The following is a 70,007-nucleotide window of genomic DNA, read 5'->3' on the forward strand; positions in this document are numbered from 1 at the left end:
TCTTTGGCTTCAATGTGAAACATTTATTTTGAGTAAAGAGAAATGAGCTAGAGGCCAAGGCACTCCAATTACAATGCTCAAAATGTATTTTACTGACATGTCCATGTAGGGTTAAAAGGAAATGTATACCGTTGTCTACATGTAGTAGCAAAGCCTTGTTCAAGGCCATTTTCCTCAGCCTGCTGCCCGAAAGTCTTAACTACTACACCTGGACAGCTTGACTTGGAGATTATTTCCCTTTAAATCATTTTTTCTGTATTCAGGGCGATTCGACTTCATGTGAAGACTAAGCGCATGCCCATGCTTCAGCAACTGCGTGAGGGCCTGAAAGTGTGTGACCTCATCAAAGTGATGCAGACAAAGCCAGAAGAGTCTCGCAGTCTCTTCATCTTCAGAGACGACGACTCAGTATGCACGAGTATTGCTTTGAGTGTTGTACTAGTTGTACTACATAGTATTTCCATAACTTCCTTTCTGCTTCTTAACTAGCTAAGTTTTGAGAAATCTCATTGTGTATCACTATGTTTGAAATGTAGGTGGACTCACATTACATCATGTCCCATCTGGCCCCGGAGTTGAGTGTAAGTGGTTCAAGTAAGCAAGTGAAGGAATCAAAAATCTTGGAGCACTTCCAAGATTTCCTCCTAGAACTTGACGGTATGTCCAACCATTCATTTAAAATAATTATTTGTGATTGAAAGTTTAGATTTCCACCCTAATTCTATACTGTCTTAATGAGCATCATATTTAACTGTTTGCATATAAAATGACTGGAGAGATTTATTCTGGTCTACACTTTGTATTTCTCTTCAAGATGCACAAACTGATGGCGACACTGCAGGAGAGGCTTTGACTGTATCCTCAGTCATGCAGTGGATGACTGGTCAAGCTCACAGACATCTGCTTTTGGAAGATCGGCAAACATTCAAACTCACAGTGAAATTTGATCATTGGTGTCTGAACGCCATGCCTAACCACACTGTGTGTTACCCAAGTGTCAGTGCTTGCACAGACACCATCACATTCCCAGTAGCCCACATTAAAGATTATGAATCTTTTAAAACACTCCTGCAAACTGCCATTAAGTATGGTGCAGGATTTGATAGTGTGATAAATGTGTTCAATAGTTGTTGGCAAGAGCATGGTTCTGTGTTGTGTTTCACTTGTGCTTGTTCTTTATGTTTTCTATTCTTTAGTGAAACAAACAAAATGTTCCAGAATCATTTTATACTGCAGCTATTTATGCCACCTTGTTATAATGTGAGTGAGCAAAATAAACACATAAGTATCTATTTACTGTGCTTTATTTGTGATCAGTTAAACGTGCATACTGGTTTTAGAATAAGCACATGAGATGTGCATCAAGTATATCAATCAAACTTCATCCAAAAAATGAGGCCAGTTGAAGGACATGCATATAGATGTCCCGTCCAAAAGAAGAGGAATCGACGGTGGGGTTTACTTGCTGCACTGCAGCAAGACCTTCAGCTGACAAGGGGCACGGCATCTCTGCTACAGTGACCCCATGCTCTGGATCAGGTTCCTCATCATGCAAGTGTTCTGCTTGCAGGATCTGAGATGGACCAAACACATACATTAATTACGAATATAGCCATTGCCTCGTTTATACACATACTGTAGACGATCTAATGTTAATATTTATTAATTTAGGTTCGAGTAATATAGCAAATTAATGAATACCATACTTTAAATTGCATTTCTTTGTTCTTGTGCTAAATGTATAGTACACACAGTACCTCCTGCAGATCTGGCTCTGGCACAGGTACTTGTAGCGTTCCAATCCTCCAAAGCTGATTCGGGGACAAGTTTCCCTCTGTGCTTAAGGGGTGGTAATTCCAGGTCTCCACAAAATTTTGCAGATCTTGTTGTAGACGGGGAATGAAGACGTACCCCACACAGAAGAGGTGAACCGCATTTGAAAGGTCAATGAAGCCATCTTCCTCTAAGATGTGAAGCAAGTTGTAGTACTGAGATGTTACAGCATTCCAAACATCTCTCCAAAGGCGTTCCACTCTGGAAGCAAATTACATGATGAAGTGGCTACATTTGATATTCATGTTTTATATAATGTAAACATTTATAGTAATACATACAATTTTTACCTTTGGTTGTGGACACTTTTGCCAGCAATAAAGCTGCCACGACCGGTTCCTCTCACAGTAAACATGCATCTCGCAATGTCTACATTTTCCACCCCTTGATCAGCTCGGACTCTAAATGAGACAAACAGAGTAGTGTGACAAGGGTTGGATGGCTAAACTATTTACGCCTGGTATGAAAGAGAAGGTCCTTGCCTTGATGGCCATCCATGCTTCTGCACACCATCCATGAAAAATCCTAGAGCAGTCTCTGCTTTGTTATTCCGAGCTGCATTAAGGTAGAAAATCTGTTCAGGAATAGGATTTAAAGATGACTTGGGTTATATTCTGAGCAAGACTGATAATATAAACAAGATGTGATCATGTAAAGAATAGTTATAGAAAACAGATCAGGCTTACCTTCCTGGAAAAGCCATCAATACCCCCAAAAATCACTATGTTGTACCTTCAAATTTTCTGAAGATTTGACATTATAACAGTGATATAAAATCCTTGATTAAAATAAATGTGTATGGTAATTAATTTTAAAACAATACCTGATCAACTTGTGATTGGTGTCAATGTGGACAAGAGACAATGGAGCTGGAACAGAGTATGTCCGTCTGGCAATGCATGTCAACTGGACCATTCTTGAAATAATGCCAGCGGCATCGACACGCTGCATGTACAGCTTCAGTCTACTCCATGTGACACGATATCCCATAGCCAGTAGAGACCCTTTTACAAGCCGATATCCTGCATCAGGCATTCTGGCTTTGATAGATATCACCTTTTGATCAAGTACAATGTCTGATATATCAGAGTAGGTGTTTCTGACTGAGAGATTATGCTCCCTCATCCTCCTGTAAAGTGTGGATCTTGAAATGCCATGGGCAGTAGCCAGAGTGGTCATTGGTAGGTTCATGCTGAGAAGATTTTCAAGGACTTGGGTATTAATGCTAAATTTTGGTCGACCCACAGTACCATTCCATTCAACTACAGCTACACTGTCAAGTAATGGAGCAACAGTGCTGTTTGAAATGTGAGACTTGATCACTTCACTTAGATTTTGTAAACCATCTACTACACACTGAGGAATATCCATATAGACTGCCCCTGCTCGAAGAAACTGCAATTCCTGAGAGATAACCATATGCAGGTGATCAAAATCAATTGGCTCCCTTGTGATTACTGCAGAAAGCCGATCCCTGACCCTGCATAAAAGCCGCCTGCTAATGGATTCCTGTAAGAGGGAATTTAGCAAAATAGAAATTTATTAGAGCAGTGGTATCAAAACATGTTTATATGTGTATATACAGATGAATTACATTTTGAGGAGAGAGGTCAACATACCTGAACAAAAGCTCTTTGTGGAAGAGGTTCCATTCTGTAGAAAAGGGAATTATGACCACACTGGATTATTATAAATACACAGACCATATAGTCATATCGTATAACAAGAAAAGCCAGTCATTGCCAACAAACTAAACAATGGAATGATTTAACAAATATACAGAACCCCTCCATAACACACAGACATGTTTAAATGTAAGTTGAATGCGTTTTGTGTCACTATTTTACTCTCTGGAGCTTATTATAAAGGCACAAGTGGTACAATTTTGTTAATTATCAAGTATCAAATGATACAAGCCTTTGTATGGGGTCAACTGATAATGTTACTTACAATAGTGTTTATGTTGAATATTTTGGGTACCTTTTACTGTTACATGATTCGTACTTGTTAGCACACACAAGAACCTATGAATAAAAATAATAGAGTTGTAGCACATGCATGTTAATTTCCATGCGAGGCATATATGTGATCTAAAATACACTGATTTAAAGTATTTTCCCAGAGCCTGCGTTCATAATTGCCAATTTATCTACTATCATGTATGTGTGTGTACTGCACAGCTTCCGCCACAAGGTGGTGCGTTTGAACAAATAAGGGACGTTTCAAGCAGAGGTGGCAGAAGTAGTAAAGGTTTACTTCGGTGTCTGACCAGTGTAGTCATAAGACGCATGTCGTTTTTAGATACAGTGTCGTCATCTGTACCTACCTCGGTCAGAGAGAACCAAGCTCATAGGATTTGTTTTAAATTGTGTCATACATGTGTAGCTAACCTTAGCTAACATAGATGCCTCAGGTGCATGTAACGTTCGCCCACAGTGGGGCTACATGTCAACACAGCAGCCCTCCATGTCGTTCTTAAAAAGAGACTCCACGACACGAACAACATGAGAAGAAAGTGAAGTGCTGCTATATTTACAATAATTTTGACAAAACAGAGCAGTCAACTTACCTCCATGTCACGTAACCTCCCGTTTGTGTAAGGCAAGGCAAGGCAAGGCAAGTTTATTTGTATAGCACATTTCAACAACAAGGTAATTCAAAGTGCTTCACATAAAACCATTAAAAGCATCAAAACATAAGGCAAAAGAAAAGGAGATTTAAAAACAATTAAAGAAACAGTGTAAGAAATCAAATTCAGTCATAAAAAGTAGAGGAGATTTAAAACATACATTGAAACAATAATTGAAGTAGCCAAGGCCTCTGCTCTGGACCTGTCCTCTGCTACTTTCTTTTAAACTTCGCCCGTTATCAACGATTCATCGGTTAACTCAAGATTTGCGCTCTCGTACAGAAACTCCGTCGAGGATACTCTAAGCAGAGATATCATGTTTTTTCACTGGACGCTACCCACAATCCTGGTGTCCGGAGACTTGATGTCTTGATAAGGTAATTTTCACAAAAAGTAGAGGAGATTTAAAACATACATTAAAACAATAATTGAAGTAGCCAAGGCCTCTGCTCTGGACCTGTCCTCTGCTACTTTCTTTTAAACTTCGCCCGTTATCAACGATTCATCGGTTAACTCAAGATTTGCGCTCTCGTACAGAAACTCCGTCGAGGATACTCTAAGCAGAGATATCATGTTTTTTCACTGGACGCTACCCACAATCCTGGTGTCCGGAGACTTGATGTCTTGATAAGGTAATTTTCACATGTCTCCCTGAGACATTACGCTGCACGCAATCAACCATACACTGCCGCAATTCTGCAATTACTCGCACACAAACCACGTCAGGAAAAGATCTCTGCCGATCTGCGTTTTATAGTGTACGCCTTGCACGAACTCGGTCCCGGAGGAAATGGCGATATATTGTGCAGTCCTTTTAAAACCATTAAAAGCATCAAAACATAAGGCGAAAAGGAGATTTAACAGCAATTAAGAACAGTGTAAGAAATAAAATGCAATAGTAAAATGCAGAAATGCAGGAAATTGATTAATATATTAATTGAATGTGGTTCAATTAAAGGCAGCAGCAAACAGAAAAGTCTTCAATCTTGATTTAAATGAGCTGAGGGTCTCAGCAGACCTGCAGCTTTCTGGGACTTTGTTCCAGATATGTGGAGCAGCAAAACTGAACGCTGCTTCTCCATGTTTAGTTCTGACTCTGGGAACAGAAAGTAGACCGGTCCCAGACGACCTGAGGGGTCGGGATGGTTCGTAAGGCAGCAGCAGATCAGAGATGTATTTTGGCCCTAAACCATTCAGTGCTTTGTAAACCAACAGTAGGATTTTAAAGTCAATTCTTTGTTGGACAGGAAGCCAGTGCAAAGACATCAGAACTGGGGTGATATGATCCACCCTCCTGGTCTTAGTGAGGACTCGAGCTGCAGCGTTCTGAATCAGCTGCAGCTTTCTGACAGACTTTTTACAGAGACCTGTAAACACACCGTTACAGTAGTCCAGTCTGCTGAAGATAAATGCGTGGACAAGTTTTTCCAAATCCTGTTGAGACATAAGTCCTCTAATCCTTGATATATTCTTCAGGTGATAGTAGGCTGATTTTGTAATTGTCTTGATATGGCTGTTCAGGTTGAGGTCTGAATCCATAACTACACCTAGATTTCTGGCTTGGTTTGTGGGTTTTAACATCAGTGACTGAAGCTGAGCGGTGATTTTCAATTGTTCATCCTTGGTACCAAAAACAATTACTTCTGTTTTATCTTTGTTTAATTGAAGAAAATTCTGGCACATCCAGATGTTTATTTGTTCAATGCAGTTACCCAGCCCTTGTATGGGATTATAGTCCCCTGGTGACATCGTTATGTAGATTTGTGTGTCGTCTGCATAGTTATGATAACACACTTTGTTGCGTTCCATAATCTGAGCTAGTGGAAGCATGTAGATGTTGAACAGAAGAGGCCCCAGTATTGAACCTTGGGGAACACCACATGTCATTTTAGTCAGCTCTGATGTGTAATCAGCTACAGACACAAAGTATTCTCTGTCCTTCAAGTAGGATTCAAACCAGTTAAGTGCTGTGCCAGAGAGTCCCACCCAGATGTTTAGTCTTTCTAGGAGTATGGCATGGTCGACCATGTCGAATGCAGCACTGAGATCCAGTAACACTAAGACTGAACTTCTGCCATTGTCTATGTTTAAGTGGATGTCGTTGAAAACCTTAACAAGAGCAGTTTCAGTGCTGTGGTGCTGTCGAAAGCCTGACTGGAAAACATCAAGATGATGCAGATACGAGACGCAAGTCAAACGGACCAATAGAAACTCCTGATACATTCAGCAGCGTATGCCCCGCCCACTACACCCAACTCAGCTTTTGGCTTCAAAACTTTTGACTTCAAAACTTTTGGTTCCAAAGCTTTTGGCTTCAAAACTTTGAGTTTCAAAACTTTGAGTTTCAAAACTTTTAGTTTCAAAACTTTTAGTTTCAAAACTTTTAGTTTCAAAACCAAAGCTTTTATTTTTTTAACAAATAAATTGTTCTCAGTTTATATATTTGCTTTTAAAACTTTTTTTTTTGCTTTTGAAACTTTTTTTTTTGCTTTTAAAACTTTTATTTTTGCTTTTGAAACTTTTTTTGCTTTTGAAAAATAAAGACACAAATCTACCTTCATACATCTCGCCATCACTAATCAAAAGCAACACTGAGATCAAAAAGAACTAGTTCAGAATATTCTCCTTCATCAATTAAGACTCTGAGAAGATATGTTTCTGTTGAGTTCAACTGACAGAAACCAGCTGTAAGCAGCAACCAATTTTCTGTCAAGGAATAATGTTTGCTCTTATGTCAAGTTTTACCACAAAACCACGTTTTTCTGGGCAAAAAACTACAGTACTATACTGTTTGTTTTGGTCTCTGATGAGAAAGCACGGAGCGATTTTGGCGGATGATCACATCCAGAGGGCCATGCTTCGACCCCGCTTCGCGTATCGTTTTCGAAATTACTCTCTTTCAAACCGTTCAAAAGTTATGGGGGTACATGCCAATGTCAGCCACAGGTCACGACAAACAATATTGGGTAAAAAAACTTACGTTTTGATGATTTTATGGATGAAAAACGGCTCTATTCCAGCGGATTTTGGCGCAGCTGTGTGCCCCATGTTGTGATGTGTGTCTGTGATTGGTATCAATGCGCTGGCTCACTGAATGAGGAAATAGCAGGCGAAAATGTGAGCTGGACCAATCCATGTTGGGAGGGGGGTTCGCCCAGCATTTTCCGATTTTTAGTCAGTAAACAGAAAAGGAGATTGCCAAATACCCCCGCATGGCTCCCGTTGGACTATCCCACATCGAAAAATGTGTTTTATGTGAAAATCGAGCAAGCACAGCCCATTTTATAGTCCATTTTACAGTCACACAGACACAAATTATGATTCATATATTTTTATGATTGACAGATATGACATTCATAACTGCTCAAAATTATTCCAAATGGTGTCAAACTGCTTTATTGAACACTCTTAGTGATAAGACAAGTGAATATGTAGTTAATATTTAGTTGAATACAGCAATGCAAACAAATGCTTCCAAAAATGATAATTTAGCATGCCTTTGTTTGGTTTATGCTGGCCTGCTTCACTCAATCGAAGTCAAATCAGTTTTAGAGACTGTAAAACCGGTTGTGCTGTGACTGTGGCTATGCCATTGAAATTTTTAGGCATTATTTCAAGTAATATTTTAGACACAAGTGCTTTTTCAATTTGAGCTGTGCCATATGTGTATTTGTTATTAACCAGTAACATATACACAATTGTACAGATATCAGCACATCTCACAAGTGTTACCTGTATTATACAATCAAAAAAATATTAAAATAGACGTTGTAGTTGCAGAAATACACTCTTTCGTATGGGTATGCAATTTTCGAGCAGAGGCCTAAAAATAGGGGCAGTGTCATGAAATCAAATTGTTCCTTTTGTCCAATACTTTGGATTAGGACCGAATACCTGTAAACCTAATGACATTCCTATCAACCTTATATGTACTTTGTGTTTACTGTTAACTAGCAAATGTTATGTTAAACAGAGACAGTAAAAATTGTTAACTTTACCAGCTAGACACCAGCATGTTAGTCACTGACAAAAGAAAAAAGATCAAGGTCCAACTTACTTGTTGTTTTCCAAAGCTTTCAAACACATATTGTTGCTGCTAATAATGAGCATTAGAATAGCATTGGAAACGGGTATGTTGGATCTTGTGTTGAAAATCGAAAATCTGCATGATCATTGTAAACATTTTAGTATGCTGACATTAGCATTTTGTTCAAATTGGCAAAGTATTAAAGTACAGTCTCACAGATCTGTGAGCATTGATGTTTGCATCTTGAGAATGCTATTGACCCTCTAATATGAATCTGGGTAATCATATTTCTGTCTGAAACTTCCTTTAACAATATGTTAAAAGCTGTGTCAAACAACATATTCCATATTCTTTATATCCAAAGGAACCTGCAGCAACACTCACGCAAACATTTTTAGCACTGGTGGGGATTAGAAAAACTACTTCTACTTACAGAACTGCATGCGCCTCACAATTCAATTGTCTGTTTTGTCTCTGTGCTTTATGTTCTACATGTGAACCTTGCGCTTGCTTTATTACCCCCCAGTCCAATCTAATGAGCATCATCTCTGTCTAGGGATGCTGGCTGAGGCTCTCAAGTCTCCTTTGTGTGGCTGGACAGGTGTCTAACTGAATGATGAATGACCCTGTTTCTCCACACGTAATTGGCTCCTTGCTGTTTGGCCTTCGACTGGTTACAAGTCTGGTGGGAAGCCACCTCCATCTGTCAATCACCAACCTGCTGCTGTCTGGCTGGACCTCTGATAGCTATGCTAATGCACACGCCTCACACCCCATTGGCTGAGACTGTGCTGGTCCAAGCTAATCCATTAAAACTGTGACAGTCATAATCTCCCCCCCCCCCAAAGACAGGGTTTCCAGTGTGCTAAACGTTATTTGACCGTTCCTGTCACGTTGGTGCTGCCAGGCACACTGTTGAGGTGATGGATGAGCCTGGCCCCGACCCACTCATTCATCACCTGCTGACACAAACACATTGTGTTTGTGTGCTGTATCAATAATTTAATGATTTCTGATTAGTTTTATTTAAGACTTGTCCACCCACCTTTATATTACTGTTTGAACTGTGAAGTGAAAGCCACTTATCTCCTTATTTATACTCAGACTTATATATAAGACTTACACATTGTATGATTGTTATTTCTGATTGTAGTAGAGGTTTCCATCATGAAATATCAGTGGCCTGGATCAAATATTCTGACAAGCAAAAATGCCAAGTGTTTATGATTAGGAGTTATTTCGCTGGCTCACTGTGATAGCTGTAATCAGTGTCAAATGGCCTCACCTGAAAAAAACAAATATACAGCCTGTGCACTCTGGAGCACAACCATTAACTCCACTGGCTTATTTTCCTTTCTCGTTCAGCTGATGTGGAGGGACGGTCAGGCTGCTACCTTCCTTTATTTACAGGCAGTCTTCCCACCTGTGAAGGAATCTTTTAACCTATTTGAGACAGTTAAACACCTTGTGAACTCTACAGGGAGTTGGTGTGCTTGTTACCAGACACTGTTGTTGTTTTCACCTATGAGTTTGTGTGTGTGTGTGTGTGTGTGTGTGAGAGTCAGTCAGGTATATATGTCTGTCTGTGGACCGATTTTATCACCGTAATAGCATTGCAACTGTGCACAATGCAGTCACAAAACTTAAAAGGTGTATGGTTTTGATCAAAATTTGGGTCAAGTTCTTAGATGGTTGTGGCCAGGCCGTCGGAAATAGAGCGGTAGGAAGTGGGGAACTTCCCCACTGGTATATATTCTGGACACTAAATGCTAGAGCAGGGGTGCCCCATACGTCGGAACGTCGCGTCAGAACTGGAGACTCAACGGAAGGCGTGTGCGTAACTTGACAGTGCGCGCTACACAGAGCAGATTGACAAGTGTCTCTCAGAGTTTGACAAACGCTTTCGAGACTTTGCTTTACTCGAGTCAGTTGCTACACTTATGTGCTTCACATTTCGGGAAGATATTGAGGTTGATTCACTCGCATCAAAAATTGCAACGCTGTTTCAACTGAACTCGTCTGGAGTGGAGGATGAGATTTTGACAATGCAAGCTGACGTTCAGCTGAAGTCCAGGGCTCATGGACAGTTTTCTCACAGAGGAAAAGTCCCCAAACATGAGGAAATGTGATACCTTCTTGACTGCATTATTCGGCTCTACATATTTATGTGAGTCAGCCTTTTCCCACATGAAGAACATGAAGTCCATACACCGTTCCACCATGACTGATGATCATTTGAAGTCTGCTTGAGGCGGGCTACCAGCAGCTACTGTCCGGACTATGCAACTCTGGCCAATCCCATTCAGTGCAAGTCATCAGAGTAAGGTAACGACCAAAAATGTACAGAATTGTATTGTGCCATAAGGGTTCATGCAGTTATGCAAGGTACGCCAACATATATTGCAAATATAAAGTATACTCAGTATATATTAGTGCTGGGCAACGATTAAAATATTTAATCGCGATTAATCGCATGGATGTTTTGCGATTAATTGCGATTAATCGCATTGTTATGGCAAAGTTCAATAATGAATTATAAAGTAGTGTATTGCGCACTTTTATTTTAAAAGTACTGCTATATGAACAAAAGGGCAATAACATTTGGTTCACTAGATGCAGGTAGCATGTTTCATACTTAATGTGAATATAATTCATACTTTGTTGGCATCTTATTCTGAAAACCGGATGTTCGTTTTGAAGAAACCGGATGTTGTCTCACGTTAATGTTTCCGCTACCTTTCAAAGTCCTTCGCTCGCTCCCGATCTGTGCCGTTTAAATGCGTTTACTGTGAATTTCAGCATATAGGTGCACTAACATGTAAGTGTCTTCTGAGTTGACCACAGAGATCTGAGTGTCTGCTGACTTTACCGCAGCGATGTCCAGTAGTCTCCAGGGAGAGCAGCGGAAGTCGCCTTTTTCTATGGCAACCCTGAAAGGACATCATATCTCTAATACAAAACGATAAACATGAGACAGTCTGACGATAGGATGTTTGCTGGCTTTTATCCCACTGTTCTTGTCATCCTCTTGTTGTTATGTATATGTATTGTCTCTTGTCTTTCAATTTAAAAAAAATAAAATGAAAATTATAATTATAATAAATTAGAAAAATGCGTTAACGCCCGATAAAATAATTGTCGGCGTTAATTAATGAATGCGTTAACGCGAAATTAACGCGTTAACTTGCCCAGCACCAATATATATATATATAAATAGATATTGTAAATAAAAATATATTCATTCAATGTTAAATAATATGAGCTATACTTGTAAGCTTATATTGCGGAGTTGTGAGGTCACTGTAAGTAGGTCAAAAAAAACTTCAAGCAGGGCATTCCGTCGCCTGTTCACACGATAGAAACAGATACAGTGGCCCTGAAAGAAACACTTGCTTAAACCACCAGATTCGGGCAGAAACTGCCATCTTAGAGTCGGAGAAGAGTTCTCTTTATCTATTCACACAGAGACTTCGAAATAGCTTAGAACTGCACCCTTTTTCCAGCACCTTAAGTGTTAACAATATGCAGACACACTGACGTTCCAGAGAAGGCGGTCCCGGAACTGAGCCAGTGTGGGTGAAGTTGCCCAGAGCTCCATCAGGTCATCTGAACGCTAAAAAACAGATCCACCTCCTACTTTGTATTCAACCAATAGGCTTCCATCAGAAGAACCTTTAACACCGCATGCACACTCTGTCTAAGCGCCTTTTAGCTTTTCATTCGCTCCTACAGAGTGAACTTTCTAGGTCCATGCACATTTAACTGCTGGACATAATACTTCTGTTACAAATAAACCTTATTGCTTGAATTGAGCTAAACGCCTCGACCTAAGTCTGTTCACCTGAGTTTTCTCCTCAACATGAGTTTTATTCACAACAATATTCAGCATTTTTAATGTAGGTAGATCATTTTGACTTGGTCATTTTAAAAGTAGCTCGCAAGCCGAAAAAGTGTGGGCACCCCTGTGCTGGAGGATATTTATTTATTAATTTAATTTAATTTCCCAGTCTCAGATATGTCAATGCTTAGCAATAAAATTGATTTTGAAGAGTCAGATTAAAAACTCCTGCTTAGTACATTAACTTCTATAAAAATACTACATATTTTTATTTATTATTTTCAATTTTCGCAGACTTAATTTTTTTAACCAACTTCGGTCCTGACATCACTACCAAATATTGAATAATCTTTCTGGGAAACACATCAATACATCCACTGAATGCAATTCCAAATGGCTTAAGCTTGTTGTAGCCATCAATGAGCCATACATAGTTTGGACACGCCTTCATAGTCTGTTTCTTTCAGTTCAACACCTTCACCATCTAATAACTGTACCAATATTCAAATTGTTTCTCCGTCAGTCACAATTCTACATGACACTGACCAGTTGTTTATATTTTCTGTTCAATGAAGGTTGCCACCTCAGCCACATCAGTTTTATTCTTTCTACGCCAGAGTGGCTTCTTGCCTTTTAAGGCAGTGTTTGCTTAGTAGAATGTTGATTCACATGGGATTGTAATCGAAGTATTTCATCTGTTGTAAAGCCACATTTAAGATAGTACAATGTACTCACAATCCAATCCAGTCAAATATAGGAGAACTCGTACTTTGACTGCTGTGTGAAAGTATCTCAGGATTTTGACTTTTTCATCTCATAATTATGACTTACAATGGGGATATCTTTATTATAAGTGCTCATCTTGTTTATTCCTTTACTGGTGGAAATGGCCTTCCATACACATACAAACTAGTCCCATTGTTTAACGAATCACCGAATCAATTTCTCTTCTTTCTCCCCCTTTCTTCCTCCATTTATATCCCTGACTTTAGCCTTGTTTCTCCATAACTCTTCAAACGTTTATTGTTGTTCTTTCTGTATGTAAATATCCTGCTGATTTTCCAGCCTCCAATGTAGCAAACCTGGATTAATATAAACCAACTAAAGAAAGAATAAAGGCCTCTGAATAGAACTGAATGGACCTTTTTGCAGACTGCCTCTGGAAACAATACAACTAGTAGCGAATATCTTTATGTGAGAAGGAGAGGTAGGTTGTGTTGGTGGGTGAGTTGCAGAGATGTGCCAACAATAGTGTGAAGGATTTGACACACAGGCTGGAAAACAGTGACAACAGAAATGTCAGGTGAAGAACCTAGGACGACGTGTGTCGCTTTGATTCCAGAGCAGAGGCCAGTGCTGCAAGTTCAGTGTCCAGCGTGCCTGTCCGAATCCTCCTCTGTCTCTTCCTAATCTGAAGGAAAACACTTATCCAGAGCGAGATGGACAGAGCTGCAGGGGAAGAAGGGCCTGGCTGACAGAAAATATTGATTTCTTTGTGAAGCTAAGGGAATGGGACATTATGTGGGTTTCCATCCACCATTTTTATGTGCATTTTCAATTTGAGGATAAAAACGCTGAATATTTTAAAACATCTGTTAATATCACAATGAATTCCAGCTTTGCTGAGTCAGAAAACTTGGTATATTGATAAACGTATTTGCTAGACTTAGGCCGACTTAGCAACTGAACCTTGAGTAACATGAAGCATGTGACTTGATTGAATCCTCAACTCCACAAGAAATAGTCACAAAAGATTATTGGATATGTGTGTAGCGATTAGACACTTTAATGTTCCTCAAATTAATACCTAACACAGACAGAAATGACATTTCTCCATCATGTTTTCCATAGTGTTTTCACTGTTTCAGGTTTTACAGTCTTTTAATCACACCCTCTTGGTGCACATCCACCAGTTGAAAGCCAATATTGCAAATCCCGTTGAAATCTGGAAGAGGCTCCACCTCCTGGGAACTACAGCCTTAAAGTGCTGAATGGAGAAGTGAGAGGCTTACAAGTGGATGCCAGACTTATCTAAAGATCATCTGTTAATGACACAAATCCATCAGAAACTAATGGTTTTAAATGCTAACAATTTTGCAATAACATGTCCAGTTTTGTGGCAGTAGAAACGTTCTCTCTTCTCCTTGTTGATGCTAAATCTTCCGCTTTACAAGCAGCATACCATTTATCAAATAGTGTGGTCTCTTAATTTCTGCCAGGAGGCCGCTGGGACCAATTCATAAGCACACAGGATTGTAGCTTTGACAGTTCCATACTGAAGACTATCCTCTCTACAGGGAGTGCGGAAACTGCCTTTTTGAGATTTGCATCGAATTTTAGCCTGCAAAAGCAATGCCCACGTATCAGAAGGCCAATGGAGCGCAGTAGTGATGCACCACTAGTCCAGTTCTGTGCCCGGAAATATTGGCACAAAAGAAATGTGTTTACTTATGTCAAATGAATGGATATGTAAACCAGTGTAAATAGAAGGAGAGCTTGCCGACCTAGAAGATACATCTTCTGTGTGAGCTTCTCTCTGGAACTAAAACTTAAGCTGACGCAGCCTGACAGCCCTGTCCGCCTTAGCTGTGCTTATCGGACATGAGTTTTTTCTCACACGTCTACCTTCAGACGGGCTTCTTTGTGAGATCCTGATAAGCCTGGGGAAAAGGGGGGTTTTAACCCCTCCCTCTGTCCTGAAATGAAAGTCTTGAGTCCACCGGTACAGCTGAAGGAAAATGATTTTTCTCTTGTTTTCCGACAGCATTGTACGGGTTGCTAGCGTCCTACATGGCAGCGTCATGAGGTACTGACAAATCAATAATCCACATTTCCATCAGTTTGCTAATAAGTCGACCCTGAAGCTCTTTTTTGTTGATAGACTTCTGGAAACTCAGAAGTGGTCTGCAATAACTACCAGCTCATCCTTGCAGCAGGTATCAACAAGATTAAACGGAGCCATCGCTCAAGCAAATTTGGCCCTGCACAAAACAATAACTCTGTGTCACAATAACTATTATCCCGGACAAGCCCCAGTTTGTTAAAGGCCTTAGAACAGAGGCAGCCAACACGGTGCCCGCGGGCGCCTGGTCGCCCGCAAGGACCACGCGAGTCGCCTGCAAGGCATGTTCTAAAGATAGCACCAGCTCTGTCTAAAAAAGTTTAGTTGCTGTTCTTTAAAAATGAAAATGCTTTATGTATACATGAACTCTGACCTTGTCTGAAGTCAAAGTTCAATATTGTGCGCATGTCAAATGTCAAACCGCCATCTCACTCTTTGCTGAGACAAGGAAGCGGGCGCAGCTACGATGGGAAGCTACGAAGCTAGATGTGGTTTTTACCCCCCAAACCAAAGAAAACATGGCAGAAAAGTGAAAGAAAACATACTACTTTCACAATGATTGGGAGGAAGAGTTCTTTTTTACGACAGTGAAAGACAAATGTGTGTGTCTCATTTGCGGGGCAACTGTTGCGACGGCAAAGCAGCACAATGTGGAGAGACACTTCAGTACGTGTCACAATAGCTTCCATGCTAACTACCCACCTGGCAGCGCACTACGGAAAGAAAAAGCGCGTGACTTAAAGGCAGCTTTGGGCAAACAACAGTCTTTTTTCACGAGGCCGGTGATAAAATCACAAAAAACAACTGAAGCTTCGTTTAGAGCTGCACATTTTTTGATGAAGAACAAGAAAGCCTTTTCGGACGGGGAGGTCTTGAAAGAAGCAATGATGATAGTTGCAAACACTGTGCTCAAAGATGAGAAGAATGGTCCCGTGGCCATCTCCGCTCTCTGATGTGCAACTGGGGGCGAGTACGATGGTAAGAAGAGTGTCGGCTATATCCGAAAACTTAACAGAGCAACTGGACCGGGATCTGGTTCAGTGCAGGTGGTTTAGCATCCGGTGCGACGAGTCCGTGGACAGCACCAGTACAGCTCAACTAATGATGTTTATCCGAATGGTTTTTGATGATTTCGCCACAAAAGAAGAAGTCCTGACACTTCTGCCCCTGAAGACAACAACGAGGGGAATTGACATCTACAACGCGGTGAAGAGTTTCTTTGTGGAGAAAAAGGTAGAAAAGTTGGTGTCTGTGGCAACAGACGGGGCTCCCGCCATGACGGGCCGGCATGCAGGCTTCATTGCGCAATGCAAAGGTGACCCAGACTTCCCAAAACTTCTCCATTACCACTGCATCATTCACCAGCAGGCGCTGTGTGCAAAAGTGACCGGCTTTGATCATGTTATGACTCCTGTCGTGAAGATCGTAAATGGCATCTGCTCCAAAGCCAAACAACACAGGACATTTAAGGTGCTATTGGAGGAGCTGTCGGCTGAATATGGTGACCTGTTGCTACACACAGAAATCCGATGGCTCAGCAGGGGACAAATTTTGCAGCGTTTTTTGTCACTTTTGGGCAAAGTCAAAGAGTTCATGCAATCCAAAGGGGAAGACGCCTCGCTGCCCGAGGACCCTGAATGGATCCTTGACCTTGCATTTTTAACGGACATCACTGGGAACCTGAACCATCTGAACTGTGAGCTGCAAGGCAAAGGTAAAACTGTTGCTGACATGATAAGCGCTGTAAATGCATTTAAAGCTAAAATGAACATTTTCTCTGTGCATTTGCAGAAAAACAAAGTGCTGCACTTTCCCTCCGTACAGTCAGTGTTGAATGACGATGCTTCAGCATCTGGGGCTTTTGACAAAGCTGTAGAAAAGTCCTCTCAAGTCATAAACAGACTAGGGAAAGAGTTTGAGAACAGGTTTCGTGACTTTGATCAACTTGAGCCTGGCAGTGCCAGCCTTCCCACTAACATTTACAGACAAAGAAAGAGATAATAATGAAAACACCGTGACAACAGTAAACTCAAATATTGTACAAAAATGTGAAAAATATGTTCAGAAATTAAGTTAAAAGATTTTGATTTGTTAAAAATACTACAGATATGGTGATTAGTAATGTAATTGCATTAGTACTAATGTGATAGGATTCATTTAAAAAAGTGTAAGTTGATTTTTTTTATCTTACATAACTGATCATTTGTATAAACATGGGACAGAGTTCATGATTTGTTCGAAAAGTCCTCTGACTTTCAAATGTTGAAACTGATTAACAAATAAATGTTGCATGTTTAAATATATCTATTTCCTACCATCATTGTTGTGGAAATAATTGTTAATAATTATTGTGAGGAATAATTAACATAAACATGTTATCAGACAGTCTCTTCACATATTATTAAAAGGTGATCTGTGCAATTTAGTTGTTCAGGAAGTTTGTATCAAACAAGTAACCCTTCGTACTCAGTACCCTTGAAGTAGCCCTCGGTTTCAAAAAGGTTGGTGACCCCTGCCTTAGAAAATACACAATAAAATAACAATATATATACAATCACGGATAAATCAGCGGAGCTGTCACTATATTAAGAGAACGGCAGTGACTGGTATGTAAATGGTATGAGGGAGTGTGATCACTTCTCAGTAATGACTTATTGGCTTGTCCAAAGAGAATGAATGGATTTCTGACATGTTTACAATAATTCAGCATTTGTAGGCTGGTAATCTAGAAAGATTGGGAAGGCAACTGTTTTCTTCAAGAAAATCTTCTCAGGTCAGCAATATGACATGCGTATTTCTTCGTGTCATTACAAACAAAAACAATTGCACTTACTTAAATGTGCAGATATTTAACTGTCAAAACCCTAAAACTAAATAAAGATATAGGCCAAACAAATACTTGCCTGAATAACTAAACCTTGCCCGATCCCAAGACCACAAATGGAGTGCCTCATTGCTAATTTATGTACATAAAGAGGAAACACAGAGGTTCCAACCCAACCCAATGAATATCACAGTGACTAGATGTTCAACAATCACAGCCGCGCTGTCATTTTCAGGAGTAATTTCAAAACTTGTGCTTTATCAGTCCAGTCATGAGATTGGTTGGGCTGACCTGAGAGAATGTCAAGGCGGGGTAGAAGGGCAAGTCTTAATTGGAGCCTGCATAGAAACGCCCGTCCAATCTGGACAGAGAAACCCCCAGTGCCGACCAATCCCAGGGGTTGAGGCTGCAGCTTCTGTAAAAATGAGAGAACAGTTCAGCCCTGGCTAACTGCAGAGGCCGCAGCAACCTTGTTTCTCCATAACTCTCCAAATGTTTATTGTTGTTCTGTCTGTATGTAAATATCGTCTGTTCCAGCCTCCTCCAGGAGAAAACCTGGATCAATAAAAGTAGAATAAAGGAAGAATAAAAGTCTGTGAATGGAACTTAATGGTCCTTTTCTGCAGATGACACCTTGTATGGCAGCCTCTGCCATCCGTGTATTAATGTGTGTATGAATGGGTGACTGTTGGCATATAGTTGAAAGCGCATTGAGTTCCTTATGTTCAACAGCAGCAGCAAAGCAATGGCTTACTCTTAAAAAATAAAATAAAAGCACTGGGCTGAAATGAATGAAATGAAATTAATTATGTGCAGAATGTAGAAGGCTGTTAATCCAACAAGGTGTGAGTGGAGTGCCCACATTGGGGAACCAGTCATGGGTAAGCGGACCATAGTGAGCGCCTCACTATGGTCAATACATCAACAGTTAGTCAATGTGTGTATAGGGTAGAAGTAATAATTGAAGAGGACTAAATGAGCTGACCTGCAAGGGCGGTCATGGGGAAAGGAGTCAAAGGACCTAAACTATCAGATGTTTATAAACCAGGACATCAAGCCTTAGAGCGGTGTGGCCCAAACACAGATTTTTTGTAGTTCATACGTTTTTAAATTATGGTTCAACTTTTAAATTATGTTTCAATCAATAAATTAACTGATGGGATGCAAATCCCACAAAACTTACACCAAACTTTACCAAAACCTAATGTGCAAATCTAATGTACAGAGTACTAAAGCTGAGATGGTGTAAAATCAGCAGTTGAAGCTTTCTGCTAAATTGTGTGATAATGTAGTTTGGAGTATTTCTGTAGGCCAAGAATTCAGGTCACTTGGTTAAGGTCGACCTCTAAGTCCAGATTCTTCACCATGGAAACAGCAGTTCAACAACACAATCTCAATTTAAGATCAGCTCACCAGTTTGTTTTCAATCTTAAGACAGTATCACATGTTCTTAATCAGAAGTGGATTCAACTGCAATAGCTGAGAACTGGAAACATGGTGACATCAGTCAAATAAAGTAGATATGTATATTTGTGGTCATTTTAAGAGTGTGCAGAAGACAATTTGACTTGTCATATTAGGTGTTGCTATGGACAATGGTTGCGTTCTATTCAGGTGTCTCATAAATCATGACAGTGTGACAGTGAGGAACAGCAAGAACAATGCCAGGCGCCTGAAATGGAAGCAGCCATGTTCTTAATCAGAAGTGGAGTTTTCACAGTTGTCCCAGAACTGTAGATGTTTAACCATTCCAAACTCAACGCCTTCAGCCAAAGTGCTATTCGAAAAAAATATCTGTAAGGATTGCCAAAACCAATCGCCCGATTCCGTGAAACTGATGTAAGTGATTATCCGTGGACTCCGGAGGATGATCTGGGAAGCAAATGCTGCTGCCACTATGGATGGTGTGATCATGTGCAAGAATCTTGTTGCAGGTCATTGATTCATTTTTATCCCAATGGTATTGGGACATAATTTTATTATGACGGAATTAAAATACAACCAAACTCTACAGAGCCAATGAAAATGTTTAGTCTGGATTGGAGGGTCCCGGGACGAAGGATGTCGCATGTGTACGGAGCCCTCTGATGCAAATTTGTGATTTTGGGCAACACTAAATTGAATTGAATTGAAATATTTATACTTGTGCTTTGTACAATTTGTGGCTTTTGAGCTATCGTGGAAAATAGAGAGGAGACTGCCAGACAAAATTCACAGACATCGTAATTACATAGTCAAATTCAGTCAAGTCAATTTTATGTATCTGCAAATCATGAATTTTTGTCACGGGGTGTGGTGGAGGACTCAAACACAGACCAGACCAGAAGTAGAGTGAAGCATGTATTTAATGATTACTTAAATCAAAACAGGACACTTACAAGAACACACAGGGAATCCACGGACGAGACAAGAGAAGAGAAGAGGGGGGAAATCCAGCAGGACGAGGCAGGGCAGGCAGACGTGGGAAACCAGGAACAGGACGAGCCAAACGGGCGGGTAGACATGGAAATGATCTGGCAGTGAGTGACTGAGAGGCAGGAGTTTATATAGTGGCTTGAACAGGCGAGGGGAGTTGTGCTGATGAGGAGGGAGTGCTTGATTAGTGATCAGAGGCAGGTGAAGGGAGTTAGGCATGGTGCTGAGGGAGTGGCTGATAGAGTGAGGAGGGAGGAGCTACACACAGAACACAGAAGGCAAAGCCTGATCGTGATAGTTTTCTCAGGACACTTCATGTAGAGCAATTCTAGCCCTGGTGTACTCTATGCTCTGGGTGGGCACCATCTGCCTCCAAAGGTTGGGCTATGAGACAAAGTGAGTGAGAGGAAAGGAGCGATACACAGCAGCAACAATGATAACACAACAGCTGTAATAATGATAGAAATGGGATTATTAATAATAATAATAACAACAATGATAATAGTGGGGGTTTTATATTATAGAATGATACTCAGTGCCACGTGGATGCCAACAGGTTTTTCCTCTTCTCCAAAGGGTAACATTTGGCTTGGGATGTTATTTATGTTGTACTTCAAAAAAGTCATTTTAGATATATTGAGACTGTACCAAATCTGAGATTTACAGCCTGGTGAGACTGACGTTTTTTGGAAAAGAAAAGAAAGGTGAAATTAAACTGCATGTGCTGTCACCGTTTTCCAAGTTCTCAGCATGAACTTGATGAGTGCAGTGTTATTATTACTGATAGAAATGATCCATGAAAATAGAGTCGCTGAAATATCTTTTAGCCAGATTTTGAGTATCAATAAAGATTGATCTTTTGATCCAAAAGTATAACAATACTACTTTACAATTCTGGTAATGTGTGTCTTTTTAGCCCTTATCAGCTTGTAGTGTAGCATTTGAAGCGAATATGTTATTAAATATATGCATATTCTTCACCTTTCTCTATGTTTTATGTTTTCGGAGTTTGTAGCTAATCTTATTGTTGGCAGTTTGGCAGTTATTGTTAAGTTTGTTTTACAATATTCCTGTAACAACGCAAAGTATGTGTCATAAGAAGTCAAATGTATTCGAATGGATTGTACTCCTTTTGATATTTCTGTAACGGGTTTTCTATGATTTAATATGATATTCTTGCTCTAGCCTACTTTTAAAATGTTTAAATGGTATCATACTCTTCGGTAGCTTGAATGTCCTGCTGTTGTACGGAGGCAAAAAGCAGTTTGTGCATTATGTGATGCAGCTTTCTGCGGGAGCTCTGACCCATATTTCAAACGGATAGGCGCTTGTTTCCGCAGCCTTCAAAACGCATTTATCTTCAGCGCAGTCGGCAGGGCTGAATGAATTCGGCCTGTTAGAGCGCTGCCAGAGAAGATACAGAAAAGCATTACACTCTATTCGTCTTTATGCTGCTTCACGTGAGCGACAGTCCATTTTACATTTTTGCCCCGTCTAAGAAATGTTCCTTAGTCGCATTGACGGATTCAGTTTGGGGTATTTTCATCCATTAATATGATAATATAATAAGTTGTCAATTCTGAGGAAACACAATCTAAAGATAAAATGGCCCGTCCTCTGAAGCATAGGCCTACTATGCAGGCAGTGAGCAGAAAATATAAACCAGCAGTGAGCAATGTAGTGTAACCCGATGCAATAACTCTGCAATATATTCAGTGAAGAATTCCATTCCATTATGCTCTGTTTCCTATTTTACGCTCATGTAATATCGGAAAGGAGAAGACTATTTTTATTTGTATTATTATTATTATTATTATTATTTTAGTTGTTTGACCGTGTAAAGAGCCTCAGTGGAATCGGATTTGGAACTGACCTGCGGGCCTGGGACCACACACTCAGAGCCCGCAGCTCAGAATCTGGACCTAAACATGATGTGCTTTTCGTCTGTTGAAGACAACAAGCAATTGTTTGCTCAATGTATAATTCAAAAGGTGAATGTGACTGAGAAGTTATTATATTTGATGACAGTGTGACAGCACGTACAAATTGTCACCCTCCATAAAAGTCACTTTACAGATTAAAATAAATATAATAGCCCAGTACAATAATACTAATAATAATTTACATTATTGTTGCTGTTATTATTGTTACTGTTATTATTATTATTATTATTGTTGTTGTTGTAAAAATAATAATAATTTATAAACGGTACAAAGAGAAATCCTTCGGATTTAAACAAAGCGCGTGATAATTTCGGTCAGTTGTTGTCAAATTAAATGAATATTTATCAATAATCATAAAGGCCCATTTAGGCCTTCTCCAGTCTGCTCTGACGGGTGCTCTCCCGTCAATACACCGCAGAGAATCGTTACAGGCTGACAGTGATAAATGAACCAAAGCTCCACTGCCTTTATTTATTTATGTATTCTTCTATGTCCTGTGACGCACATGTGGAGAAGGTAGCATACAAAATACCCTGGAAAAGTACAAATTAAAATTGTCAGTGATTCATTGACAATGAAGGGATTTACACACTTTAAAGAAACAACCTTTCGTTTTGTTTTCATTACTACATATTTGTCTCTCCGTGACACAGTCACACACAGCATGCATCGAACCATTCCAGCAGTAGACCAAATAGAAACAACGAGATTTAGTCAAAGCTGCAGCCTCCGACTTCGCTCTGATTTTCTTGAATTTAGTATCCAGGCCATCCATCATTCCTGTCACCATCAATCGAATAACGCAAGACAACTGCAATCCCGTCTCATATCGAACCAGATCTGGCTACGTGACCTGTGCACCAACTAATGTCGTTGCTTAAACCATTTTCTCCAACGCCTACACTGACCTTTCTCTTCGGGGTTTAAAGTGAGCCGCAGGAAAATAACAGAACGGAAACGATCAGAATCGGGCCGCTCATCTGCTCTTCACATTAAAAACACTTTGCCGAATCCTTGTTTTGTCTTCGTCAATTTACTCTTTATTTTGGTTTTAGTGCAGACTTCTTCTGTGTTTTGCTGCTAAAAACTATTCAAAACATTGTCAAAAACGGAACTCAATCGCCATTAAGTCATGTCTTGTCAGTTCCAATTTATAAGAACACAAGTAGGCTAAAATAAAACAGAAGAAAGAGACGCAGTGCATGAAGACAAACATTCAGATATTTAGTTTTCCTTTAAACATCTTGGTTTGAGTTAAAAAACATGTCAGTGGTAAATGCTCTCTCTAACATCTCGTGATTACAAGCGCAAACATGGAACAGTCAAATGAAAAGCACCCACAATACAGCACAACTATTCAAACTCTCACCGAGTCCTCCTCATTTTTAAAAAAGATATTCACAGTGTGTCTTGTTCGGTGTGTGTGTTTTCTTTGTACAATATTTTCCAGAGGAGATGGGCATAGGGCATGGGGGGGGGGGCTTTACTTGGAGAATAAGAAAAGAAGAAAGACAGTCGTCTCCCCCTTGGTCCGTCGTTTTAGAAAAATAAATAAATAATTTAAAAAGAAATGGAGAGGAGTCAAACTGCTTTTTTTCATCATCAAGTGTCGTGCAATAGGCCGAGGCTGTACGGGTGCTTGCAGCCTACAGCCCCGGGTCTCTGCTCCGTGTCAAAGTTTGTCGGCGGGCTCTGGCGCAGAGCTCAGGCGTTTCCATGGTGATAATCTACACGCGTGCACCGTGCAAGCTCAGGCAAGGTGAGGTGGGGGTGTTCAAGTGTGTGAACGGTCAGGTGGGTTTGACGTGGTGGCTGCAGAGGCAGCTCCAGTGGCTACTGAGCTCCACAGCAAGATGAAGAAGATCCCTGAGCCAACCATGCAGGCCTGGAGACACAGGGACAGAGGACAGGGCACAAAGGTTAGGATATGAAAGTCCAGGTCTGGTTCAAGACTTAACTGGCAGCCCCAAGACCCCAAAATAGAGACATCAAAGTTAAGAGCGATTAAGTGAATCTTGCCTTTTTTTGCATCCATTTTTGATTGTGTGTATAACACATATTCCAAGGTTTTGCCGAGGCATTTATTGAAAACTGACGCTCTTTAGTTGTCTTATTTTGTACAACACCTAAAAAATGGGGCTCACTTTATCTGACACCATCTACTATATGAATAGTTTTGAATCTTCCAACATCAATAAACACAGCATGTATAGCAGGTCCAGGAAAACGATGCATCTTTGTCCTAAGATGTGACAGATGATTCAGGGTCATATTTTTGTTTAATACGCATGTCATTTTTAATTGTCACATATAAATAGAGCTATAGATATAAATAGAGGCATGAATTGTGAACCTATCCCGAACATTAGAAACAATAACCTCTGTAAAGCAGGGAATCAAAACGCCAATAGGAAGACCCACTCAACCCCCTCAACCCCCTCAACCCACTCAACCCACTCAACCCCCTCAACCCACTCAACCCACTCAACCCACTCAACCCCCTCAGCCACAGCTGGACCCTTCGGACATCCGTCATGCTGCAGGACCATACCATTCTGACTTTATACTCTCAGGAGTCCAACTTTACTCACAGAATTCTGACTTTTCTTAAAATGTTTGTTTGAGTGGAATGAACCATTTCCTTCAATTTATGATCACTGGGTAGAAAAAGTTGTGTATAATCTATACAATTCTGAAATTCTATGTTATGTGAAAACACTTTTTAACTTTATTGGAAAATATGGAAGCGGATAAGCTGAACCCATAATGTATCTGTTTTCACTCCTGTGTGACTTATTTATTCATGACTTCAAATGGAATCATTTGTCTGGTTAAAGGCGAGGTGGGGATATCAAAAAGAGAACCCTCACACTTCACTTACAAGCTTTTACTGAAGCTTTAAACCTCTTCTTACAATCTTTGTGGATGGACTTTGTTCAGCTGGAGATACTTAAGTTCAATTGTCATCATCTGACTTACTGAAAGTACGGAGCTTAGAGGATGTTGCGATGCAATACTTCCTGCATCCGCTGATGAAGACCATGGGATGCATTTGAAAGCTCCAGAGAAACTGAGGACCTCGACTGAAGATTATGTCAAACTACTTTTTCAGTTCTTCATTTTCTTAACAATTCTGACTTTAATCTTTGTTTCATCACTTCTCATTTTCTTTTAGATTTATCTCATTCAGAATCATTCAGGTCTCATTCCTCTTCCGTCATGTTGCTTTTGAAATGAACTCTTTCAGATATTCTCTCAAAAACATGTAAACTCCAGATGTGCAGTATGAAATGAAGCATATTGCGGACTCAGCTGTATTGCGCAGCAGAGAGGAGAGTAAAATAGTGCAGATTCACTCATGTATTCCATAATGGTTAAATGTTATGGCTCGGGCTTTATCGTGCACAGAAAACCCTCATATTACTCCAAACATGGCTCTCTTCCTTCCTGCAGTCCTGGGGAGATTTACTGCTGCAGTCAGCATATGCTCTCGCCACAGATCAAATTAGGGGAAGCAAAAACATCCGGCTCTACTGAGCTATTACTGTAACTAGTCAATGATCCATCAATGAAAATAATTAGATTAAATACTCTCTAAAAGTATATAGGCATCATTTACTCAGAACCTGATGTCACTATGCAGATAGATGTATATATTCATTTATTTTTTACATGAAGCGTCACAATCTGTTCTTTGAACTTCATTAGCAAAGCTGGGGAAATTATCAGACAGGGAAGAGGGGGCTTGGTGAAAATTGGCCCCAGTGAAAAAAAAATTAAGCATGTACAGCTCCTATTTACATATAAAGAGCTCTATTAATCAAGGTAAGTGTCATTACAGCGTGGCTCATTGAGCAGTGGAGAGTGGGTGTTAAATAAAATGTTCTGTGCTTGAGTGCCTCCGGCATGCCATACGTCTTGATTTGAGAACTGTCAGCAGTGGTGGGGAGCTGATAGAGGCTGGAGGAGGGGGAATAGTACCCTGATTCTTAATCAGATTGCCAGGGGAGAGGAGATGGAGGAAAAGAAAAATGGAGGAATGGAGGAATCTAAATACTATATTCCAACTTGCCAAAAGATCAATATCAGGACCAAATTCTGGTGGGAAGATAATGAATTAAATACAATCCTACAACTGGTTGCTTTGGCCCTGTGTTGTACTCACCAGGTCACCTGATGAGATCCGGGAACAGGGTGACATTGGTACGAACAATATTCATAAAATTGCCAGAATCGGCTCCCCTTATTCGCGGTTAGACAATCATACAAGCAAATCATTCTAAGATGACTAATGCTAACAGAAACGAAGTTGCAATAAACTGGAATTATCCTGAAAGAATGAAATCCCAAAAAGCAGTATGCTCACAGGCCGTCTTGCCTTAAAATCAAACCGTGACAAGAAAAGCAAATATTGATATTGTGAAAAGACAACTGTGAATATATTTCTTGAGCAGCATGGTGTTAATCCTATCCTGGGCACAGTGGGCAGTACCTGCTCTTCCTTTCTGATCTCCATCACCTTGTCTCTTTTTCTCTCCTCCTCTTGTCCCGGATCTCCTCCTTTCCCAAAGCTGCACATTGAACATTGACAGTCTTTCCTCTGTTGTCTGTCTCAGTAAAAGTAAACATATGTAGGGCTGAAAGTGAACTAACTGGTGGGCATCGCTATTTAATGTAGCGTGACCACACAGGGAGCTATCAGGTGTCTGTCTGGGGATAAATGGCATTGAAATACTAATAATATTATTATTAGATATTATCTGAATCACGCATAATGAAAGAATGGTAAATAGACTGTACTTGTATGGCACTTTGTCTTCCGACCACTCAAAGTGCTTTAACACAACATGTCATCATTCACCCATTCATGCTCTGATGGCAGGTGCTACCATGCAAGGTGCCACCTGCCCATCTAACGAATATTCACACACATTCGCACACCGCAGGCACAGCGGGTTAAGGGTCTTACCCAAGGACACATCGACATGGACTAGTGGAGCCGGGGATCGGACCGCCGATCCTCTGATTGAAGGACGATCACTCCTACAATCATAACTCCACTGAGCCACAGTCGCCCCAAAGAACCACCGTGTTGAGTGAAGATGCTATAGTAACAACAAGATCATCCACTTCTGTGAATATATTTCTTGCATCAACATGAATGGGCTTGTAAATGGACTTGTTCAGCGCTTTTCTAGTCTCTTGACCACTCAAAGCACATTTACACTGATTCATACACGAGCCACAGTCACACATGAAAGTCACTCCAGCAAAGATCCAGGTGGCAAAGTCATTTTTGCAGTCAGGATTCGATTGTTAAGGGAGGTGCTGAATAGAGTAGAAATATGAATGAAAGCAGTGGAGGAGAATTGAGTGAATAAAGACAAAGACGGGACTACTTACTTCACCCTGTTTTTCAGGCTTGCCTCAGTGGAGTGAATTTACATGTAGTGCCACTGCCCATCCATGCCCATGTTCATACCCATTCCACCCATCGGCCCTGCAGTGAGAAGATTCAAGATTACAGACCACGCAGAACATGGTAAACAACTTCTGTCCAGTAAAAGTGTATGTACTAGCTTCAGCTTTGACGGTAACACAAAGCATAAAAATGCCTTAGTCACAAAGAGAATCATCTTCTTTAAATTGTATGTATCAAAGCTTTTGTGTTATTTTATCTTACTTCTGTTTCCAGTAACAGAGACAAGGATACCACAAACCTGGAAGCAGGAGCAAACTGCCACCGTAGCTCCATCAATTTATAATTTATACTATTTTACACTCATACTATTCTAACACTGTTATATCTAAATGTTACCCAAAAGCCAACATCAACTTAGCTGTGTATCCAATTAAATAGGCCCTATCTTCTGGGTTCGCCTGCAGCATCAACCCACGCATCATCCTAATAGCTAATAACTAGCAAGAGATATAATTTTCCCAGTGGTGGGCTGTCAGGGCCAGCAAGGCCTTCTCTGCTGGCCTAAACAGAATCACAAAGTTATAGCTATTTTATAATTTAATATTTTTTCTTAAATACACTACATGTATTATAATTTATAAAAATATTTTTCCCATTATCTTATTTTCTCATTGCACAGCTACTGTCTTTCTCAGTTGCTCTGCTTCCAGTGCAGCTTGTTTTAAGTAGAGCTTTTATCCAATCAGATCTCACCTCTGTGTCTCTAGGTAAGAACAGAGGCCCGAGGCCTGCAGACTCACAAGTGCATCCATGTGCAGTTTAAGTGAATGGGGATGATATTGTTGATTGTCATAGTGTCAGAGCCTGCTAGGTGGCAGCTCAGTTTTAAGGTGCAGCTCTGCAGTGAGGTGCAGCGTGTGCTGTGATTGGTTAGAGGGCGAGCACGTGACTATTGTGAAACGAAACATAAAGTATCTATCAGAGGCTTAGTCGGTAGTAAGAGTTCAAATTGAAAGATATGGAATAAATGATGACATTTTTAGCATTTTGCTTGGTGTAGATTATTGTTTTTTTTACCTAGCTTTGTTTTTTTAACACGCAACGGTTGAAGGAGGAGAAAAGGATTTGTGAGTTGGGATTTAATTAACCGTGGGATTAAACTCTTTGTCAACAAAGAAAGGAGGATGGTGTTTGTCTTAAAGTGAACAGCATTTGGTAAGAACCTTCTGGACCCTACCCTATTTTTAGGCCTCTGCTTGAAAATTGCATACCCATACTAAGGTCAACCAAATAGAAATTTTGGAACCAGCTGTTCCATTGTAATTGTATATACTATATAACTATATATTTCACTTGTTTTATCGCAAATAGTGTTGAATCTATCCAAATACAGCAGTTTGGTATCATTTTGAGAGCCTGAATTCTCTCTGAGCCTGTTTCTGTCTGTCATCCATGGGATTTTCTCTGTCTGAATTTCAGTTTCCCTGTGTGTGTGTGTGGGGCTATCTCAGCCGATGATTGGTCAATTTCAGTCAATGAACCCTCCTTCGACGGGTCAGAGTCCATACAATTGAGTGGGGTTAACGTGGGATTGATTGACAGAATCGTTAGCCAGTTAGAATCAAAACCACGCTGTCCCTCGCAGAACGTAAAATTCCATTTGCCGAAAGTCAAAGTCAAATCCCTTTTTAGCAGTGAAGCGGTTTGTGGTTCTGGTGGTTGTTTGCTCACAGCTCTGTAATGGTTTCAGGGAGAGAAATTCTGAAGATATCTTTAGAATCTGTGTGTTATTGGTGTGCTTTCTGCTATTTCGGTTTTCCGTGTTAGCCTTTAGCTTCTTCTTCTTAGCGCCTACCTGAGTGCGTGGTCGGCTCAGCAGTGGCGAAAAAAGAGTGATATTATGGTAATAGATGCTTATATTAGTCGTGTAGAATTGTGTTTGGAGTGTGTGAAATGGCTTGCAGGATATTGTTACCCAGAATCTCTTCTTTAACTGGGTATATAACATGTGTGTAACATCATTATATTCGTTCCTGAGAAGTGCATTGTACGACATGCTGTACGCTAAACTTTCTCCGTAGCCCCCCTCTGGGGGTCTCTTGGGTGAGGAGACTGCGTTTTTTTTTTTACATCTAATATCTGAATGGCCCTTGAGTGTGTAGCAGAACCACTGCAGGTCTGCTGGATTGATTTGCCATGCTTTGTTGTCATATGAACAGTGGTGGCTGGTCAATAGAGGGCAATGGGGCCTGGCCCCACCTTGAGGCACACAAAAAAAAAAATGAAAAAAAAAAATGATAATAATCATAAATTTCTACAAATTGTCAATATTTGTGTTTTTGAACGATGGAATGTACCCAGTAATATGTGTAAAATATGATATCTGCGCAAAATATATGCTTTTCCTGCTCGTCCTCTCTGCCTGTGTGCTCTCTGCTCATGCTCTCCGCCTGTGTGCACGACACGTCTCTAGGGGGGCAAAATCGTTTTGGCCCAAAAGAGACGGGTCTATGAAGCAGTTTAGCCAATTGCTGATTAAAGATATAAATGAGTGACATACAATTTAGCCAATCAGCGCCCTCAAATAGATTCAGTGTGGGGCTAAAAATATTTTGCCCCCCTAGCTGCGCATTCTAGTCAGAAGAAGTCTCTACAGGCGAGCGCGAGTTCTCGCCTCTCGTTTGAGAGGAGAACTTTGGCGGAGATCCTGCAGCCAAAGAGCTGATCCCAGATCAGCCTGACCTCACAATCAGACAGCAGACTAGCGGGAAAGGGAAGCAGTACATGCGAAGCTTCTCTACCAGCTGAACACCAGACAGGTTTGGCTGGCAAGATGACGTCATGCTAATAACTTAGTTCGCTTTTTAAAACAACGGGGACGGATCCAGCATGGACAGTTACGGGAGTGAGGGATGAGGAGGTAAGGAAACATGAGAACACCAGGACACACATGGAGAACTCTGTCAAGCTACATATTTGTAGGGACATCAGATCCAGAGTGGATCCGTGTAGAATATCAGCGTACACAAGACCTGGCGCGGTAACTCTGCTGCTGTGAATTTATTTTTCGGGCTAGAACAAAACGGTTTGTATCTATGGAAAGGTTATAAAATGTAGATTAATAATATCAAAACATCTGTATTCATTGCGCGCATACATTGTGACGAACTAGCCCGTGAAGGCGAGTAACGGGGGTTCCACCGCCGCCTCGCTGCACGGCACGGAGTTTCCGGCAATGACGCGACTTGCACAAAACCATTTACGGTTGTTACCGAACCTTATTTGGAACAGCCGAGAGTAGTCACGATTGAAGCAGACGATCGCAGCTCCATGCAGGTGGGTCAACGAGATTTCTAAGTACACGAGAAGTTTGTTGACTTTCAGTTTTGAGCTTTCAGTTAGCAAAAGCTATCATCACTTTCAGAAAATCGATTTCACTGTATCTTGTAGCAAAACGTACATAGAATCTGTTGGTAAGTAACAGAAATCCCTATAAATTGATTAATCGGCTGTAAATGAATGTTTTTCTGACCCACCCTTCCCGCCGCAAACGCCGGCTGCCTTGGGCGATGCCAACCCCTTTCTGTGACGTCACGCGCTCAGTGTGAGACATGGCGGAGTGGATTTGGAAGGCGACGTTTAATATTTTAATCAGACCTGCACTAGGCTGCAGTGCAACTGGTATTTGAAATTGATGCCTCTGTGACAAGTTGGTGTTAATTATCGTTCCTAGATACTAAGAATGAACTTAGTTTGAGTAGATAAATATTTAAAAATGGTGATGGAGCCATATATCTTCTTCTTCTTATTCACATCAATTTAGATCTATGATTTTAGTCATTCCTTCAACATTAAAAAAAAGTATCAGGTTTTAAATTTAATGCAGCACTATTATTATTATTATTATTATTATTTTTATTATCCTCGCTCCTCTTCTCCCTCCCCCTCCCATAATTCCTCTTCAGACAATTCTTTTCTGTTTTTAGCAAAGCATTCTACACTGTCAATGACCACTGTCATGCTTCCTTGGATCTGCGCCAGGACTGCATAAAATTTTAATGTTGGATGATAGCAGCAAAAATATAGAATCGACCAGATAAATAAGTTTAGGCTAATTTCCAGTAATATAGTAGTTCAATCCTTTCTTGAGCACAATTTTTTTTTCTTTTCAGTCGATGGAGAATCAGACTAGTATCAGTGGCAATGCCACTCCCACACTTGGTGATGTCATCAAAGCTCTCGGTGATGCCAACACAACCAAAGGATGGTCAGGCACCGTGGAAGCAGTTGCTTCTCACGCATCCACCAGAGACACAGTGGCAGCATACTTACAAGGTGATGGGGACAGGCTTGTACTCTATCATAGTCTGATGGCAGTGAAAGGCAGGAACCAGAGGATAAAGGCCAGGTACCGGGGTCAACAACAAGCAGCTGAGCTTCAGAAATTCTGGTCAAAAGAATACAAAGTGGTAGCCAAAAAGGGACCACAACAGCCACTGACCCCTAGGAAAGAAAAACTGAGGGGAGAGCTTGCAACTGCAAAATCTGAGGCGAAAAAGGCAAAACGAGATCTCCGTTTTAAGGATAAGCTGGTGGAAAGCATGCACGCCAAACTGGACACTTTCACCAATACTGTAGAGCATGCCATCCAACATGGTACCAATAGTCCTACTGACGTACATGCATCCCTGGAGAAAGAATACCAACTGGTATCAGACGAGCTGCGACAAGCAACAGAAAGGCTATGTGCTGCAACAGCTAAATTAGCCACATACACACCTCGAAATGTAAACAAGAGGACAAAAAGAAAAGATGAGAAGCTAAAATGTCAAGAGGAGGAAATAAATAATCTGAAGAAAAAGGCCAGTGAGCAACATGAACTGCTGCAAGCCACAGCTGAGAGACTGAAGTCCACTATGATGGAGAAAACAGCTCTACAAAAGAAAGTTTCCTACCTGAAAACGAAGATACGGGATACTGAGACGGTGGCAGAGGCAATACAATCCAATGAAGTACAAATAAAGGAGTTGAAGAAGACCATAGATGATCTTGAAAAGCAGAATGAGTTCCTGCAGGCAATGGATACCATCACAGATGATCCTACAATACGCACCTTTTGTCATGGCAAATTCACCAACGAGATCCGGGAAGTAGTGTTGGAACTCCTCAACATGAATGTTTCAGCGCAAAATGTGTCAAAAGTGATACACTGTGTTCTACATAAACTGACAAGTTTCCAACCTGAAAAGCTTCCCAGTTATGCAACATGTCTGATGATAGGCATAGAGGGCCGACTCATCGCATTAATGCAGGCAGCAAAGGCTGTTTCTGCCACTGAAGGTGGGGGAAGCGTCCTGGCCAATGATGGTACCGGTCGTCAGAAGAGACAGTACAACGTCACACAGGTTGGCACCAATGAGGGCATGCTCACATTGGGTTTGCGCGAGATGGTTGGAGAGGATGCTGCGGCAGTGCTTGGCTGCAGCAAATATGTACTGGAGGAGGGCGCCAGTATGCTGGCCAAACTGCAGAATACCAACAAGGAAGAAGAGCTTCTCAAACTAGTAACCGCCGTTGACAACACCATGAGTGATCGTGGAGCAGTGATGGTGGCCTTCAACCGGGATTATGAGGCATGGCGGACCTCTGTCTTATCAGCATCTGCCGGATTCCACGATATACCACTTGTGGAACAGGAGTCGCTTCTCAAAGTGGAAAACTTCTACTGTTTCATGCATGTTCATATAAATCAGGCAACGTATGCAGAAGAGAGTCTCAAGCACCTTGATCAGGCAGCACTTGAAATCAACAAGGAAAGTCATCCTGGGAACTATAGGGCAACATTGACCAGTTCCACCTCTTCTGCAATCCATGCGGCAGCGAAGTCATTTGAGCGGCATGGTGATGAGCAGGCAGGCCAAACTGCTGACTTTGGAGCACACCTGGCAACCCAAGGACAGAAGATCATGTTCAAGCGGAACATAGGTAACCGCGCTCAGATCCTCTTTGAGAATGGAGCCGCCTACATCTACCACATGGCAGAGATGAAGACATTTTTGATGATGAGGAAGGGACATGCCGCTTTGAATAACCTGCTGCAAGCAGTTGTGTGTCATCTGGACAACAAGGTGGCAACTGCAGGGGCTCATGCCCTGGGAATCCTGTATTATTCTGTGTCAAAGCCTATATGGCTTGTCCAGGAAAAGGCAGAGCACATCTTTGACCTGAATCCACGTGCTGAGGAGATGGAGGAAAAGTTTCAAGCATGGGGAAAGGATGCATCACCACTACTCCATGGACGGGCCAGGCTGTTTGAGGACATCCCTGAGACAGCCATAACAGATGAGATGTCTCAAGCTGTATATCTGATGCCCGATGCAGAGACAGAGGAGTTGGTCACCACAGCACTGGAGCTAATCTGCCAGAACTGGCAGATTCTCGTACAGAGGATGCTGCATGACAGACTGGTGGTGGGGGGGAAGTACAGCATGCCCTCAGAGAAGCTACGTGAGAAAACAAGAAACGTACCTACGACCAACAAGGGCTGTGAGAGGGCTTTTGCCATCCAGGACAGCATCATGCACCACAAGCCTAACTCTAAGCTGCTCCACCAAGAGAGCCTGGTCATGATGAAGCAGAACAGGACTGCCGAATACCTGAGAGCCACCACACAAACAGACCGTGATCAGATGTGGGAACTGGCCATCAAGGAGGCTCCTAAATGCATTGACGAGAGCAAGGCAGAACAGAGAAGACTGGCAGACAAGAGGCAGGAGAAGGTCCGGCAGATGGGATTGCAGGCTGACTTGAAAGATCTGAAGCTACGAACCGAAAAGTCGGAACTTCTGTCTACAGTGACATCATGGGGTGGAGAGTGGAAGGTGGTAGATGACGTGGATGAAGAGGTGGCCAACATCACAGGTAGCACTAACAAGAAGGCTGCAGTTGTGGCCCAGCTGAAACTCCAGAAGAAGATCTTGTGCTCCAAGGTACCGAAGGAGCAACAGTACCTATTCCAACAGACTCACCGTCGAGAGGGAAAGACACACACCTTCAGCCTTGATGAATTAGTCGCCAACCTCAAGGACGTAATCAAGCTGAACCCACACTCAACCGAGATTTACAAGGATGACGAGGATATATTGATCACTCCATATATGGTGATCCCGTCTGATAAGCGGAGGGAGCTCTTCTCTCAACAAAAGCAGGCCCTGCAACAGAAACTTGAGGTAGAAATGGCTAAGGCGAGCGGGTCAGCTTCAGCTCCAAAACCCAAGAAGCAAGTGGTGACCCTTCCATCCGATCCAAATGTGCTAGTCGGCAAGAGGATAGAGCACAAATTTGATATCGTGGAGAAGGATGGCCACCAGAGAAAACTGAAGAAAAACGTGTGGTATACCGGAACAGTGAATCGTATAGTGAAGCATAGTGACAATATCTTTGAGACCACCTACGAGGTCTGCTATAACATGATTGACGATGGCAGCAGTGACTGTGAGAGTGATGAGGAAACTCAGAATACATTCCACTACCAGCTCCTCCTGGACTATGTGGAGGGTGACCTCAAGCTCATCGAGTAGACTGAGCAACTATTTTCCAATGCTGACCATGTCTCCTGTAGTAACAGAGCAAACGCATTCATAAAAATAAAATTTGTCACTGTCATCTTGAAGATCGGCTTTTGTTTGTGTCAAGATCCAAATTTCATGGCTGCAAGTATAATTCAGAGCAAATGGTTACATTTTGTTTGCCAAATTTGTGATAATCCTCCACATTACGGTGCCATTTGCTATAATACAGATACATGGAAATATATTCATTAATCCACACGTTTCTACCATCTTCAAAGTGGAATAACTTTGTAACGCCTTGACCGAATTACATGATCTTTGTATTATTTTATTCAGACAAGGCATAGCTATCTAAATAACAGAACCAAACAACTGAAAGATGGATATAAGATTTTGACCTGATGTAGCTAATATTTGGCAAAGTGAACATATTTTCTGCTACATAGCCACAGTCTCATCTGCTTAACTTGGTCATGGAGGCATCAACATGTAATTTATGTAATTTGATACTTTTTTTGCATTAAATCATACTGGGATGTTTGCTGAAATTGATAGCATGGCCCTACCTAGAAAATGTTCCACCAGCCGCCACTGCATGTGAATATATGTGACTGGTTCTTGTGAGTTTGTTCTTGTCATTGTGTTAATTATATAGATTTGGACTATATGCATTGTCCGTCAATTACGAAGCATACCGTCATGCGCTGAGTTATTGTTTGTTAAGCTAGTTTAGCGTAGCCTCCCAGAAGTGCGGTGCCTCAGCTGTCTTTTGTTTTGTTTTGTTTTGTTCCGGGTTCAGAGGTCACACAGCCCGTTATCTCCTACGTGAGCGCAGTCCAGCGAAAACATTATATTTCTCACAATTTAAGCTTCTGCATTTTCCAAATGCACCAGTATTATTCAAACGTATTGTTCGGTTTGTAAGCCTCGTACCGAATGGTTTAACACGAATATGTGTATTGTTACACCCCTAGAAACAAATAACCGTAGCTTTTAATGAGATTATTAAGTGGTGTTTCAGCTGCAGGACAGCACTGAAGGCCCAGGTATAAAATGCATGGCCCACCACTGAATTTTCCATCCATAAGATGTTGTCTGTCTCCCGTCTGCCTGATTCCATGGAATGCAGCATAACATCAGCTCCTTTCATCTTAAATTCATCAGCGAAAGTTGGAAAGACTATACCGTTTTTTGAAGAATAACCTGTAGAATAACATCATTTTCAGAAATGAATGTTGACAATGTTTAATGAAAGTGTTAAAATAAAAGCAAATTCACACTCCTGTTGTCTGTATAAAGTAAAGAACACAGATCTTTACTTTCTGCCTTGGTACATAAAGTACACAATATGTCCTGCATCGACACCAAGCAATGCCACTGGCAATGCCACTGACAATGCCACTGACAATTACACATCTGCGATGTGTAATTGTGGTCGTCTCTGAAATGTTGCTATCAGAAAAACAGACACCTGCATGACATGCTACTGTATGTATATATGGGGAGTCCTTAAAAGAGAGAGAGAGAGCGTTTTGTTTGAAACTTAGCTGACCACAAACAGAAAATAATTATAGAGATTTTGCCGTTGATGGTTTGATAAATGTATGGGATATTGCTCACCTCCAGGTCGGAGACTCATGTGCTGCTGCCCATCAAGAACAAAGCCTCCCATTGGCTGGCCATCTGGACTGTAAGTTGTACCCTGACTCACTGTGAGCGTAGAGGAGAAGCAAGATTATCGGAGTGAGCAACCCAGAGTTCTACAATCACTCTGCTTCACACCCAAATATGCTGCACACAAAGCCACCTCTTCATTCTGGAGCTCCTTCATGCAATCAATTCTCCAAAAGCCTTAAGGCTGACTTCTCTGATACATAATCTGTCTCACTTTACATACTGTGTGTAAATCCTGTCGTCCACTCTGGAGCCAGTGGAGTGATATCAGTAAGACACCATAGTTTGCATTTAGTTTTAACTGATCAGTCAAGAATGGAAGGTAGTATTTAGTACATTGAACACTGAATGAACTGCAGCTTTACCTGTTCTGTTGGACTGGTCAATCATAGGTTGGACTATTCTCCTCCTTGCATTGATGAACCTGGAAAAAAGAGCAATATTATGTGAGCTATTTGATAAACAGGGGAAAGCGTCACTACATATTGAATGGAGCTAAATCATTAAAAAATGAATTATTAAAAGCTTCCACATTACCGAACATTTTAAGGTTCAGCATTCCTGACCCTGGAACACTTACATGTGATAAAATATAAACTCAAGTGGTCACTTTGACAGTATTCCACTGCCTTTTTTCGTGAATGGACTTTGCTCAGGTGTCATCCTGTGAACCTTAGTATGGAACTTTGGTGACATGACTCAGTTAAAGTCACTAAATCCATGAAGCAAGTAAGTACATTTTGAGTTCAAATCTACACAGCTATATCACCAGAGGACTATAATCCCATACAAGCGCTGCGTAACTGCATTGAACAAATCAACAACTGGATGTTCTAGAATTTTATTCAATTAAACAAAGATAAAACAGAAGTAATTGTTTTTGGTTCCAAGGACGAACGATTGAAAGTCACCGCTCAGCTTCAATCACTGATGTTAAAAACCACAAACAAGCCAGAAATCTAGGTGTAGTTATGGATTCAGACCTCAACCTGAACAGCCTCATCAAGACAATTACATAATCAGCCTCCTATCACCTGAAGAATATATTAAGGATTAGAGCAGGGGTTCTTAACCTTTTTGACCTCGGGCCCAACCTTTCAAGTACAATTCAAATTCGGCTTTTTTGTTAAAAGAAGTAATGCTCTTACTAATACTGCGACAACTACTACTGCTGCTGCTAATATAGTATTACTACTTCTGCTACTACAACTATAACTTTTGCTGTTGCTACTATTACTACTACTGCTACGACTATTACTGCTACCATCAATATTATTACTACCACTACTGCTATTACTACCACTACTACTATTACTTATATGACAACTGCTACTACTACTACTGCTATTCATGCTACTAAAAGTAGTAATACTACTACAGCTATTAGTATGACTGCTACTAGTACTACTACTACTGGTACTTCTTCTACTGCCATTACTATTACTTCTATATATTAAATACTACGACCAATACTACAGCTATTACTATGACTACTGATACTACGTCTTCCACTACTTCTTCTAATTACTAATACTTCTACTACTAATAATACTTCTACTACAACTACAACTACAACTTCTACTGCTACTACAAATATCACTACTGCTACTACTAGTACTTATTCTAATGCTACTAATACTTCTACAAATAATACTTCTACTACAACTTCTACTACTACAAATATCACCACTGATGAAAAGTTTTAAGCCACAGGAACCGTTCGAATATCAAAATGTTCAGCTTTTTCAGGAGAGGGGTGATATGACTTTTCATATTTGTAATCTTTAAATTCTTTGAAATATTAAGCTATTTGCAATTTTCTTTTGAATGGGATCTCAATGGAGACAATCTTCAAATCCTGTTAAACTTCTTCAACTTTCAAAGCCTTCTTCTTCCTCATACTTTCAGCTACAGACACCATAGACATTTCAACTGGAAGAGTTTTCAGCAGTGCAGTTTAAATGCTTTTGGACTTCAACATTTTTCAGACATTTCTTAATTTTCAGCAATTTTTTACAATTAAGCTTTCAGCATTCCAATGCATTTTCAGCAGGAAATGCATTTTCTAGTTGATCTCACTCTTGGTTTGATTTGTATTCAATAAGTATATTGTTACCTGTTCAACTCCACCCCTATTTTGGAGCAAAACCACGTAAAATGACATACCCAAATTAAAATGGCTGTAGCTTCTGAACCACTCTGACTATATGCATCAAAAGTGTCAGAAAACCTGTAGGTCATACAGAAACAGAGCAGTGGGCCTTTGGAGTCAGTAAAAATTGAAGATTTTTGTCCGCATAAAATAAGAAAAAATCTTCCAGTATAAATAACTGCCTGTGGCTGTATCTGTACAGGTAATGTACAAGTATAGGGCTGTAACTACACTATCAGTGAACAAGTGCCTCAAATTTGAAGAATATTGGACAAAGTATGACCATTCTACAGTGTTTCTTTCATGAAGAGATCCAGGCGGAGCTCTAAAAGGATATTTGGAGACCCAAATGGACACATGGTAACCAAATGATATTCTGACACACTAAGGGTGTTTCTCCCTTCATATTTTGATATTATATTATTTTCCTTTTATTTTTAGCCTTTGCAAATTGCAAAAACGATGTATATATGGTCGAAGATGTGGTGTGCGAGTAGCGGACTTGCTGTGCGTAATGGCTGATTCTGAACGCTGCAGCTCGAGTCCTCACTAAGACCAGGAGGGTGGATCACATCAATCCAGTTCTGAGGTCTTTGGTCTGGCTTCCTGTCCAACAAATAATTGACTTTAAAATCCTGCTGTTGGTTTACAAAGCACTGAATGGTTTAGGGCCAAAATACATCTCTGATCTGCTGCTACCTTATGAACCATCCCGACCCCTCAGGTCGTCTGGGACCGGTCTACTTCCTGTTCCCAGAGTCAGAACTAAACATGGAGAAGCAGCGTTCAGTTGTTCTGCTCCACATATCTGGAACAGAGTCCCAGAAAGCTGCAGGTCTGCTGAGACCCTCAGCTCCTTTAAATCAAGATTGAAGACTTTTCTGTTTGCTGCTGCCTTTAATTGAACCACATTCAATTAATATATTAATCAATTTCTGCATTTCTGCATTTTACTACTGCATTTTATTTTTTACACTGCTTTTTAATGTTTCAATGAATGTTCTTAATTGTTTTAAATCTCCTTTTCTTTTGCCTTATGTTTTCATGCTTTTAATGGTTTTATGTGAAGCACTTTGAATTACCTTGTTGTTGAAATGTGCTATACAAATAAACTAGCCTTCATAGTGCAAACAGTTATTATGTCTTAAATCTATTTTGTGCAGATTATGTTAACGGAATCAGCTGGATCATTCATAAAATTAGTAAAAAGAGAGATCCCAAATGTTTTCAAATGAATAAAGAAAAAGACCCAGCATTAAGAAAAAATGGCAATTGCTCTGGACTTCTTTTTCAAAACTGGAACACCGCTGTGTGTCTCCAAGGATTTGACTAGTCATATAGTTTATTCCTGTTGACATAATCTGTGGTATTAGAGAAAGTCTTGTCTGTTATTGATTTGGGTATAGCCTTGCAGCCGTAGGCTGTGATGAAGCTAACTGCTTTACCAATGTTATGCTATTGATACATTCAAGAAACAGACAGTATGGTGAGTGCATGCCTTGATATCTGTTTTGGATAAAGCCCGTGGTCGCATTTACTCCTGGATTAGAGGTTGGCGAACGCAAACTCTTTGGTGGATTTTAGAAGAGAGTGGCGAAGCAATGTCATCTCAATTAATCCAAATTTGAATCCTGCGCTGGCTGCCAGTAAAAAGATGACATGCAGAAGTGTATCGTCTGGATACATCATCTTTAACCCCTTGAACTCTCAGCTGCTTTTCCACAGTTTATATTCCCTTTATTCAGAGGATAGTCACTTCATGTCTTAGCCAAGTATGCCATAAATTGTTATTCTCAGGATAAGGTAGGTGTGTTTTAAGTGAATTTAGCATGTCAGTGGTACATTACATGTTCTAGGACAGTTTAGTTTAGTAATATGTAATTTGGCTTAAATTATAGGGAAATAGATACACTGTTAGATACAAAAATTGGCAGCGTAAAATAGAGTTGTTTTTCTCAGTGCACTGCAACTAAACATAGAAAAATTTTAAATTTACAGACAGACACACAATACAAGATACAATAACGATACAGTGTAACAATGAATGACTATTTACTTGGATTTGATATGTATAAACTCAACACAATTTAAAACTAAATATATAACCCTGATAAGGATTACAGACCTGTAATATTAAGTGTTACCAAAATTTCCAAACAAGGTTTTATATTTTTACAATATCACCATAGCTACTCAGCATATCTTTTGATGATGTTTAAGCAGCTGTTTGGACTTTTATTTGTGATGGCCATCAGCGATACCCCGACTGCTGGAAGAAGAGCAAGTCACACTAAATCCGACAATATGTGTATGACATCTGTGTGTTTTGGTTTGACTAAATTACAACTTTATTACTCAGTCAAGACTGAGGTGAAGATATAATATGTATTCTAAATTCAAATGTATTTATACAATGCATTTCGCAAACCAAAGATTCAGATTGTGTGTGCATTTGTGAGTAGATTCCAATCTGGCGTAAAAGTGACTTACCAGTTGTTCACTTGAAGGATGGTGAGGCCTGTGTCTTGTGCTAGCTGCTTTTTCTGCTCCTCTGAGGGGTATGGATGCTGTGAGTGACACAAAGATCAGAAAGCATTCAATAAATACAAATAGGTCAAATTAACGGAAAGGTTTCAGCCAAAAACAGCTTGCAATTATCCGTAGTCATATAGTGCAGGCTCTTGTACTTCAAGGAAAAAGTTCCACTCAGGAAGTACAATCCTATTCTGTGGCAGTCTCTCCTGTTCCTGGAAGCAAGTGCACAAGTTGCCTCTGGAAAAACAGAGGCTGACCAGAGTTTGGCCCCCCGAACACTTCATGTTAAAAGCGCGTGCCATTGTGTGACAGTATTTGACATTATTTTACATTGCTTGATAAATGATCGGGTGGGATATAAAGAGGCACAATGGTGGCTTTTGTTTGAGGCCCGATAAGGTTAAGCCCCCTGTCACCCCCCAACCCCTCCCTGCCTTGCTCCTTCGGCCCTGATCCCTTGGCTGGTTTTGTGTGTGTGTGTTTGTGAGACAGTGGGAGGAGGACGGCAGATGGTAGACAGAGGTGATCCTTGTACTGAGAGTAGGGTCGCGGGCCAGTCCCCATTCTGCTGCTGTCAGGCCAGCAGCCATCTCCTGTGGTTATCGGTGAAGGATGAGTTTCCAAGCACCTCATTTTTTAACTGCCTTTCAGGCCTAGTACACACACACACATGCATATATCATTACACTTGCATATGCAGACATGGAAATGTGCATTAACACAAGCTCAAACAAAAGCTTACAAATGCAATTACACATGCGCTGTAGTACACAGCAGGGATTCCTAACCAGGGCCGTCAGCTTCATTCTACTAAGGATTCATAAGTCACAAAGGTTGTGGACCACTACCACCACTATACAGTACCAACACATGCACATACACACATGTAAACACACACAAACAGAACTATACGCATATTGGTATAAACAGGTACAAAAATGGACACTTAAGACACACACAAACATCTGTACTGAGGTTGTATTTTGGAGCAACTTTTACGCACACCTCCCAGCTTGGTGGCTGAAAGTCAAGAGACAAATTACTCTTAACTCCTCCCTCAAATCAAAGCTCTTTCTCTCTCTCTCTTTCTCTCTCTCGCTCTCTCTCGCTCGCTCTCTCTCTATATATATCTATAGATAGATATATATATCTATATATATCTCATAAATGTGGCCTTAAGATGGAGCAAAGGTTCAAAGGAGTTAATGATGAACTATAACAGAACATGAAAAGTACAACTTGTTTTGTACAGACTGAGGATATGAAGTTAAGTTCAATTTTATTGATATATATAAATATAAATAAATTGCTCGAAGTTATGTACTAAAATACTTATATACTAATCTATAATTGTACTTTTCATATTCTGCTATCGTTTATCATTAACCAAACTGAATGGAGATCAATGCCTGCTTATTCCGGAATATGTCTGATCATGAAAAGAAGGGCTGAGACTTCTGAGGCAGAAATGCGACAGTTGGGTTATAAACCTGCTGTAGGGTCAACACATTGGAACAAAAACCTTTGTTAGGAGCAAAGAGAAGAAGTGTTTGTCTAATTAGATTGTGGGGGATAATTAAGTTGTCATAGATGCTTGTCCGTCACATATAGACAGGCAATTCATTGTTCTATCTCAACTGAGAACACAATCAGACTTTAGCTGACTTTGACACAACACTAGTGACCTTCAGTGGATTCCAGGTTTGCGCCCCAAACTCTTTGGCAGTAATCATTGAATGTGGATAAGTGCAAGGTTGCATGGAAACCAACAGTTACGACCAGGCTAATAGGCCGATAATGAATAATATAATGAATCGAAACCATTCACAGCTGCTTTCTCTATAGCTTCCTCAGAGGGGATCTTTTAAGGGTCTTCAGAATGGACAACAAAAGCAGGAGACTACGGCTAGTGGTGGACATAAACAGCCCCCCTAACGGCCTTCCAACCGCGGGCCTCACACTGCAACGTCTGACAAAACATAATCCCGCTCTTTTCACACCCTCAAGACTGATGAATGCTTGATCGCTTGGGTGTTGCAATAGGCCTTTCAGAGGCCAAAGGCCCTTTGCACACTTTTCATAGGCACATCCTGCCATGGCAAACACTTGTGCTTAACAAATTAGGCCTGAAAGGGAATGGGGAACAGAGAGGGGATAATTCAATTATCCTCCTTTTTCATCTGGAAAATCTAAAGGTGGGCTTTGGAAAAGAGGGGATTACTCCGAGTACAGGACTTGTATGGGCCTTTTACAAATTGAACAACTGAGATGTAGAACAACTGTGGTAGCGGCAGCGCGGTGGTATCTTTTGGACCTTGGATAAAAGGTAAAGCTCTCCTCTTACAAAACTCTTAAATACTGCTGCAAATTCTAAACGAAAGGCTCCTGATATAGATTTCTGTACAAACTGTGGACTACTATTTCAAGAAGGAAATTTAGATGTGAGCATGTCTCTGCTTTGTTGTCTAACAATGGAACAGAACAGAACTTTTAGGATGCCTTCGGGAAATCTAGCCAAGGCTCATTCCTAGATGTTGGCTGATTGAGGAGCTGGGGTTAGATGACATTTATTTCTAGCATTAAGTTAAATCTATGTAGGGCTGCTGTTTGAAATCTATACAATGCCACAGCTAGATCCCCTTACCGTAAGGTGCTGGAAGAGCCACGCTCTCATTATATTTGTGGCTACTTTGGGGAAGATGCCTCGTTTCTTCTGCCTCTTCTTGTCCTGGTCATCCTCGTCTCCTGTGCCCGGTGATGCCAAGCTGTTGTCGAGGGCGTCTCCTGCGAGACAAAAGGAGTCCCGTTACAAGAAAGCTTTAATTTGGTCCTATCACCTTCACAAAATCATGTTGCGAAAGGGCTGACAGAGGAAGATTTCACTCCTCTGTGGAACAGCAGCACAAGATTCTTCCTCTCACCTCTGCCATTGGATAATGAAGAGGAGTTTGTAGTGTGGGAGCTCAATAAAACCAACAGCTATTAATTCAATCTAAGCCACGGATTTGACATGAGATAATGACTGTGGGAGTCGTGCAACTGCTATAAAATAATGACCGTTCATACTGCAGTCGGAGTCAGTCCAATGTACTGATATTTATATGTGACCTTTTCTTAACTAATAATTTCTCTAAATATAAAAGAAGGAAACAACAAAAGTCTATCCTGTGCAGAGCCCAATAACATCAAACCTTGTGCTGTTTGAAGTCCGAAACAAGGGGTTAATTTGGGGTATTGAGGTAGAATATGAGGGTTGTGAAAGGGTGGGTTCCCATATGTCCACTGATGGACCAGGTCCATCTACCCCACACACAACCCCCGACTGACAACTTCAGTGTCAGATTTAATGCCGGCTATGGATCCTGCCATTAGCAGCATCCTTGTTTGATTTCAGCAGGAAGCTGACGTGGATCAAGGCAGGGGACTTCTTTTAAGCTGAGATTTCCGCTCCTGCTAGCTAACTCAGTCCATCTTGTATCACAAGGGGCACCCCGCTCCCTCTCCCTCTCAGCCATTAATTGTGCATCAGCCGAGATGATTTACTTTTAACAGTGGTGGTTATTTTTCTTGCCCTCGAGGCAGAGAAGCCTTGAAAGCTTGCCTGGAGGGCATGTGAATAATGCATCTGAGAGACTCCTCCCCCGAGGCGGGACAGGAACCCTACTTTTCTTAAGATTTGCCCTAGCATGTCTTTTTGTTTTTAGAGATGCATCAATCAAACATGCCTATATGAGCCATATTCATGAATAAATATTTCAGCCAATGAATATTGACATTAAATAGGATGTGTTCTAGGGTCGTGGGCTATGGGGGTTGTGAGAGTTTTGACGGATGGTATCCAGCTCTGAGTCATGGGCAGGGTACAGGGTTCAAACTGCCTCTGTCCACTACTCTTTAAGTTGTTTTGTCCCCCACCTCTCCTACAGCCTGTCGTTTAAGTAACTTTATTTCTGGGCAAATATTCCCTTCGGTGGTGGAAAGTTCGAGATTGAGATGTCATCTCACAAGTGACCTAGCTACAGAGACCAGCAACTTTTAAATCATCACATTTGTTTGATCATCTTGAAAAACATTCACAGCTTCTAGCAACCTCATGGGTAAGAGCAAAACAAAAGAACTTCATCTTCAACTCCCAACTAAGCTAAGATGAACACAATGTAGAGTTGAGCGAATGAAGACAAAACTAAATGGCAATTCAGTCTGATTATCAGGCTTTAGTATTCTAGAAAAATTCACATCAACATATTAAAAGATATTTGACGACCAAATTATTTTTCAATACCAACTTTATATTCCTGATGAGACTGGTGCATCTATATCGCTTACATAAAATGGGCAAGTCCATTCAATATATAATAACATAAATCAAAAAGCGGCCTCAATAATAAACAAGGACTTGAGTTTCATATTTGGGTGGTACTGTAGTATTTTTCATCTTCAGATCATAAATCTACAGTTCATATTTGGTAACAAAAAGCATCATAAAAAGTTAAGAATGGAAAGAAAGAAAGACCTTATTATGTCTGAGGAAGGCATGCTGTTCACCCCTCCAACCCCCACCCTGGTCCACCTCCTCTCCTCTCCTCATCCTCCTTTCTTCTGCTCCGGAGAGGGTAGAGCCGCAGGGCAGATCCTCTGCTACACTAATCGCTACTGACTGTTCCCCGGCAACTCAGCCAATCTAACCAGTGTGTGACGGTGCAGTCTCAAAGTCATACACCCGTGCAAGTCTCCCATGCCTACCCTTCACCCCCACCCAACCCCTCCGCCCCCAATCCACTGTTCCTGCCAGTGTCTGCAGTGTCGGTGAGGGGGGGTAGATGGAGGGGTGAGCATTACTGCAGGGATGGCTGGAGTATTGCCCCGGGGCTAAGAAGAAAACACAGAAAAAAAGCACCTTAAGATATGAAGAGTCTTCTTGTCCTTTCTAGCACCTTTTACATCTGCTTCTCACATACGCTCAACTCTGTTTTGCCTTTGTTGTTGTAGACTACCTCTTTATACTATTTAGGTCAATGCAACTCAGCCTTAATTGCTTTTTTTCTTATATATTATGTTACTTACTACATTCAAAGCATTTTGGAGCCATTGAGATTAGGAGTACGGCAGATATTTCTATCTTACTTTGCAAAATTTGCCTAAGTTTGACAATGAAAGCTTTTTTAGGAGATGAAACTGAAGCACATATTCAACTGAAATATCTTACTTAATATTATTGTGGCTGACAAAAAGTTACAGATTAAAGCTTTGCCACAGGGCTGATCATTTTGTATGTATATGTACACCAGACCTTTCAGTCTCCTCCGCTATTGCATTACTGTGTATTATTTATATTCCTTTATTTTATGATTTAATACTTATTTTCATTCTAATTTACCATCAATGTATTAATGTATACGTAATACATGCTTGTCCATGTGGTGATTTCTGTGTGTTGGATATCATTTTACTTTCATTTTCTCTCATGCTGCCTCCCCAGTCTCTGCTCTCTGTAGCTCAGGGGCTCTTAGCGCTGGGTGAAGTAGTCTTTGGATGATGTGTCCATAAGACGAAGTGCAGAGCGGCTAGCAGAACTGATTATAGCTCTCCCAGCTGCATCAGTGATGCAAAGCCAGCGCAGCCTGTCTAATGAGCACAGGGGGGCCTGATCCATCATAGGTGACACCTTGGGGCTCCACCCCTTATTATACATGATACACAGCTCTAAGACATGAAGAATCCTCTGTGTGAAGAGGTTGAACATGGTAAGTATAAGCTCTTGATGGGGAGATGCAACTTTTGAAAGTTGTTTAAAGCTATTAAAGTACTGTTTGAACAATTCTACCTGCAGTGGCCAGTATTTCACTGAAAGGTTGCACAAGCAAGTGTTGAATGAAGAAGATTTCTGGGGATGCTCAAGTGCTTTCTAAATCACTGAATGAGACCATTTGCTTTTCACTATTAGGTAATTCATCACATTGAAGGTTAAGTGTTTAACATAGATCGTAGATGACGAGAGTACATAAATATAGGTATTTACCATTCAGGCAAACAGGGCTCGATATTGTGCTAAAAGCCTGCTGTCTACAAACCATCCTTTATTTGGTTCTAAAGGATTTATTTACGATAAAAATATATGAATTCTTACTCAAATCTGGAGGTGAATAGAATTTAGTTTGTGATGCTCACAGCATTGAAAAATAACATTAATCAAAATTCAACAGCAACATATCTTTCCAGAAGAAAATGTAAATGTTTCAAATGTAATTATTGCTATGAGCAGCACAACATGAAATTCCATTCACCTCCATTTTATTAGGCTGGAAACGGATCTCAAAAGCTAAACTATTTGCATGCATAGATGCCTCTAAGAATAAGTGGGGAAATAATTATTTTGATATCCAGTTGAACTGACCCTTTAAGAGTAAAATATCCAAAATTGTCAGTCCATAGAATTAGTTTTCAAGTAAATTATGTATTATTTCCTGTAAGAGCTGACACAACAATTTGTACTTTCCTTTCCCTCCACATCCAGCATTTATCTCTTACTCTTCCCTCCCTTTAAAAAAATAAAAAGTCTGACATCCACAACATGACAGACGCTAAAGGGACATTAGCCCACAGTCTCAGTGAAGCTGTGATGTCATTGGCATGTCAGCACCTCCACCTCCCCACATTCCTGACTCTTGACTCCAGGCTCTGGATGTGACCAAAAGATGCAACACATCCTGTTCCTCACATTCCATTTCTCAACAAGCGTGTGCAGGGTATTTTTGAGTCACTCTTACTGTCTTTTGTTTTATTTGGGTCTTTGTGATGGACATTTCAAGCCTCATTATTGTCCTCCCCCTTTCAAACATTCCTTGGAGAGCTCAGCCCCTTTCCCTGTGGTCAACAGCAGTCACCCTGGGGGTTGAGCTATCCAGGAGAGCCCTCTCTGCATATCACACAGCTTACAAGGCAACAAAAAACCTCAGAGCTTCCAGAGGAGGAGGCAGCCATGACCCAAACCACCAGCCACACATTGTATGGATCATCTACCTGTGGTTAGATAGGGCTGGAAGCCACATCACCACCACTTTAGTGTTCCCAAATGACAGTCGATTTTAAAAGGTTTCATCAGACTACGGAATCATTATTAGTGACATCCCACTGCTCAGGGCCGGACTCATTTTCCTCTCGTGGACAGTGAGGAGAGGGGTAGGACTCAGCCTTTGTACCTCGGCTGCACCCCAGCCCAGGAGTTTCATGCCTCAGACCGGCCCACTTAAGTTCACAACCTTTGATACTGGAGATATGTAATTATAGCTTTAGTTTGCAAATCAGGTATAGTGCACTATTTCTCCACAACCTTCTTATTTCTTTTAAACTCTGGCCTTTCCAGCTCACCCTTTTGTCTTTATGTTCTCCTTCATGTCTTTTTAGTCAACTTATATTTATTTGTCTTTGTCACATCTTCTTCCTGGAAGTGTAGCCTCTATGGTGTAATCTAAGTTCAAAGTGATGTCCTATATCATCACGCATCAGAGTTCAGGGCTCACACGGCACCTGTGTCCGAGTGGAGCTAATCATGGTTAAGTTAGCCTTTCGACATGCTGTCGTGTGAAGTTGCTGTTGAATAAAAGTCATAAACGTACTTAAAATAGTCGCCAGGTTTAAAAAACAAAACATGATGGCCAACGTGATCTAATTACATCTAACTTGTTTATAGTACTGTTATCCGTTTGTGCACTTTATTTTATATTTTACTTTATTTTATATTTTACTTTATTTTATATTTTACTGTAAATTTTAATGTTTCTACTTTGCACTGTGTTGATCGTTTTTGATTGTTAAATGTTATGCACCTCCTGTCATGTCAAATTCCTTGTATGTTCAACATACCATGGCAATAAACGGTTCTAATTCTGATTCTGATTCTGATTCTGATTATGACATGATTGTGTTTACCGTCCTTGCATCCCAAGAACTGCTGTTGGACAGCACAATCACTTCCTGTGTTCTGTTGGATTGTCTTATTTCAAACTATTATTTGAAATACTAGTATTTTGATAACCTCATGATCATCTTTGACATTTGTAATTTTGAAAAACTGGGAATTTATTTATTAATAGTTGTATCTAGGTTTGATTGAACTTTCTGTTGTTGCACACAGTCACAATTATAGTGTTCTCTCTGTCACCCAACCTGGGGGATACTTCCACAAGACTTTTTTAAACACAAACTAAATATATTCTCTCGTTTTGCTTAACAAGACAACAGATAGAACACGTTGACCTTTTTAAATATCATGTTATTTCAGTGTTTTAGGTGCCTAAGCCTGTGGGACAGAGCACGTAAACCCTGGCCTCCAAACTAAGCTTTGTATGGTAAACCATCCTCCTCGACCACCACACCAACAGCCATTTCCTGAGTTGGTAAAAACTTCGCCAGCGAGCATAATCCGGGCATCAGTTGTGGTTCCACCAAAATGTTCTGCCAGGGGAAATTAGTAGAGTATAATTGTATGTTGTGGCAGACAGGGTGCACCTGCAAATTTACTCGCTGCTCAACTGTGATACTTCCTTAAGTTCAACTTGTTAATGTCATAACAGTAAGGAGGGAGTCAACTTTTTGGATTTACAGGTGATACTTGGGCAAAGGCACAAACTTTAGTAATCAGTGCATCCTTCAAAAAATATGCAAAATGGACTGCTGGACTGAGAAGGGACACAAACTGGTGTTCATTCATCCATAACCAGCAATGCAGAATAATTGCAAATGAACATAATCTTAAGAGACTTTAAGATGAACTGAATGAAAGATGATGGCTTTGTCTGCATTCGCGCTCACATCAGTGTACCTCATGAACAAGGTGAGCGTTCTTTCCAAGTACGGAACTAATTATAAAGCTGTAGGCCATCTACCTGCTCCAGATGGGATTAACATGATATACCTTTAACTGTCCTTTCTATACTTTCAGGTTGTGTTTTTGACTCTTCCCTGGCATGAGAATAGACTGGAAACAAGGCAGAGAGGCCCGGGGAGCAGCGGCAGGTAGCATGCAGCGCATCCTGCAGCAGCAACCACAGCTCTGATCATTCTGCCTCCTTCTTCTCTTCCTTTGTTCCTCATACATAAAGTACTCTGTCCTTACATCCCTTCAGGGGGAATTCTGCACTCCCATCCCCATGCATTCTCTCCCAGTTTTTTAAAAGCCCAAAGGGAAGAAGCTATTTACAACTCAATATACAATTTCTGGATACTGAATACTTGAATAAAGATTTACCAACAGAATTATGTCACACTCTTGTGTATCTTATGTGAAGCTAATATAATTTTCAAGAGTCTTGATCTGTTCCAGATTTTCTCTTAATCCTTTGAGTTTCTCTTGTCTTGCAAAGCATCCTCCTATTGTTCTTGGCAATGCTCTGCTCCTTGATGCCTGATGGGCAGAGGGTGGAAAGTTGCTTTAAAGTCCATTCTATTTTTACTGCGCCCAAAGGGGAGAAAAACAAAAACAAGCCATAAAACCCTTATAGTCTCCAATTAGCACATCAGAAATCCCATTAAATGCAGGAACACCATGGGTGACACAAGAAGGAACAGGGCTAGATGGCATCAGAGGGAGACAGCAGCAGACAATAACATCCGGCAACTAGAGTAAACTCAGTAGATCTCTCCATCAGCGTTAACTAAGAACCTACACAACTGTGAAAGTGGGGGAGCCCCAGTTCCATGGGGAAATCAACACTAACAATATACGAATATTGTATCTTGTCATTTTTTCTCACTGTCAACTAATACCATCATTGTTGTGAGCTTGTCTCTTCATCAAAGCTCTAGCCAGGATTTTAGAAACGTGTAGGTCTCCAATCCTCAAATCCTGTACAATTATTTTCAGTAGATACAGTTTAACATCTCAAACGTCTAGATGCAGTTTCTCCTTGACACAGCGACCCTTTAGCGTCCGTATGAGACGTAAACCCATTTACGGGTCAAAGAACCCAGGACTTCCAAGAGACCGTTGGTCATGGCCCCGAGTGCAACCAAGTCAACATTGACTTAGTTTACCGTAGTTTTGTTACGGAACTTCCGAACTTAACTAACAACAATTCCGTAATAAAACATAGTTATTTTACCTAACAAACCACGCATACCTAAAACGACATAAACCTACGTTGGAAGTGTATTTTGAAAACGTGAAAAGAGAAGATACTGAGACGCCGTCTCTGACAACTCCAAAACCAATGCTAGAAGGAAATCACTGAACAAGTGTATCACTGAACAAGCCACAGTCTTATTTGTAGGGAGTGAGAATAAATCCTGGTTTGGAGGTAGTGAATCCTTAATCTATTTATTAATTTTGTTGATGTAGAAAGTCAAATTTTCAAATACTGAATCTAAAATAACTGAAATTATGCAATTCAGTATGCACCATGTGCATTTCCTTACTATATAGAAACACCCCCAGGTTGCTAAAACTACCAAATCCCAAGAAAAGATATAGTAAACATGACCTCATCGTCCTCACTAACAGCTACACTCTGTCTCTCAAGTCCGACTTTCCTACTATGTCTGTAGCACTCACCCCAAAGCCCATTGGTTCATACTGAAGATATCAAATGGCTCACAAATATATAGTTTAATTTAAAAAACAAAATTCTCAGTAATGTCCTGAAGCAGCTGAAAACTTTTTGGCAAACATAACTCAAACAGGAATACATTTGTTGGGAACTCTTTACAATGGCAGATTAATAAATATTCGGGTTGCGGTTAGTCCTCACTAAACTTACATTATCTGTTTTAACCCCCAACCCCCCGAGTCACCAGTGCAGCAGTCCCCATGCCTCAGAAAGAGGTCACAGAAAAGTCAAAGCTTTGATATGAAAGAGGGCGCAGGAGGCCTGTGGGTGCTCTTACCGAGTTCACTGGTGTTGTCGCCACTATGAGAGACGTGTCCCCCACTGGACGGTCCCGGGGTGCCCACAGAAGGCGTGGAGTGGGCGTCATCCATGTCTCTCCAGGACGCTGGGTTCTGAGAGGTCAGGGAGAGGGCCGCACACCAGGGGACAGGAGATACGGAAACAGAGGAGAAGAAGAGAGAAGAGAGCAAAAAATAGATGAGGAAGGTCCAGTAGGTCCAGTATGAGGTCCATTATGTAGTTTCCCAAAGACACAAAGACAGCTGGGTGAAATGATTAGCATACGTAGTAAGGCAGCAACCAAGTCAACCAATATGAGTCTAGAAAAACATTACCATCCTGACCAAGAGGGAGGTTTAAATATAGTTGCAGAATGAGGAGCAGCAAGAGTTTAGAGAACACTTCAGTAACCCTGCAGCATGTAGACCCTCCTGTGTCCTGGCTGTTTCTGTGACTTGAGTTCGGGAGAAGACCTGTATTTATTGGGCAGATTGGCCTGGCCACTCAGACAGCCATAAGGCCAAACCAAACAGCAGATCTCCCTCTTCAGCCTCTCTGCGTCAGCTGTTTGCCGGATGGTGATCAGATGAAGAGCTCAGCAGATGACAACAAGAAGAGCGGGGACAAAGGCGCAGTGTGAACGAGCCCTCTCAATGACGGCCCCTCTTTTCTTATCCAGCCACCCAATTATTACAACTCCCGAGTACACACGGCTGCTCAAAGAGGCGCCATGTGTTTCTGCGTTTATCAAGCTAATGAAGGTCTCATTTCCCAACCACCCCATCTGTTAAAACCCAATTAACCGGAATGGAGTGTACAGCCAAGACTGAGAATCATAAACAGATGAAAAGAATTCTTTATGTTTACCTTATAGTTGCTCTTTTCCTCTCACTGTTATCCAGAGGACTCACTGTAAAGAGGGTTAAATTCCTACACCAAATGACCACTAGCAGCAAATATAAGATAAAGACAATTAGCTAAATGTACACAAGCTTTATGTTTTTGTTAATTAAACATGGCAAATATAGGGAATGAAGGATGTTTGTTCAGCAAAATTAGGACAAACTGGGCATTATTAAAGCATTAATAAACTGCCAGCTCAGCTATTGTAACAAAGAAGCCCATTTCCTATGATGCATGACTCTCTGCAAGGTTTGAGTTCAAGTTAACATACAGTATCGATCACTTCTCTTCAAGTATTCAAAATAACACGGGTTACCATGAATACAGATGATCATTTTGGGAATTCGTATTCCTTTATGTAGGATTCAGACTGTCTGTGACTGGCTGTGGATATGTATAACTATATAACCCTGCCACATCTGTCACAAATGAAACAGATTCATATGGAGGTATATTCTACAAAACTGACTTTAGGTTTTGGGACTGATTTTGGGTTAAAGAGATCTATCAAAGTGCCTAAGTGTTCAAAGCGCTGACCACGTAGTGACCTCATCATCTTGATTCAGGCTCTCAAACTTCTACTCACCAATAAAGGAAAATGCCTAGTTTGAGTATCGCCTGATAGTAAAAGTTCCACAATGATTTGACTGAACCAAACTGACATGTAGACGCTACATGATGGTCTGAATGCTATTTCAGATGCGTTTTCATCCTTTGAGAATAAACAAGGAAAGAAAACCTTGTTTTGGAGTTGTTTTTTGTGATGAATGGTCTCAAATTGTAAGGTGTACTTTTTTTCATGAATGATGCTAATAGAGATAAGTATTAATATGTTCACAGTGCAGTTTCTTTTAACTTTAGAATGTGCTAAAGGAAAATGTCCCTCAATAAAACTTACAAAAAAGTTGTTCAAAATTGGAACCTGATGGAATAAAATCGTACCGCTAGATGTCCGCTTGCTTTGAGGAAATAAAATGTTATGACTCTATAGATCAGGTCAGCAATCAGGACATTCAGTCCAACCCAACATTGTGAGCCTTCCCAGTGTCAGTGGAAAGCAGAAACACAAGCAGTTCAACAAACCACACAGAATCAAATGGCACAAGCATGCCTTTAAACTCATAAACTGCTTTTAGCCCTTGTGAATGACAAACATATTGTGGTACACTCAGTGGTTAAGATGCATGTACGTCACACAGCTGTGCATGTCTTCGTACCCACAGGACAGCAGCACATCCATTATGCAGCAGGCATTACAGCAGGAGAGTGTCCTGTCACATCAAGTGGTGGCCTCACACACACACACACACACACACACAAACACGTCAATGTGTTCTGTCTCTTAAGAAGGAAGCGTATTAAGAACTGTATTCTCAAGAGCAATTCATGAAATCAATTTAGTCAATACCAATATTTTTCACGGCCGACAATATTTTGTGTTATTCATATATTTTGTATATATTACCAGTGAACATTTTAATGAATACATTTTTTGCAAGGAAAAAATAACACTCAAACAACATTTCTCATGAGCCCATGAGTTGCACATTTGGAAATACAGAAAATAGGACTTATTTACAACCTGTATACAATATATTCATATTAATATCTATATATACTATATTGCTTCTTGAGGGTCCCATTTGTGTAAACAACAAGCTCCTAAAGGTTGAGAAGTTAAGTGTAGGTCATGCATTAGGACACCACTGAAACACTAAAACAACGGCTCAGTTCACTGTCAACAGTTCATGGAGGAGCTTCCATCCAGAGGAAATGCTGAGTGCTCTCTGACATGAACAACAATCAGTTCATCTCAGGACTAAGTAAATGGACTGTACTTGTCCAGCTCTTTTCAAGTCTTCCACCCACTCAACACACTTTAACACTACATGTCATCATTCACCCATTCACACCCACTCATACTCTGATGACAGGAGCTACCATGCAGGTGCCACCTGCCCATCAGAACTATCTAACATGCGTACACTTCAGGAACAGCTACCGGAGCAATTTTGGGTTGAGTGTCTTGCCCAAGGACACATCGACATGGACTAGCGGAGCCGGGGATCGAACCGCCGACCCTCTGATTGAAGGATGACCCTGTTTAAACACTGAGCCACAGTAAGGAGTAAATCTGTTCTCTGCACACAGTCCAAATTGATTTGTTGTAGTCATGTGTCAATAGACACATGACTACAACACTGCTGCTGCTACACTGTAACTTTAAATCACTTCAACATCTGAATTTGCTTCTTTGTAAATGAACACAGGTGCCAAAAATAGGCTGTGTAAAGCACACAACAGGGGGGCCACCTAACAAAGAGTGCAGGGGCACTCTAGCAATACAAATCCTGTTGGCTGATAACACCAGGCTGATTGAGGCTGAAGCCCAACAGCAAACACAACACTTCCAGCTGCACTTTGTGCTCTGAAGATCATCATCGTCTGACTATTTTTCTTTATAAATCAACAGATAAATAAAGTTTAAAAGATTACTTTACAGACAAAATATGATTTAAATAACAAATCTCAACAGTCCATATTGTTATTAGCGGAAGAGAGGAGAAATGGTAGAGCGGACACATCCAGATGGAAAAAATAAAAGAACCCCCTTTTAATATTTCAGAGGTGAGGTACTCAGGAAGTAAGTAAGAAAAGGTATTAATGCTACGGTTTATTAAAATATTCTGTTACATGTAAAAGTCCTGCATTCAAAATATTACTGAAGTAAAATGTATTCGCATCAAAATAAAGTTAAAGTATTAAAAGTAAAAGTACTCACTATGCAGACTAATATATATTGTATTATAATAATGTTGCATTAATGTGTACATGACTTTAATGTTGCAGCTGGTAAAGGTGGAGCCCTTTTTGATGACTTTATGGGTAGTTTAAGCTATAATAATACATAATCATGTATTACAGTGATTGTATATATTCTGTATTATTAATCTGAATGTATTTAAAGTAAAGCTGTCAGATAAATTAAGTGCAGTAAAAAGATATTTCCCTCTAGAAGGGTAAACTAGCATAAACAGTTTTTCCACTTTTAGTCAATGATAACAGTTTGAAAGTGAAGTATTCTGTTTCTACTCAATATAATGATAATTGCTCCAAACTACTAATATTTGAAACATCACAATTCATAATTCATCTGGAAAGTAGACTACAGTTTTTGAGGGACACACTTCATTTTTGCAATGATTAAGACATGAACTTTGAATGTAATAGAAGTGCCAGAGTGCACAAAAAAGGCATACAAATATTTCTTATTTATAAAAAAAGAATTTCCCCCTATAGAGGTCAGGGCTAAGCCATGAATATCCTCAAATGCTGCAAACCTCCCAGCTGACATGTCATTACATGACATGACATGACAACACCGCCAAAACATGACCAAACCTGAAAAATTGTCTTCTGTTTTTTCAAATGGATATTCTTTAATCAGTTTAAAGGCCTTTTGTGAACAGGCTAAAGTAGTTTAACTCTAACATCCTGTCACATTCACTCACGTGCACTGTCAGTTAAGAAAATATATTTAAATGACAGGCAAAAGGAAGGCTCCTGTTGATGAATGCATTGGTCTAAAGCAGCAATTCTCAACGTGTTTGCCTGATGGACTCTTAAAATGAAGCTTAGCCTTCCTCACATGTTGAATATGTAAATAGCTTCCTCTTCTCAGATTGTTTTTTTGAATCGTTTTAGATGTCTGAAGAGGTAAAACTCTCCAGTATATTACTCTAAAATGAAAGGATAAGAGAAAAATCTGAAAAAAACCTGAAAATGATCAAAACAGGTTTGGTCAAAGTTATTGGACACATCGCTGGGTCCCAAACTCCAGTTGGGTAAACATGGTCGAGCAGGGGTGTCAAACTCATCTCCACTCTGGGCCACATCAGCATCACGGTCGCCCTCAAAGGGCCGGTTGTAACTGTAAGACTGTATCACTAACTTCCCCCTAACATATTGTTAAATAACTCTCTCTGCATTTGATTATTGTTTATTCAAGTGTAAAAATATTGTACATGCAGTTATATAAATGTAAAATGATATTTAAACACATTTCTGTTATTACAACATAAATCATTTTAATTGAGGGTTAAGAAACCCACATGACTCTATCAAAGATCAAACTATTAAAGAAAATAACAAAGACAAATATCAAACACAAGTTATGACATTAACTTTGTTCAAAGCTGTTTGTGTCACCTCTCTGCATCACTAATGTTCCTCCCTGTCGTCGTCCTGTGCATGGCAGCTACATCCAAGAGCTGCTCACTGAGAGTCAGGTCTGATGAACATGGATAGATGATGTATCCGTGTTGTCTGTGCTTTCATCAACAGTTCATTAGAAACACGAGTACCTGCTCGTCTCTTAGCTAGCTGTGTTGTTAGATTGCTGCTAGTTCATCAACTCGGTCTGCGATGGTGTTTCTTCACAAACTGACATTTGTAAAAGTCTGTATCTGGTCGGAGCTCTGCTCACATACCTTCAGCATGCACTGGGCTGTAGCTGTGTCAATATATTCTGCTGTGATTGCAGTCTGCCTTTTAATTCTTGGACAATTTGATGTTTTTCTTGGAGGCTAAATTTAGCTCCGTGTTTGGTGTCAAAATGCAGATGTGAATTGTATCCTTCATCACCGACACGCCTCATAACACAGAAGACAGACCCGTTGTTCTCCTTGAAGCGCAAACATGTATTCACTTTCCCATCTTCCATTACATTTTCTTCCCTCTGCATCAATTTTTCTCTTCGTGGACATTTTGGGATTATTTGTCGATCTTTTTCAATCATTGGAAAATCGCTTTTCGGGCTGTTGCCTCTCCTGTCCACCTGTTGTGATAGTTTTAATGTCGGTACACAGACAACATGCAATCTCATAATTTCAACTTTCTATCTCATAATTTCGACCATGGGGATACTTTTATTTTCAAGTCTAACTTTTAATTATTTTTCCAAAAAAAAAAAGAAAAAAAAAATTGTTTTTGTTTTGTTTTTGCTTGCGGATTCGCGGGCCACATAAAATGACGTGGCAGGCCCGCGGGCCTTGAGTTTGATAGCAGCTTTTAGCCACTTGTGGGTAAACAACCGCGAGGCAAACTTTTTAATAATTTGGAATAACAGGAGTTCGCGGTGAGCAGGCATCTGCAAGCACCTCTCATCTCACATCATCTCTCTTAAATCCGGAGAAAATAATGATTCTGCCGCACTGCCGGTATAAAGCAGGCGGGTTGACTCACATGATCTGCGAGGTTGGTAGAGGATCCGGAGAGGTCGTCGAAATCCGACTTGCAGACGTCTCGCTCCTCTATGACCAGGTCGATGGGCATTTTGCCCTTTAGGCAGCTGATGTACCGGTGGCAGAAGTTATCACAGAGCTCATGAACCTGCGAACGCAGCTTCATTTAGATTATCCGCGTTAGGGCCGAGCACCAGAATAATCACAACATAGTTTATTAATATTAACAATTACAGTGTCGGTAAATGTGTCAATTAGATCTGTCACTCAGCCATAATGCATACTGTGCAGCCTACCTTCTCCAATTCCAGCAGATGAAATCGAAGGACTTGGATCGCTTGAATCATCTATAAACAAATACATTTTAAATCACCCCTCCCGAAAATACATGATAAGAGAACAATATGATTTCAGAGACGCCCAGGGTTCCATAATCATAACGGCTGTGTGCATTTGCTAATTACCAACGTAATACAAATATTGTTCTTGTATTACAGAAAGGAATGTGGTATTAAGGTATAAGGTTGCCCCGGGCAAGTGTGGGATCTCGGTGCGGGCGGACAGCCTCACATCGCATAAAACAGCTGAGAATTAAATGAGGAAAACAGGTGAGAAAGAAAGGGAAGGAAGTGCTCACCAAGTTATCCAGCTCTGGGTTGGAAGAAAATAGAGGTTTCTCTGCGCGGATCTGAGGAGGGGACGAAAATGAAACGCATCAATTGGTGTTTTCAAGCTGATTTATTTTTCTTGCTTCTCTTCCAACATGGCTTTATTACTTATTGGATCCTACCTCTTTTGCAAATACGGCTATGTCTTCATTGAAGGAGTCGGAGGAGCAGACGTCTCCGCCCGCCACCCCGGGCTCTCTGGGCGTGCAGGTCGCCAGCTCGCACTTCTCGAACACCAGAGCCAGCAGTGGGAATAAAGGGTGGCTGCAACACAGCAGAGACAGGCCCATTTGGTTCTCTAGCCATTGTTAGGCCTGTACATGAACTATTGCCTACAGTACATCAAAGCAGCGACAGATAACATTTCACATTTAGCTTGGTGAGTTTAACAACAGAATACCATTTTGTAATCTGTGACAAATATTGATTTATTCCTCCTTAATTCAAGAGAACATCTGCGCCGCTGCAGTGAGATTATTTCATCTGTTTCCAAAGCAAACAACATGTTCAGAGATTTTAATCAGTTATCTGGGCAACTGAGGAATTTAGTATCGTTTCAAGAAGCAAAAAAAGAGAGAGATGCATTTGAAACTGCATCGAAAATTATTTGGCCTAGTAGTTCTGAGGTTTAAAAAAAAGAGATAACGAGATTTGTTCCGTAATTTCTGCTCTCTGTTTAATTTAAATAAATGAGCGTTTGTGCCTTTTCATGTTTAGGCCTCCAATTTGTTTATATCTCCTCATAACACAAATCTGCTCACAATAATAATAGTAATAATAATAAAACGGTTATTCATAATATTGTTATTATAGGCCTATCCATACCCGTAGATTTGGTCCTTGTCTCTCTTCAGTGCGTCGTTGACGGCGCTGCCCATGCTGCTCGGCATGATGTTGTGCGGCGCGTGTGCGCCATAGTGCTGCGTCGGGTGCGGGGGCGGCCCATCATGGTTCAGGTGGTGGACCTGGGGCAGGGGCCGTGGGGCATGCGGGTCTCCGTACATGGACATGGGGATTCCGACTCCATCCATTGCTCCTCCGTAATGAGCCAGCTCGTCGTACTGGGTGAAAATTGAGGATGACATTCGGACAAGAATACAGGGGAATACTACTAATACAATGTGCTATTGTATTTAGTGGGACTAGGCATTAGACCTGGTTTCATGTAAAAACTGGCACATTCATATATTATATGAAAACCACACGCTCAATTAGGTTTTTGCTAGAAATTCACATCATATGGTTTATGTACGTTTATAATAATAACTTTGTGCAATTTCATTAATCAGAATTTAAACAATAATTTGTCAAATTAGATTTACCCTTTGCGCCATCTCCGTGCGCAATTTCCAGAGGTGTAAGCTAAAGACAAGTTTGGTGTTGATGAGTAGTTAAATCGAAGACTTTTAAATCCAAGAGGGAATTATAATCCGGTACTGTTTTGTGGCATGGAGCAAATCGATAATTACGCAAAGTGATAAAAAAGAGTCTCTGTCCTCTGTTGTCAAAAGACGCTCTGGCAACAGGCAAGCTGGTTTTCTGTGGTTCTTCAACGGGAGGACAAATAGTAATCTGTCAGATGTGAGAGTCTAATGTTAGTTCTGGCCATCAGTCCATTTCACAGGAATGCGCTGACGGTCCGCGGCCAGTCCTCTGCACTCAGTGTGTCCTCGTGTCCATGTCTCTGCGCGACACGCTCACTGTCTGCAGGTCTGCGAGGGAGCCGCTTATAGGACTGCTGTGGGATCTGCACGACACGCTGACGATGGAACGGAACGTGGGGAGCAGGGAGGGCGCATCCAGCCCCTGACTGCTGACAAGGTACTTTATTGTTAAACGTTGTTTTCCGGTCATTACCTTCAAAATAAACTCGTTGACGAAACGACCTTAGTGATCCCGCAGCAAAAAGGGTTGATTCAGTGGATTCACAACGTCAAATATACATTGCATGGAACTTGTGTTCTTTGTATTTGTCTGCCCTTGTCTGATGCCAGACACAATGGCTCATTTACTAAACCAAAAAAGCGTTTTTCACGCATTTATTGAAAAATAACATGTGCTTTACATTAGCCACTGCTGACAGTTTTATAAAGCACAGTTAGATTTAAATGTAGTGTTTTTGCCTGCCTGCCTTCCGACCATACATTTATTTGAATGTATTAGTACATAATCATGTAATTTACATGGTTATGTTATTGTTGCACGAACAATGTGCTGACTTCTCAAATCAATTCAAACTTTAAAAAATGTTTTATGTATAATTATATATATAGATATTTGACCCACAATAGAGGTGGGCCATGGTGCATGGATTAGCTAACTGACTGAAGCAAGTTCTGTATACTCTGTAAATAAAGACCAAACACTCATTTGAAACAAAATCTTTTGGCTCATTCATGACTCAAGGACCTCTTGTGAGTCACACTATTTGAAACTGATGGTCCACTTATTTCATTGACTGTTTTATTCCGTCATTGACTACTGCCTCCTCATTACTGAACCTGCAGTATGGACACAAATGATCGATAACTGCGTCAGTTTGGACAATTGTTTCAGCTACCAATTTCTAATTGTTCCTCTCTTGATTTCTGCGCCAAAGTAAGACAATTGCATGGTCAAGGTTTCATTCACTATTATTTTACAACACAGCGTTGCGCAAAGAAATGCAGTTGTAGTCCAATTTTGCTATAAGAAACTCACACAAAAAAGGAAAATAATATCATAATGAAAGAACAGAGGATGAATTTAGGAGTTTAACAGCCAGAGAAAAGAAGCTGTTCTGAAGTCTGGTGGTACGGCAGCAGGGTGAACAGGCTGTGGCTGGGTGGGTCTTGTCTCTTTGCAGGCTCATCTTCTCAACAATAAAGTGCCAGAGTGAGTGCTCAGTTTCATGGGGGGACTTTGTTGAATGCGGAGCTGAAATCAACAAACAACATTCTGATGTAGGTGTTGTTATTTTCCAGATGAGTGAGGGCTGAGTGGAGAGCAGTGGAGACAGCATCCTCTGTGGATCTGTTGGCTCTGTATGCAAACTGGTGAGGATCCAGGCGGGCTGGGATGTTGTTTTTGATGAGCTGGAGAACCAGTTTGTCAAAGCACTTCATGCCACAGGGTGGTAGTCATTTAGCCTGGACACTGCGGACGTTTTAGGTCCAGGAACAATGGTAGCTGTCTTGAAGCAGGAACACTCTCCTGTGAAAGTGATTTGTTGAAAATGTCAATGATGACATCAGTTAGCTGGTTGGTACATGTTCTTAGACGGGACCAGGGATGTTATTAGGCCCAGCAGCTTTTATTATGAATGTATTTCTCCAACGTCATAGGTTGGTGAATCGTCTGCATAAATGCGTAATTTCAACATATTTAATGTTTTATAAAATGCCATGTAGAACTATAGACTGTGTGCTGCCAACTAGAAGCTTCCAGGAGATCGTAATGGGAGCACTTTTGTCCATTAAAGTAAAATAAGAAAGTGTGCTTACTGCTGTAACGCAGCTCAGACTGCTTCTACTTTGATGGTAGCACCGGTAGAGACTCACTCAGCACCGGCACTTGCGGAGCAAAGTGAATGAGCTTCATGCTAACTACATACTTTGTAAGTACTTGCACTTCTGTTTTCAAAATTGCAAACCGAAATTAGCACCATAAGTATAATGCTGTTGTCGAGAAGAGTTGAGCTCACAGAGAAAGCCGCCTTGGATACATGCATAAACGTTCAGGGGAAGGTCAGGATATAAAAAGCATAACGCATATACTCAGAAATCAATAGTTAAAGTGTAATCGAAAGATAAAGTGTATGATCATTATATAACGAATGTTTAACGCATAGAGTGATTTAACAAATGTAAAAACTGATTATAATAATGTTCTGTGTACCGGAGCTGAGATGTGGAAAAAGTGTTTGTCATGGTGTGTCAGCAGACCGAGTAAGTCAGGAAAACAGTCATGGGACTTGGAATTCTGTTGCAAGAGATGACTCATAGGTACTTTCCATACATAAGCACACACACATAAGGGTGGGATGAAGATCATGTGTTCAGAATAGGTGGGGGGGGGGGGGGGGGGACAGATAGCCCAAATCAAGGATAAAAGGAGACGCTTGCAAGCCCCAAACTTGGATTTCTGCACGAGCCGTCCAGACGCTCCGAGAAGAAGATACGGACGATTGCAACTGAAGTATTCGAGGACTTCGTCTCTGTTCACGGAAAGAAGACCGCTGTTCGTGGACAAAGAATTGAAAGACGGAGATTTTCCTCTCCCCACTGCTCGACTTTAACAACTGAACAACGGAGGAACGCCGCAGCCCTAGAAAGACTTTGTACTGAGCCTTGAGGACTGTTGGCCGAACTCCGCTGCGAGAGCAGGAGGACCAAGGGTCCGGCCGGACCTTCGCTCCTAACAACTCCAAAATAACTTTTTGACCGAACCATTGAAGATCCAGCTCCAACCGAGCCGTCTCGGCATCTAAACCCAATGAGTATAATCTAAGAAGAAAATTAAAGTAACGAATCAAGTGTAGTAACATTTTATATGAGCTGTAGCTTAACCCTTGCAAACTAACTAAATATAACCTGCAATAAATATCTAATCTGCATTTAAAGTAAAATTCTCAAGTGCATTTATTTGCTCAACTAGTAAAAGTTCCTCGTGGCAGTAAAAAGTTAAATCCATTGTATGTCTAACAACTGACTTCTGTAAGGTTATCCTAGAGACTGAATCCACTTAACAATCCCTTACGGTTTTAGAAGTAATCCTAGCCGTTAAAACCTAACCTGGCATTTACCAAGAGCACGGATCCAGAAGAGGGAAGCTGCCATAACCGACGCGACTGGTAGGTGCGCCCGGGGCGAGGCTGGCCCCTCAGCCGAGCGCACTCAGACCGGAGGAAGCAGGGTAGACGTCGGGAGTAACGGCAGTTAGAAGAGCCAGGCAAGTTCCCTCGCAAGAACACCAGCTCGTCAATATTTTAATAGAGAGCTGAGTCAGTAAGTAGCCCCGTATCGGGCCAGAAGTACCCCAGGATCTAACACTATGATACTCACGATGCAGGCTAGGCTGTTAGCATGTTAACTTGTAGCATACTGTAGCATGGACCAACACTAAACATAAGCATACGTGTAATGTTGGCAACTGGCTTTACGGGCTGTTGCTCTAGCTCAGGGATTCCCAAAGTGGGGTGCGTGCACCCCTGGGGGTGCGCGAGCTGCCTCTAGGGGGTGCGCGAGAGGAAAAATGTAATGGCGGTGCAGTCCTGTCTCCTAAAAATTACGTTCCCCCAAAACTAAAATGCATTCTCAATTACGTTTTACCACGAACGTATTTTCTCCCTGATTACGTTTGTGTTTGACGTACAAATACGCTTCTCATCAACATATCTTTGCTGTACTCTAGTCTTTATTATTTTTCTGTGATCTGCCTCGCCTCTACCCCGCCACCCACGAGTTGTTGCCCCGCGGCCTGTTCCGAGGGCTGACAGACCTGACGATCGGGTGCCTCACGGCGGGGACGGCTGGAGACCTCGCGTCCCAGCGCCAACGAGTGAGCGCCCGCCACTCGGAACCATAAAACCAAGTCCCGGATTTCACCCGGGGGACATTCTGGAGGTATTGTGACCGGGTGATGTGCCTCGTTGCTGGGGAGGTATGAGCCGAGAGTGGCGGGGTGTTATGAGGTATATATTACAACTCGGTGTTGTTCCCGTGCGTGGATGAGCGCATTTCTGCCGAAGACAGGCGGCGTGTTGTGGTAGTATTCTGACCGCGTAATAGGGAGAAGGAGAGGCGGTGGTGGAGAGGGAACAATGTTAAAGAGATGGTGGAATGTATGATTGGAGAGAGAGAAGCGAAAAAGTTGGACATGATCCCGGTGTCCAACAACACTGTCGCGCGCATCGATGCTTTGTCCGAAGACATCCTGGCTACATTAGTCGGTCGCGTGAAGAAGAGTGAGTTTTACTCTCTGCAAGTAGACGAGCCTACAGATGTGGCCAATCTGGCGAATCGTCCGTTACCTTCGTAACGTTACGTCCGTTACCTTTTCGAAGGCACGGTGCAGGAAGAGTTTTTGTGTTTTTTTTTTTTTTTAAGGTGTGTGTGTGTTGGGGGTTGGGGGTGTGTGAACCCGGTCGGGATGTAGAAGGGGCTGCGTGGCCTAAAAAGTTTGGGAACCGCTGCTCTAGCTCAATGTTGTAAAATTGTGTTTTCAGGCCATTTCACATCTAAAATACACGTCAGAAAGCGAGTGAGGCTACATACAGTTTGAATGGGGAGGAAGTAAATACAACATCATTGCTTGTTGACCTCAGGGAAGTGAAGAAGAGTGTGGTCGTAATGATATTCCATCCTGATCTCAATGGAAGGCATATAAATAGCACAACATTTGAGACATTTCAGCATTTCATTATTACCATGTTATGCTTTTCACATGTCATTTAATGCCAAGTTGTTACTCTGAAATTGTTGCAGTTATGTTGAGGCAACAACAGAATCAACATAACAGGAAAACACGCCACAGACATCCCAAATGTTAGTAGCGTAACTGAACAAAGTAACATGTGTGTACAGTGCTTTGAGTGGTCAGAAGCCTAGAGAGGCGCTATACAAATGCAAGTCCATTTACCATTTAGCATCCTTTAAAGTTAACTTTAGAAGTGATACAGATCTGACATAATGACAATATCGGAAAATTAATGCATACATTCTCTATAATAACTCCACTGTTTCAGAATGAAATACAAGTCCAAGTTATTTGGAATAATTTTTAATTGTTCCCACACTATTTGAAATGTATTAAAGAATACATATAAATATGTAATACAATCACAATCAAGTTGAAATGTTAAATCATGTAATCATCCACATTGACTTATTTTCCTTCATCAGTCCAGCTGTCGTGTCCTGTGTCTTCATCAGTTGCCTCTGTTTCTTCTTCATTCAAAAGATTGAAGCATTTGCTTTAAAAAGCTGAATATTTCAAGCATGTTCTCTTTTCCATCAGAAATATCTTACACACTTTCTTTTGATATGCCCTGTCTGTGAATTATTAAAGGCATATATTTGAATTATAAATACACTAACTATAAGGAAACAGGCAAAACATGCACAATGCCCCAGGCTACATCTCTCCTCATCGCATATCATTTCCATGTAGACTCTCGGTTTCCTCCTCTCTCTGCTTTCTTCTTCTTTGTGTTTACCTCCCCCTCCCTCCCCTCCTCAGCACACATCCTCCCACTACTCGGCCCAGCCAATGTGATCTGAATGGAGGCTGACACTACCCGGCCCAGCCAATGTGATCTGAATGGAGGCTGATTCAGGTTGTCAGGCCCTGTCCTAAATGTAATAAATTACCATTGAGCCCAGGAATAGTGAATCTCTCCCGACACATCACCAGAGAAGGGGCCTGTGCACCACCATCCTTGACCTCATCTTCTATCCCCCACGCCTAACACACACACACACACACACACACACACACACACACACACACACTCCTCGCCAGTCCAATTTCACATCTACACCCCATTCCCCTCCATCATCAGCCGGCCCTGGTCCAGCTGACTCTGTCACCCTTCATCCTGTGCCCCAGTGAGAATCATTAGCATTGTCAGAACTGGCTGGGAAAGGAGGCAAGCAGAGACCTAAGTGGAGGTGTGTGTATGTGTGTGTGTGTGTGTGGGGAGGGTATGCAAGTATGCATAGATGAGTATTTGCATGAAGGTACTGCTTTATGCACAAATGTGTGTGTTTTCTAGTGTGGCTTTGAGTGTCAGGGAGGATTGTTGTGTGTGCGTGTGTGTGTGTGTGTTTGGTTAACATAGAGCAATAGCAGTTAGCTGGTGATGCATGCAGATATAGGTTGCCTTGGTGAGGGGTTCTCATCAATGAAGTGCAGTTCTTGGCATTTGCTGAGTGGAGTTGCTGTGTGAGCTGAGCTGTGATGGTGAAATGTGCAGAAATGGTGCAAAAATGTTAAAAATCCACATACACTATGTCAAGAAGAGTTGAGCTCACAGAGAAAGCCGCCTTGGATACATGCACACACATTCAGGGGAAAGTCAGGATATAAAAGCACGAAGCATATACTCAGAAATCAATAGTTAAAGTATAATCGAAAGATAAGGTTTATGATCATTATATAACAAATGTTTAATGCATAGAGTGATATAACAAATGTTTAATGCATAGAGTGATTTAACAAATGTAAAAACTGATTATAATAATGTTCTGTGTACCGGAGCTGAGATGTGGAAAAAGTGTGTCATAGTGTGTCAGCAGACCGAGTGAGTCAGGAACAGATGTTTTTGGGTGTGGGTCGGAAAAACAGTCATGAGACATGGAATTCTGCTGTAAGAGGTGACTCATACACACAAGAGGGAAACGTCTGGTGCTTTCCGGAGACAAACGCACACACAAAAGGGTGGGATGAAAATCATGTGTTCAGAATAGGTGGGGGGAGAACAGATAGCCCAAATCAAGGATAAAAGGAGACGCTTGCAAGCCCCAAACTGGGATTTCTACACGAGCCGGCCAGACGCTCTGAGAAGAAGATACGGACGATTGCAACTGAAGTATTCGAGGACTTCGTCTCGGTTCACGGAAAGAAGGCCGCTGTCCGTGGACAAAGAATTGAGAGACGGAGATTTTCCTCTCCCCACTGCTCGACTTTAACAACTGAACAACGGAGGAACGCCGCAGCCCTAGAAAGACTTTGTACGGAGCCTTGTGGACTGTTGAACGGACTCTGCTGCGAGAGCAGGAGGAGTCCGAGGGTCTGGCCAGACCTTTGCTCCTAACAACTCCAAAAGAACCTTTTCATCGCACCTTTGGAAATCCAGCTCCAACCGAGCCGTCTCGGCATCTAAAACCAATGAGTATAACCTAAGAAGAAAATTAAAGTAACGAATCAAGTGTAGTGACATTTTATGTGAGCTGTAGCTTAACCCTTGCAAACTAACTAAATATAACCTGCAATAAATATCTAATCTGCATTTAAAATAAAATTCTCAAGTGCATTTATTTGCTCAAGTAGTAAAAGTTCCTCGTGGCAGTAAAAAGTTAAATCCATTGTATGTCTAACAACTGAGTTCTGTAAGGTTATCCTAGAAGACTGAATCCACTTAACAATCCCTTACGGTTTTAGAAGTAATCCTAGCCGTTAAAACCTAACCTGGCATTTACCAAGAGCACGGATCCAGAAGAGGGAAGCTGCCATAACCGACGCGACTGGTAGGAGCGCCCGGGGTCAGGGTGGCCCCTCGACCGAGTGCACTCAGACCGGAGGAAGCAGGGTAGACGTCGGGAGTAACGGCAGTTAGAAGAGCCAGGCGAGTTCCCTCGCAAGAACACCAGCTCGACAATCTTTTAATAGAGAGCTGAGTCAGTAAGTAGCCCCGTATCGGGCCAGAAGTACCCCAGGATCTAACAACTATCATACTTTTCTTGCAATTATAGTTCACAAACTCAACAGATCCCATTTTTTTATTCACTTACTTACACTGTGGTTGTATGTTGTGTGTGTTTGATGCATATATTTGCAGATATTTCTTGTATTTCTCATTCCTTGTTTCTTGTTTCTGTATTTACTTGTATTCTCTTATATGCTATCTTCTGCAGTAAGAGTAAGAGCAAGTAAGAGCAACTGTAATGCACAAATGTCCCCCTGGGAATCAGTTAAATATTTCTGATTCTTTTGTGAGGAGGTTTTCCATTGGTCTCTTTTGGATCCGTTTTGGATGCTTGTAGGGAAAAGTTAAAGTGAGCAAACTTAAAATCACTACTAACATTGTTGAAGCAGGAAGTGGGTCCGTACACTGGGATGGATGTTTGGATTGGACATGTTGATAATTTCACTGTTCACCTCCGTTTTCTCTCTCACATGTTTGTCTAACCTGTTGGTCTGTTTCCAACCTGTTTGAACAGGTCGTGTTTCTTGACTCGTGTTTCTTGACTTCAGCTTCGTGATGTTGTCATGTTCCGAGAGCTCAGCAAAGGAGATATTCCTTTGCCCCCAGTCTCTGTTTAAAGATGGTTTCCGATATCAGATATGAAAGTCCTCCTTGAACTTTTGCTGGTCCTCGCCAGGCCTCCACTGGTCCTCCTCCTGACCCCTTAACTCTTCACAGTGGATGCTGTGAATGGTTGAGATTAGGGCTGGGCGATAAATCGATTTAATCGATTAATTCGAATGTGTGCTTTAAGGCGATGTGTTTTATTGAAAATCGAGAAAATCGCCCCCACCCTCCCCCCCCGTTGGGTTCCCGTAGTTGAGTGCGCGCGCATTGTTTACAAACGAAAACAATGGCGGCCAGCAGTGAAGCTCTCGTTCTTAAGAGAGGGAAGAATGTGTCTTCGGTGGTCTGGAAATGTTCAAAGTTCAAAGTTCAAAGTTCAAAGTTCAAAGTTCACTTTATTGTCAAAGTTTCCACATGTGTTATGCATACAGAAATTTCGAAATGCCGTTTCTCGCAGTCCCACAGTGTAATATAGACATGAACATATAACATATAATAGAATAAAATAGAATAAAGTTAAGAACATAAGGGCCTAGATAAAGGATTAAACAAGTAGCAGCAGAGAATAAAAAGTGACTGGTGCTGATAAAAAG

At 41.1% G+C, this 70,007-nt stretch overlaps 1 protein-coding gene and 1 long non-coding RNA gene across 3 annotated transcripts; both read right to left on the minus strand.

The window, feature by feature from the left end:
• Window positions 1-1,446: 1,446 nt before the first annotated feature.
• LOC306793148 lies at window positions 1,447-2,311 on the minus strand. The gene is made up of 3 exons (XR_013772866.1): window positions 2,124-2,311; window positions 1,758-2,034; window positions 1,447-1,573 (listed from the first exon to the last, which is right to left on the minus strand). It is a non-coding gene; the product is annotated as an uncharacterized lncRNA (long non-coding RNA).
• A 25,481-nt stretch (window positions 2,312-27,792) lies between these two features.
• meis2b (Meis homeobox 2b) lies at window positions 27,793-60,457 on the minus strand (the record flags this gene model as incomplete). Of its 2 annotated transcripts, none has more annotated exons than XM_079291425.1 (11): window positions 60,228-60,457; window positions 59,525-59,666; window positions 59,372-59,422; window positions 59,031-59,081; window positions 58,736-58,882; window positions 52,587-52,701; window positions 44,350-44,489; window positions 41,661-41,737; window positions 37,384-37,442; window positions 36,965-37,054; window positions 27,793-27,851 (listed from the first exon to the last, which is right to left on the minus strand). In XM_079291425.1, exons 1-11 carry the CDS (start codon window positions 60,431-60,433, stop codon window positions 27,793-27,795), a joined length of 1,137 nt encoding a protein of 378 aa, XP_079147551.1. In that variant the 5' UTR covers window positions 60,434-60,457. The 2 variants fall into 2 exon arrangements, with proteins under 2 accessions (XP_079147551.1, XP_079147550.1); XM_079291424.1 differs by having other exon boundaries at window positions 36,965-37,046; window positions 37,355-37,442.
• Between the last annotated feature and the right edge of the window lie 9,550 nt (window positions 60,458-70,007).

The sequence above is a fragment of the Melanostigma gelatinosum genome (assembly GCF_949748355.1).
Source record: "Melanostigma gelatinosum genome assembly, chromosome: 19".
In the NCBI taxonomy this organism is placed as follows: domain Eukaryota; kingdom Metazoa; phylum Chordata; class Actinopteri; order Perciformes; family Zoarcidae; genus Melanostigma; species Melanostigma gelatinosum.